Source organism: Pleurodeles waltl, chromosome 7 (assembly GCF_031143425.1).
Source record: "Pleurodeles waltl isolate 20211129_DDA chromosome 7, aPleWal1.hap1.20221129, whole genome shotgun sequence".
In the NCBI taxonomy this organism is placed as follows: domain Eukaryota; kingdom Metazoa; phylum Chordata; class Amphibia; order Caudata; family Salamandridae; genus Pleurodeles; species Pleurodeles waltl.
Genome location: NC_090446.1, coordinates 1463271402 through 1463343490, shown reverse-complemented (window position 1 = coordinate 1463343490; position 72089 = coordinate 1463271402). Strand labels below are relative to the sequence as shown.

At 45.3% G+C, this 72089-nt stretch overlaps 1 long non-coding RNA gene across 1 annotated transcript; it reads right to left on the bottom strand.

Annotated features, from left to right (window-relative positions):
- Nucleotides 1-31226: 31226 nt before the first annotated feature.
- On the bottom strand, nucleotides 31227-69333 carry LOC138246499 (uncharacterized). Its single transcript, XR_011194301.1, has 4 exons — nucleotides 69226-69333; nucleotides 61734-61818; nucleotides 50088-50114; nucleotides 31227-32556 (listed from the first exon to the last, which is right to left on the bottom strand). It is a non-coding gene; the product is annotated as an uncharacterized lncRNA (long non-coding RNA).
- Between the last annotated feature and the right edge of the window lie 2756 nt (nucleotides 69334-72089).

The following is a 72089-nucleotide window of genomic DNA, read 5'->3' as shown; positions in this document are numbered from 1 at the left end:
TTGAGTCAAGGGGTGGGGAGTACGTATATTGTACTTTTAAAGAATTCTAATGTACCTGTATTTGTACCTGCAGTGAGACTTACCCCACGGTCGTAAATGATGACATCTGCATCGATGACGTGGTTCCTGTTTGCGGTCATGATTATAACCGGGGAAAGTGTATGGGTCCGACCGAATATAGCAGAGAATGTCATTACGGTCCTTCATGTCCTTGTGCACCTCAAGCCGCTAATGTAACTGATGACCAGGGAAATGTTTCACTTTGCAACGTGAAGGTACCTGGAGGCAAGTGGATGGCTGCCAAAACTGTAACCTGGAAGGTAACTGGACAGCAAATCTGACATGCCAACGGACTGAACGAGATGCAGGGGATGCCAGCAACAGTACAGGCTTTGAATTATATGCTAAACATGATATGTAAATATTGTGATACCATTGTACCTTTAACACCAGTACAGACATATCCGTGTAGACCTTATGATTGTTCTAACCAATGAGATATTTTACCTTGACATATGGTGGTTGTTACAATGACCAATGGAACCAAAGGAGTTTGATACTCCAAATCGCCCGCCTTTATGTTTTATGTAGCCGAAAGACGCATGGTTAGCAATCTAGGCAACGTTTCCATAGTTCGATATAGAATAGGATGTAAGCAAGCTTTGCATGCAAGCATAATTAACCATATTGTGTTACAGATAACTATTGCCAAGGGGAATGTTTCTAAGTATGATCCATTATGCACACCATGGACACTACAGATATGGCCCTTGCCGAAGTTACGCATCAGAAGAGATCTAAGATCCTTGATAGCCGGGGCCACCGGAATTGGGGTAGGGGCCCTGAACGCTTTTGATATTGAAGCCATTAGGAATAAGCTATCTTTTACAGGATATAGTACAGGGGAGGCCATACAAGTAATTTCACAATGGGGGCCCACACACTCACAAGAAGTATGGAAGGTTCTACGTGGGTTATATCGTGATTGGCAATGGCATAATTTCACTTATGAACAATTTGGAAAAAGCTTTCAAAGCACACACACAGTGTCCAAAGGCATTCAGTGCATACTATGGCAAAGCATTGTTAACCAACAGTATTTAGACTTCAAAGCGCAATGGGGACAGCTTCATGGTGAATATTGGAGACAACAATTGCATTTGCCTGAGGAAATATGTGTAAAGCCCATACAATTTCATTGTGAGGGAGAGATGTGTTATGCTCATTTTGGTATAGCTAGAAGTGATCTTCCTCCTGAAATATTGTGCCCCTTTATATTGCTCCCTGTAGTAATAGGTGAAGAATGGTGGATACCTCACACTGACAAAAAGTGGATTGATCAAACAAATCACACCGTAGATCCCATTAGATGTGCAGATTGGTCTAAGGGGTGGGTATGTACCCACACTAGACGGGTGCTAGATCCATGTCTTCACCCAATACCAGGAGAATGTGAATGGTTACCTTATCCTATTAATGGCACAGACTTATATCAGATAGGAACAGAGAGTATATGTTACGTTACTAATCATCCCTTACTTATTAACGGATTTGTACAGACCACCGGAGAGCAGGTAATGTGTATGTGCAATATTACCAGCATTATTGACATAAGTACTCACATCCTATACCGACCAACTAAGTTCACCACAACCACATTACAGACGCAAATGCAAGCACAGTTAGAATGGAACATCCCGCTTGTTGTGAAGCTACCTAGACTAGAGGCAATCAGGCGCTACGCACAAATCACATTTGCTAAATTCGACATGGAGGCTAAATATACCACGGATACCGCCATACAGATGACCATAGACGCCAAACAGCTTATGCACACTGTTTCACGCATCCAGCAAGTAACTGAGCACCATTGGTATGACATCTTCTTAGGTTGGGCACCAGGAGCTAGAAAGACGCTACATATAGTGTTACATCCGCTAATTTGGTTATTGATTGTCTATGTCACGCTAATGATTATACTATGTAGACTATATGTACGCACAAACCAGCTTTATACTAAGATGCAGGCGCTTAGAATAATGCTAACAAGTATTCATAGCAATCTAGCTAGTGAATTGTCAAAATAAATAATTCTTGTTTCGCATGCATCGCGCTCATCTAAGGGGTGGAGTGATCAGTATAGGGAAAGGTCCGGAAGACATTGTGACGCGAAGGGTTAATTAGCTTGAACAGTGTAGATGAGCGTGATGCCTGCTGAAGCCAGAGCAACGTGGAAAAAATTCACGATGTTCGCTTTCAAGCTTGTTTTTTTCTTTTGACATTCCGTAGATAAACTTATTCGCAGCTGCATGTGTGAGAAACAGGTTGTGAAGGAGATTCAGTCTCAACCTTGAGAACGAGACCACAGTAAAAGATGGAATGAAAACAATGGCCAGGGAATGGCAAGGCAGCCAAGAGACATGTGCTGATAACATAGCTAGAAAATACTGGAAGGGGGTAGAATCCAAGCTTCAGGTTACTTAAACACTGAAAGGCGGGTGAGGGAATTGAAGCTCGCAGATGGAGTTGTGAAAACTGTCATCTTCAGACCCAGAGCTGCCTCCCTGTTGTGCTGTTCAGAGACCGTGACGCTCGAGGGGGAGAGAGGTCCAACCTGGCGGTAGAGGGCTTCCCAGCATTTCGTGGACTATGTTAAATTCCACCCAGGGATGAAAGGCCTTTGTTTCTCTGCGCTATTATTATGGTAGATTATTATGCTTGCACTGTGTTTATAATCTGAAGTATTCAGCTTGTTTATATTTTGCTTTCTAAACATCGTAGTGTGAGCCTGCTACAGTAATTGAAACATACATTTTGGTATACAGTTAAGCAAAGCTAATCTGAAGAATTCAGCTCGTTTATATTTTGCTTACTGAACATCATAGTGTGAGCCTGCTGCAGTAATTGAAACATGCATTTTGGTGTGCAGTAAATCAAAGCTTATCTGAAGTATTCAACTTGTTTCTATTTTACTTCCTGAACATCATAGTGTAACACATTTTGGTATACAGTTATTCTAAGCTTATATCTGTCAATGAACTCTTTGATCATATGTATACATAGATGCTTTTTGTAGTGTACTTATATGTAAATAGATGCTTTTCATTGCTATTCTTATTCTGTCAATGAACTCTTTGCTCATACGTATACATAGATGCTCTTTGTAGTGTACTTATATATAAATAGATGCTTTTCATTGCTATTCTTATTCCACTATTGTTAATGTGCTAAATGCCTACATTTCCCTGAAATTCTAGTAAAGCTATATTGTATTCATAATTGGCGTGTGGTCCTTCATTGAGTGTCCTTATTGACTTATACCGAACAGGTGTCAACCTGTCACCTGGATAAGACACTTGTTAATTCACTGCCCTATGGCGGGATAGGAGGTCCAGGGGCCACATGTATTAAGAAATGAACCAACCCAGGGCAGCAATCAAATCTGCTTAGATGTGTGGCCTGAAAGTGATAGATCAGAAGAGTGCCATAGTGAGACTCATAAGCCAATATTCTGCTCCATGACAATGGTGGCCTGCTTGTGACTGGGTAGGCACTACACAGGAACCTTAGCGCCATGTTGCAAGTGTGCATGTCTTATGAGCAGTATTGATTGAGAGCAGTAAGGGATAACTTCATGTTCAGAAATAGATTACAAAATTAACTTCCTCTTTTTGAGAGGCTGAATGTATCAAACATATAAAGAGAAAGTGTAATATAACTGAATTAATAATCTCATTTAGCACTGTCTGTGTTAGGCATACAAATGTCAAACAAATGCAGCATGACTATAGTTTGTCAATAGAAGACACACCACCAGTACATTTTCTAATATGTCACACATGACCATGCAATTCATGCCTTTCGTGCCTTTATTTTGAATAAATGAAACATTGTATTGGCCCGTGTTGCTTTACACATAGAAATTACAGCACAAATGTTTTGAAAAGCCTTTTTCAAAAAAGAATGTTGTTACATTTTGAGCCATGAATAGTATGTGTGGAAATATCTGTTATTCCTTTCTTAAATTCCTTGAGCAAGTGGCAGTTCCGACAGACTAGAACTTGACAGTGAGTGGTAGTGCAACTGCTCAAGACCCTTTCTTCCCTAGCTCAAGTACCTCGTGGGTCCCACCTTTCTTCTCTCTCTCACACATTGAGTGTCTGTGTCTCCACTCCCTCCTGTGTCCTTCAATGCTTATGCATTTTTTATTGTGATATGTCACCTTTGCTTAATGTAGTTCAATGCTCCCCGTTGTCAAACATCATGATTTGATGTTGTTTTTTATTTGTGACAATAATGCCTAACTATTATTTGGTGACATTATTATCATTCTATTTTTCTGCCATTTATCTTTACATTTATCACCCTCTTTAGAGATATTGCTTCTATACTTCCACCATTCACAAACCATTCTTTCTTAACCAGTACACCCTTATATGCTCCTTGGACCTTCTTCAATCTCTCTCATGCTTTGGTGTCCACCATATATAACAGCCACACACACCACTGCATGTGGTCAACTACCCTCCCATGACATTCCTATTTGCAACCACAGCACAGGCACACAGCAGCTTTGTCCAGTGGGGCATTACTGGCTAAGTCTGCCTGCACATATCTGTACCCGGACCAAACAAAGCACATCTAATCCTGCTCATCAACAATTACAAAAATATCACTCTGTGCACCTACAATCCATCAAAACCTGATTATCCTCGCCATGCTACAGCAGCACCACAACACATAACAATGAAGCAACCTTCACCTACACCTCCAAGCACTTCCCATGCGTCTGCAGCACCACACACCCTCACCCGACACTTACCTCAACCAATAGTTCTCAGTCCCACCCACAACACCAGACACATCCTCAAACCTATATGTACATCATTATACAACATAATACTATAGACAATCACCTTTATCACCCGGGCCAATCACAACATTGACAGTTTATCGTGCAACATTCAACACCACAGAAGATCCACCATACGTAAGCACTGTCAAGTTAATAAGGATCAACATATCACAGGTGGAATTTACATTAATTTTGCAGGAAATAGTACCTTTGCTCAGAGCCCTCTTACCCAGCTACACCAAAACATTTAACAACTGGGACTGTAGCTGCTACTATCTCCTGGTCCCACAGACAAAAAGGCAAATATCAATAATGCTAACACATACCACCCAGTATACAGAGGAACTCTAAATGAGCAAACACCATTACAAACAACTTGAGCAGAGATGTAGGGCAAGCCAGGATGAACCAAAAAAGGACATGACTCTCAGTCACATATCATCCACGTGTGCAACACCATAATGAACAACAAACACTATATGAAAATACTGTTGTCCCAATCAAACAAATCACACAGCATTAGCATACAAATCTACATGTGCATGACTGAAGTGGTCACCTAGATGAAGTACAACTGCCTCAAGAATAAAGCACATAGTACCAAAATGGTGGTGTATTACTAAAATACCTTGCAATAGCACTGGACTTGGTGGCCTACAGTGGTGGGAAACAACACCCCTAGCAAACTAAGACGTAATGTTGGATTCTTTATCAGCAAACAATAGAACATATTGCCACAAGTAAACTCAGTCACCACTTATGGCCTCTACACATTGAAGTAAAAAAATATATTCAAGCAGATTGTAGTACAGGAACACCATCTACTAAGGACTAACAAATAAAGGGCCAGATATACAAAGGATTTTTCTGGTCGCAAACAGCCCATTGGGCCGTTTGCATCTGGAAAAATGCCTTTTGCCATGTCCCAAAGGCAAAAAGCGACTCAGTAACGTGTTACCGCATAGCATCTTACTTTAGCAATTCGGTATTAGGAAGGGGCGTATTTAGGGCGTCCCTTCCTAATACCGAATAGCACAGGTATGTAAGAATGTTTTGCAACTAGAATGCGGTTTCAAAACAATCATGTTTTACCAACTCCATAGAGGAGGGGGTAACCCATTCACAAACGGGAAGGGGTCCCTAAGAGACCCCTTCCCCTTTGTGAATGCATGTGAAAACATTTTTTAGGGGTAGGTAGTGGTCCTATGGACCACTACCTACTATTAAAAAATGAAACTGAAGTAATTTCTTTTTCTTTTTGAAATGCATCCTGTTTTCCTTTAAGAAAAACGGGCTGCATTTAAAAAAAAGTTGTATTATTTAAAAGCAAACACAGACATGGTTGTCTGCTGTCATCAGCAGGCCACCATCCCTGAGTCTTTAGCAGTTCCCAATGGGTTGCAAATCGTGAACTACCGCATGAATATTAATGAGGTAGGCCAATTACGACCCCATCGGGAATTATTAATGTGTCAAGGACACATTAGTGCATAGATGTTTGCAATTTCCTAATAGCGAATCGCAAAGATTTGTTATGAGGAACTTGCAAAATGAAACCTACGTACATGTGGCCCAAAATCATTAAATAAATTCAGAACATTCAGAATGCAGCAGGAAAACAGGTCCTCTACCTCCTATTACAAAATAATGTCACACACACACTTGAGGAAGTTCCAGTGGCTCAAAATAAATAAGGGCACGCAATTTAAGGTACTCAGCCACAAATACAAAGCATAAAACAACACAGCCCAAACCTACTTGGATTGGCACATGCATAAAAAGAAAAATAGACTACTCCACTCAGCCTGATTCAGAGTAGCACACATAGCACACTAAAGCAGAGCAGGAGTTTATTTATGAGGAATGTATTATTATGCTATTACATTTAATAAATACATAATCAATTATGAACATTTGTCAACACAAATATTATGAATAAGGCTATAATAAGACAAAGCAGATATTGATAACATTCAATTGTTTTGAGTTAGTAAAACTCAATGGTTATAAATAAATTCAGCATTTTTGCAATGCAAAAAATATTAATATTTGGAGAAATCCATTCCACTGTGAACATTTTTTTTACCAGGTGATTTAACCTCTGACAGCCTTCACTAGAATCATTTACTGGTCAGCCTGAACTTGTGACTTTCCGCCACCTAGCACAACCAGATGATGACGAGAAGTGCTTTGTGCTTTTAAGCACTATTTTCAGCTACTTCTTTAAAAATGCCTACCTTTCGTTCTACTGATCACATTTTTGTTGTTCTGCTCTCTTTTTATTTATTAAATTGGACTCACAATTGGTGTGGGATTTTTATAATGTTGTGTTTTCACTACATTACTGGTTGAATGCTACATAAGTACCTAACACAGTGCTTCTAATTTAAGTCTGACTGCTTTGTGCCAAGCTATTGGAGGGTTAAACACAGGTTAATTTAGTGACTTTTGTGGTTCATGCTGACAAGGATTATGTTTTTTCCTTGACAAGGATTTACACACCCTCAGTCACTAATCGAATTTCTTACAATTATGCTATGAGCCTAACCCACCCATGGATCAACTCGGTTAACGAGATACTATTCTCTTGTTATGCTCCTTGATGTCTCCTATAGTTCACAGAACTATTTTCTCTAAATACCACTGCTTTTGCTATGAGCAGCGGAAGCCAAAACTTGATGTGAAAACTACTACTAATTTAGCTGATCAGAAAGGCCTTGATCTCTATGACATGACACAGGGCAAAAATTGACTTCTTACAGGTAAAGTAAAAAACCACATTGACCTGTCTTGGTCCCAACCAATGATTTAGTGGCGTAACAAAAGTCCCTGGAGCCCCTGTGGAGGGCAACCTCCGAGGGGCCCCGTCAGCACAGTACCATGGCCTGAGAGCTCCTGAGTGAGTTTGAAGGCAGTCCTTCCATGCACTTTGCACGGGGCCCCCTCAAGTCTCGTTAGGCCATTGCAATTACTTCCATCCCAGGAAATCACATTACGTAGTCAACTTGCTATATCTGGGGTGCAGTTAAGGGACGGGTTCTCAGACATAAACACACAGAAGATTCTGAATTTTGACTACAAATTTTGTCTACAATTGGTGTGAGGGATTTATTAGTAGCTGACATCAAGCTGGGTCACAGGCGTCATACAATTTATTTATTTGGGAACTGCATCTCAAATGAAGTAAGGGAATGGGGACAGAAGAGTGTTAGAGGTGCTTTTGCCCTCGTTATTATGAAGAGGTCAGTGAAAGTGTTGGGGACTTTTCTTCAAGGTGTCGGGGTAGGTGGGGGTACGGTACCTCAGAAGAAGCACAAGAGGTTTGTAGCTCAGCTGAAGCAGAGGAGTGGAGGAGTGGGATAGGATCTTCTTTACCAGATTTGGAAAATTGTAGCTCAGATTGTATACTTCGGCAGACCTATTTTGGGAAGAGTTTCTTATCGAGGTTTAGTAAACTTGCTCAAATGTAGCACAGGGAAACAATCACTTTGGGCTGCAGCTTTATTTTAGTTTAAAACTACTGAAAACTGACCAGTACACTAGTTCGCACTCTGGCCCTTTGAAGACCAGTTTGGCAGCCCTCCCCCTTCCAGCTTCCCCATCTGCTGAGGGGAGATCTCCTCCCCCAAGCACATCTCTGTGTGTGGCGCCAGTCCACTTCACACCTCATCAAGGCAGCCTGGCCAGGCTGCCAGAGGCTGGCCAATCAGAGCAAAGCAGCAAAAACACTGCAGGGCTGAAGTTGGCAACTTTTCAGGTAAAGTTTTAAACTCTTTACCTGAACAAGTTATATTAAATCCCACAACTGGAAGTTGTGGGATTTATTATAACAATTAATTGATACCAAACTTCTGGTATCTGTTACTTAAGGGGATTTTTAAAATTAAAATAAAGTCTCCCCAATCTAACATATGGAGGCCATTCACTACAATGAGGGGAAAACAAATTTGGCTGTTTTACCTCACCAGGGCTTATAAAAATATTTTTATAAGGTCCCTGCTTATAGTTACATGGTACCCAGCCCTAGGGGCGCATAGGGCACACCTTAGGGATGACTTATATGTAACAATAAGGTAGTTTAAGACTTTGGAACTACTTTTAATACCAGGCCTACCTTTAAAATGACACTGGCCTATGGGGGCACTACATGTGCTGAGGTCCCTAAACCTCCATGCCCTACCACATACTAGGGACTTATAGGTAGGTTAATTTTGCCAATTATAATTAGCCTAATTTGCATATCCACTTTACACAGAGCACTGGCCCTGGGACTGGTAAGCAGTACCCAAGGCACAGCCAAGAGTCAGTAACCACCAGTACCTGTCCAAAAAGTTTGGGGGTGACCAGGGCAAAAGGGAAGACTTTCCTACACACGCCAGCCTGGGCCTGACTTGACCAAATAATTTACTAGTTCTAACTCCAGTCTTCAAGTATTAAAGAGGCGTTCATTGTGAAGTATTACTGGGACAAACAAGTATTTCCATAAACTCGTGCCTCATCAATACAGCACAATACCCCTGGACAATGGGAAGAGGTGACAGGACTCTGAAAGACTGCCTTTCAGTGAGGCTTCCTTGTTCAGCTTTCTTTCATATCCACATAATAGAAAGGTCGCTTGGATTAGTCTGGAGAAAAAAATATGAGAAAACCTGTCTCTGGGAGTGGACACATTTTCTGCTATACAGATAGGTCTTTATGATTCTTGGGTGAATTGGCCGAGTTTCAGTTAAAGAGATCATTCACTTCCTTAAAGAACAAGAGCCTTGCCTTTATCTAGTATCTTAGATGAAAGGGAATTGGATTTTTTTCAACAACGAAGCGTTTTTCAAATTCATGGAAACTCGGACTCCTGAGAAGACCCGTGGACCCCTCCCAGATCGGAAGGAAGTCCAGAACCCATCATTGTTAAAGATGGGACTAGGTGAGTGCGCGCGCTCTGGGACATATTTACAAGCGGCCTCCGCCGCCGGTGCTTCACTGTTTGTGATGCATCCGGCGGCACAGGCTGCAGACCAATATCTACAAAGCCATGCAAAGCCACTTTGTATGGCTTTTCATGACCTTGTATATATGAGTACGGCAATGTAGCGCAAGTAGCTGCTTTGCCTTACTCTGCGTCAAAGAGGTGTTTTGACGCATTCCCAGAATTGCAAGGATTTGTAAACCTTGGAATGCATAAAAAGCCTACACCTGCCAAAGGGAGGTGTAACAAGGAGAAATAACTTTATTTCTCCTTGTTTCTTCCTCTTTCTATGAGGAAGGAAGACACCTCCATTGATTGTTTTTGTGCAGGAAGGTGCCCCATCCTTCACACACACAATCATTCCTCCAAAGCAGACACCCTTGCACCATGGTGCAAGGGTGTCTGCGTTGGCACAAGGCAGCCATTTGTGTGCCAGTGCAGTAGTAGAGGACAGGAATTAACTGTATCTCATAGATATGGCACATTCCTGCCCTTTTCTTTTGATGGAGGGCAGCACAGCAAAATGTCTTGCTGTGCTGCCCTGTGTCAAAAAGTAGTAAATAAGCCCCACAGTGGGTAGCGTGACAAATAATCAAAAAACAGGATCACAGGTATATCCAGTTTTGGCATGCAGAGCAGGGGTCACAACTGTACTTCATGAAGGGGTCACTTCTGTCTCATTATTGACTTATTTTGCTTTCAATCAATCAATCAGTCTTTTTTTAAAGCACAGCACTATCACCCCTCGGGGTATCTGGGTGCTGAGGTTGCTGCATCTGCGTCCAAAAGCCAGGTCTTGAGTTGCTTTCTGAAGTCTGCCAGGGAGGGTGGCATTCAAAGGTAGAGGAGGAGGTCATTCCAGGCTTTGGTGGCGATGTGGAAGAAAGCGCTGCCCACCATGTGGTTGCAATGAATGTAGGGGACATATGCAGAGGTGAGTGGGTTGGAGCACAGGTGCCTCGAGGGAAGCCGGTGGCTGATGTAGGAAGGTCCTTGTTTGTGGAGGGCTTTGTAGGCATGTGTGAGCATCTTGAACAGGCATCTTTTCTGGACTGGGAGCCCCTGATGACGAAGGCTTGTGTGATGATCTTTCTGGTTTATCCATCTGAAGATCTTCCGGAGCATGCGAAGGGTGTGGAAACAGGAGAATGTGCCTGCATTTACCTGTGGTTTCATGGTCAGTTGGATGTCCATGATTATGCAGAGGTTGTGAGCATGGTTTGCTGGTGTGGGAGTGGGTCCGAGTTCTTCCGGCCACCATCAATGGTCCCAGGTGGAGGTGTTCTTTCCGAAGATCAGTATCTTGGTATTGTCGGACTTCAATTTGAGGCAGTTGATTCTCATCCAGTCAGCTGCATTGGTCGTGGCATTGCAGAAGTTGGTTTTAGTGTTCGAGGGGTCTTTGGTGAGTGAGAGGACGAGTGAAGTGTCATTGGCATAGGAGATGATGTTCATTCCATGGGATCTGACGTCTGCAAAGGGGTCATGTAGATGTTGAACAGTGTGGGGCTGAAGGATGATCCTTGGGGTAAGCTGAAAATTATATTCTTGGGAGCAGAGGAGAAAGGAGGTAGACGGGTGCTCTAGTTGCGTCCTGAGAGGAATGAGAGTATCTACTTGAGGGCGTGCTGCTGGATGTGATGTTGTGGAGTCTGTCAATGAGGATGTGGTGGGCGATGGTGTTGAATGCTACAAACAGGTCGAGGGGAATCAAAGCCACTGTTTCTCCTTAGTCGAGGTGGGTTCTGATGTTGTCTGTTGCAGTGATGAGCTAGATCTCAGTGCTATGGTGGGTCTAGAAACCTGATTGTGATGCTTTTTTGTGATTTTTTTTTTTTTAGGTAATCAGTGAGCTCCCGGTTGATGGCTTTCTCTAGTACTTTGGCTGGGTATGAGACCAGGGATATGGTTCGGTAATTCTTGAGGTCGCTGGAGTCGGATGAGGTCTTCTTTTTGAGGTGTATGATGTCTGCTTGCTTCCATCCATCTGGGAAGGATGCTGTGGACATGAAGGTGTTGAGGAGGTTGGTGAGTTCAGTGTTGATTATTTTGGATCCGAGGTCGAAGAGATGGTGAATGCAGATGTCAGCGGGTGCTCCTGAGTGGATGGAGGCAATGATGGTCCGGGTGGTCTGGGCGTCGAGTGGGGACCTTAGTGGTTATGGTTGGTCTGGGGTTTGCTGGTTGGAAGAGGTTGTCGAGGCTGAGTGAGGAGGGTTGAGGGTCATAGTTGTTGTAGATGTTGGCAATCTTGCTGTAGAAGTAGTCGGATAGTGAGTTGCAGAGATATTGGAAGGGGTGTACTGTGTTTTCTGTGGCAGTCAGGTTGGAGAATTCCTTGATGTTTTTGATAGTTTACTTTGTGTGGTTGGCTGCGGCATCGATGCGGATTGTGATGGCTGCTGTTTTCGCCTTCTTGATGTACCGGTGGTAGTAGTTAAATGGTGTTTTGTGTGAAACTCTGTTGGACAGGTCCTGGGAGATGCACCATTGCTTCTTGAGTAGAAGACAGTTGCGTTTAGTGGTTCTGAGTTCTGGGGTGTACCAGCTGGCTTGCCTTGATGGTCTGTTGGCTTTTGTCGGTTTCAGAGTGGCGACTTTGTCAGTGCATTGGCTGATCCAGGCGGAGAAGTTGTGGACAGCCTGGTCAAGGCCGGCTGACGTGTCAGGTGGTGTGGTGCTGAGACCCTGCGTCCATTGGCTCTCAGTTACTTTTCCCCAGCTTCGGTGGGTGGCCCTTTGGTGATTGATGATGGTGTGCTGGTTCTTGGAGATGGTAAAATGGATGATTATGTGGTTGGTCCAGAAGAGTTACGTGGTGTGGGTGGAGTCTTGATGTCCGGAGTTGAGGACCATGACCTCGTTCACAGAGTAGCATCGGATGGTAGGAAGACAAGAGGTCTTGGCCCCGGGCTGAGTCCAAGCGCGGATGGGTACAGACGGGCTTTGGCACGCCTCGTTTTTGGGATTGATGTGGACATGCAGATATGTAACTGGTGAATGGGAGAGACTGGTGAATTTCTTTTGAAAAAACTGTGAACAAGGTCTTAAGAAACGGGAAAATGTTGGTGATCTTGAAGAGATGCATAATTGCTATAGTACCTTATGCATAATATTGCAGTGGTTATTTAGACTACCTGAAGTGTATCTCTCCTTGGAGGATCTCACACTAAGTATTCTAGGTCTGAAAAATTAGTAGTTTTATGTGACTTGATCACTTGAAATGCAATCAGTAGCTGACGACGGTTGAATATCGTAACCACGCAGGCATTTACCATGGATGTCCTAACAACGCGGTCTGAACTATGAATGCATCTTTACAACACATTGCTTTACCACGCAAATCGTTACACCAACTTGCCTTAGGGAAAGCGCTGAACTTTGGAGTAGTATAATTTACTATTCCAACTCCAGTCCGGCAACAGTAAAACAGCAGAGAAAGTGTTGGACTTAAAGTCCAACATCAGTCCAACAACACTTTCCTTAAGGCGAGTCATTGTAATGACATGCGTGGTAAAGGAATGATTTATAAAGATGCATTTGTGGTTCTGGCTGCGCTGTTCAATCACAGCATGGTTCGAACCACATTGTAAAGGCTGTTTCCCGTTGGCAACTATTATGTTCATGATTCTAATGTTTGAATTAAAAATACAATGTTAAAAAGTATTAAAAAAATATATTTTTAAATATTTCTCTTAGTATAAGCAAATCCTAATGCATACCATTTATAGTTTAAGACAGTCTAATGAGAAGAGAGATAATGCCTGATACATGGCCAAAGTAGGGCGGTGTTTTCACTGTCTCACTGGGATCCTGCTAGCCAGGGCCCAGTGCTCATAGTGAAAACCCTATGTTGTCAGTGTGTTTGTTATGTGTCACTGGGATCCTGCTAGCCAGGACCCCAGTGCTCATAAGTTTGTGGCCTATATGTGTGTTACCTGTGTGATGCCTAACTGTCTCACTGAGGCTCTGCTAACCAGAACCTCAGTGGTTATGCTCTCTCTGCTTTACAAATTTGTCACTAACAGGCTAGTGACTAAATTTACCAATTCACATTGGCATACTGGTACACCCATATAATTCCCTAGTATATGGTACTGAGGTACCCAGGGTATTGGGGTTCCAGGAGATCCCTATGGGCTGCAGCATTTCTTTTGCCACCCATAGAGAGCTCTGACAATTCTTACACAGGCCTGCCACTGCAGCCTGCGTGAAATAACGTCCACGTTATTTCACAGCCATTTACCACTGCACATAAGTAACTTATAAGTCACCCATATGTCTAACCTTCACCTGGTGAAGGTTGGGTGCAAAGTTACTTAGTGTGTGGGCACCCTGGCACTAGCCAAGGTGCCCCCACATCGTTCAGGGCAAATTCCCCGGACTTTGTGAGTGCGGGGACACCATTACACGCGTGCACTATACATAGGTCACTACCTATGTATAGCGTCACAATGGTAACTCCGACCATGGCCATGTAACATGTCTATGATCATGGAATTGTCACCCCAATGCCATTTTGGCATTGGGGGGACAATTCCAGGACCCCCCAGGTCTCTAGCACAGAACCTGGGTACTGCCAAACTGCCTTTCCGGGGTCTCCACTGCAGCTGCTGCCGCTGCCAACCCCTCCGACTGGTTTCTGCCCTCCTGGGGTCCAGGCAGCCCTGGCCCAGGAAGGCAGAACAAAGGACTTCCTCTGAGAAAGGGTGTAATACCCTCTCTCTTTGGAAATAGGTGTGAGGGCTGGGGAGGAGTAGCCTCCCCCAGCCTCTGGAAATGCTTTGATGGGCACAGATGGTGCCCATCGCTGCATAAGCCAGTCTACACCGGTTCAGGGACCCCCCCCAGCCCTGCTCTGGCGCGTAACTGGACAAAGGAAAGGGGAGTGACCACTCCCCTGACCTGCACCTCCCAGGGGAGGTGCCTAGAGCTCCTCCAGTGTGTCCTGGACCTCTGCCATCTTGGAAACAGAGGTGTTTGTGGCACACTGGACTGCTCTGAGTGGCCAGTTCCAGCAGGTGATGTCAGAGGCTCCTTCTGATAGGCTCTTCTGCAGTGCACCTAGGAAGCTAGGTAGCCAAACCTCCTTTTCTGGCTATTTAGGGTCTCTGCTTTGGGGATCTCACCAGATAATGAATGCAAGATCTCACTAGACTTCCTCTGCATCTCCCTCTTCACCTTCTGCCAAAGGATTGACCGCTGACTGCTCAGGACGCCTGCAAAACCGCAACAAAGTAGCAAGACGATTACTAGCAACCTTGTATCGCCTCATCCTGCCGGCTTTCTTGACTGTTTCCAGGTGGTGCATGCTCTGGGGGGTAGCCTGCCTCCTCCCTGCACCAGGAGCTCTGAAGAAATCTCCCGTGCGTCGATGGAATCTTCCCCCTGCTAACGCAGGCACAAAAAGACTGCATCACTGGTCCTCTGGGTCCCTGGAACTCAGCAACTCTGTCCAAGTGACTCCCACAGTCCAGTGACTCTTCAGTCCAAGTTTGGTGGAGGTAAGTCCTTGCCTCCCCACGCTAGACTGCATTGCTGGGTACCGCGTGATTTGCAGCTGCTCCGGCTCCTGTGCACTCTTCCAGGATTTCCTTCATGCACAGCCAAGCCTGGGTCCCCGACACTCCTTCCTGCAGTGCACAACCTTCTTAGTTGTCCTCCGGCGTTGTGGGACTCCCTTTTGTGACTTCGCGTGGACTCTGGCTCACTCTTCTTCCAAGTGCCTGTTCGGGTACTTCTGCGGGTGCAACCTGCTTCTTTGAGAGCTCCCTGAGTTGCTGGGCACCCCCTCTGTCTCCTCCTCCAAGGGGCAACATCCTGGTCCCTCCTGGGCTACAGCAGCACACACAAACCTCTACTGCAACCCTTGCAGCAAGCAAGGCTTATTTGAGGTCTTTCTGCATGGGAACACCTCTGCAAGCTTCATTGCGATGTGGGACATCCGTCTTCCAAAGGAGAAGTCCCTAACTCTCTTCTTTCTTGCAGAACTCCAAACTTCTTCCATCCGGTGGCAGCTTCCTTGCACCCTCAGCTGACATTTCCTGGGCTCCTGCCCACTCTCGACACTGTCGCGACTATTGGACTTGGTCCCCTTGTCTTACAGGTACTCAGGTCCGGAAATCCACTGTTGTTGCATTGCTGGTGTTTGTTCTTCCTGCAGAATCCCCCTATCACGACTTCTGTGCTCTCTGGGGGTAGTAGGTGCACTTTACACCTACCTTTCAGGGTCTTGGGGTGGGCTATTTTTCTAACCCTCACTGTTTTCTTACAGTCCCAGCGACCCTCTACAAGCTCACAGAGGTTTGGGGTCCATTCGTGGTTCTCATTCCACTTTTGGAGTATATGGTTTGTGTTGCCCCTATACCTATGTGCTCCTATTGCAATCTACTGTAATTCTACACTGCTTGCATTACTTTTTTTGCTATTACCTGCATAATTTTGGTGTGTGTACATATATCTTGTGTATATAACTTATCCTCATACTGAGGGTACTCACTGAGATACTTTTGGTATATTGTCATAAAAATCAAGTACCTTTATTTTTAGTACTTCTGTGTTTGGAGTTTTCTTATGATACTGTGCATATGACACCAGTGATATAGTAGGAGCTTTACATGTATCCTATTTCAGCCGAAGCTACTTTGCCATAGCTACCTTCTAGCAGCCTATGCTGCTAGAAACACCTCTTCTACACTAACAAGGGATAAGTGGACCTGGCACAAGGTGTAAGTACCTCTGGTACCCACTACAAGCCAGGCCAGCCTCCTACACCCACTCATCCCAAATCACCCAACTCCCATCCAATTTACCCCACTCCCATCCAATCCAACCACCAGCCGAACCCACCTCACCCCTATACAATCCACCCCACTCCAATCCACCCTAATACACTCCAATACATAACAATCTGTCCAACTCCAATCGGCTCCACTCCAATCTGACCCAATCTAAAACAATCTGCCCCACTACAATCTGCCCCATTCAAATCCAAATCAGTCTGCCCCAATACAATCCAAATTAATCTGCCCCATTCCAATCCAAAACAATCTGCACCACCCCAATCTACCCCACTTCAATCTAAAACAACCCGCCCAACTCCACTTCAAAACAACATGTCCCACTCCAATCCATTCCAATCTGCTCCACTCTAATCTGCCCCAATCTACCCCACCTTAATCCACAACAACCTGCCCCAGTGCAACCTGCCCCACTCCAACCTGCCTCACTCCAATCCAAACCAGCTCACTTTACCCCATTACAATCCAGTCCACCCCACACCAATCCAACCCAGTCCAATCTACTGCAATCCAATACAGTACACCTCACCCCAATCCAATCCACTCCAGTCCAATCCACCCACACCACCACAGTCCAGTCCACCTCACCCCACCTACCCCACTCCAATCCCATCCACCACACTCCAATCCGACCCACCCCAATCCAACCCACCCTACTCCAATCAAACCCACCCCACTCCAATCAAGTCCAGCACTAACCAATCCATCTCACTCCAATCCAACCCACCCACACCACCCCTGTCCATCCCACTCGAATCCAATCTACTTTAATCCACCTCGCTCCAGTCCAGTCCGGTCCACATTAATCCACTTTAATCCAGTCCAATCCACTCCACTCCAAACCACCTTAATCCAGTCCGCCCCACTTCAATCCAGTCTGCCCCCATCAATCCAGTCTACCCACAACCATCCATTCTACCCCACCAATCCAATCCAACTCACCCCACCCCAAATCACCTTAATCTCCCCCAATGCAATCCAGCTCACCCCCTCCAGTCAATCCACTCCACACCAATCCAATCCACCCCACACCAAACAATCCAACCCACTCCAATTCAACCCTCTCCACTCCAATTGAACCCACTCCAGCCCAGTCCACTCCACTCAAATCCATTCCAACCCAATTAAATCCACCCCAGTCAATCCAATCTATTCCACCCCATCCCAATCTGATACACCCCAATCTGATCACCCCATTCCAGTACACCCCATTTCAGTCCACCCCACTCCAATCCAATCCACCGTCACCTAGTCCAATCAACCTTACCTCAAGGCATATCACTAAAGTCCAATCCATCCCCCCCAATCCGACCCTCCCCAATCCATATGAACCCAACCCCAATCCAATCCATCCCACTCCAGTCTGACCTATTCCAACCCAAAACAATCTGCCCCACTCCATTCTCACCCACTCCAACCCAAATCAATTTGCTCCACTCTAATCTGCCCCACTCCAATGCAAAACAACCAGCCCCACTCCAATCCATTCTAGTCTGCCTTACTTTAATCCAATACAACCTGGCCCACTCCACTGTGACCCACTCCAATCCCAAACAGCCGACTTCAATCCAATTCACTTCACCTCACCCCAATCCAATCCAGCACAACACCGTACAATCCAGTCCACCCACACTAATCCAATCCACTCTGCACCAATCCAGCCCAGTCAAATCTACCCCACTCCAATCCAATACACCTCACCCCAATCTAATCCACCGAACCCACCCCAATCTACTCCAGTCCACTTCAGTCCAGTCCACCCGACTCCAGTCTGATTCACCCGACTCCAGTCCGATCTACCCCACTCCAGTTCAACTCACTCCACACCCCACTCCAATCCATCCAACCCCAATCCAACCCACCCTACTCCAATCTAACTCACCCCACTTCAATCCAATCCACCCCACTCCTATCAAGTCCTCTACTACCTAATCCACCTCACTCCAATCCAATCCACCAACCCCAATACAATCCACTTTAATCCACCCCACTCAGTCCAATCAGGTTCACATTAATCCACCCACACCAATCCAATCCACTCCACACCAATCTAATCCACCTCACACCAATCCAATCAACTCCATACCAAACCAATCCAATCCACCCCTCTCCAATTCAGTCCAGTCCAACCTATTCCAATCCAGTCTAACCCACTCCAGTGTAATCCACCCCACTCCGGTCTAATTCACCACAATCCACACCATTCTAGTCCACACCATCCAACCCCACTTCAATCCACCCCAACCCAATCCACCCCACCCGAATCCAGTCCACCCCACTCAATCCCTACCACCCCACTCAATCCAATCCATCTCACTGCAATCCACTCCACTCCAATCTGATAAATCCCAATCCAATCTCCCCATGCCAGTCCACCCCACTCCAGTCCAATACACCCCATTCCAATCCACTCCCCACCAATCCAATCCCCCCACCTCTCCAATCCCCTCCACACCAATCCAATCCACTCCAAGCCAATCCAAACCAGCCCACTCCAATACAATCCAACCTTCTCCAATTCACCCCACTCCAGTCAAATCACCACAATCCACTCCAATCTAATCCAACCCACTCCAATCCATCCCAATTAATCCAATCCACTGCGATCCAATCCACCACACTTTATCCAATCCACCCACGCTACTCCACTCAAACCAATCCACCTCACTCAATCCAATCCACCTCACTCCAATCCACTCCACTCCACCCCAATCTGATACACCACAATCCGATCACCCCACTCCACTCCAGCCATTCCAATCCACCCCACTCCAATCCGCATGACCCTAATCCAACCCACCTCAATCCAAATCATCCCCAATCGAATCCACCCCACTCTACCCCATTCCACCCCACCCCTGTCTGGTGCCTAACTGTATCACTGAGGCTCTGCTAACCAGAACCTCAGTGTTTATGCTCTCTCTGCTTTTCAAATTGTCACTGCAGGCTAGTGACCAATTTTACCAATTCTAATTGGCACACTGGGACACCCTTATAATTCCCTAGTATAAGGTATTGGGGTTCCAGGAGATCCCTATGGGCTGCAGCATTTCTTTTGCCACCCATAGGGAGCTCAGACAATTCTTACACAGGACTGCCACTGCAGCCTGAGTGAAATAACGTCCAAATTATTTCACAGCCATTTTACACTGCACTTAAGTAACTTAATACATTCTGGTATTGGGGGGACAATTCCTTGTATCCCCGGGGCTCCAGCATAGAGCCCGGATACTGCCAAACTAACTCTCTGGGTTTTCTCTGCAGCTACCGCTGCGGCCAACCCTCAGACAGGTTTCTGCCCCACTGGGGCCTGGGCAGCCCAGTCCCAGGAAGGCAGAACAAAGGATTTACTCTGAGAGAGGGTGTTACACCCTCTCCCTTTGGAAATAGGTGTTAAGGGCCTGAGAGGAGTAGCCTCTCCTGGCCTCTGGAAATGCTTTGAAGGGCACAGATGGTGCCCTCCTTGCATAAGCCAGTCTACAACGTTCAGGGATCCCCCCAGCCCTGCTTTGGCGCGAAACTAGACAAGCTCCTCCAGTGTGTCCCAGACCTCTGCCATCTTGGATGCAGAGGTTCGAAGGCACAATGGACATCTCTGAGTGGCCAGTGCCAGCAGGTGACGTCAGAGACCCCTCCTGATAGGTGCTTACCTTTCTCTGTAGCCAATCCTCCTCTGAGGGCTATTTAGGGTCTCTCCTGTGGGCTTCTCTTCAGATAACGAATACAAGAGCTCACCAGAGTTCCTCTGCACTTCCCTCTTCGACTTCTGCCAAGGATCGACCGCTGACTTCTCCAGGATGCCTGCAAAACCGCAACAAAGTAGCAAGAAGTCTACCAGCAACATTGTAGTGCCTCATCCTGCTGGCTTTCTCAACTGTTTCCTGGTAGTGCATGCTCTGAGGGCTGTCTGCCTTCACCCTGCACTGGAAGCCAAGAAGTAATCTCCCGTGGGTTGACGGAATCTTCCCCCTGCCAATGCAGGTACCAAACTTCTGCATCACCGGTCCTCTGGGTCCCCTCTCATCTTGACGAGCATGGTCCCTGGAACACAGGAGCTGGATCCAAGTATCCCCGACAGTCCAGTGGCCCTTCTGTCCAAATTTGGTGGAGGTAAGTCCTTGCCTCCCCACGCCAGACAGTAATCCTGTGTACTGCATGAACTGCAGCTGCTAGGGCTTCTGTGCACTTTTGCAAGACTTCCTTTCTGCAAAGCCTAGCCCAGGTCACCAGCACTCTGTCCTGCATTACCCAGCTCGCTGAGTTGGACTCCAACTTTGTGGGACCCTCTTTTGTTGTGCAGAGACGACCGCCATGCTAAGATCTTCTGAACACCTGTTCAGGTACTTCTGCGGATGCAGCCTGCTTCTGCAGGGGCTCTTTGTATTGCTGAGCATCCCCTCTGTATCCCCCTCCAAAGGGCAACCTTCTGGTCTTTCCTGGGCCCTAACAGCACCCAAAACCTTCAACCCCAACTCTTGCAGCTAGCAAGGCTTGTTTGCGGTCTTTCTGCATGGAAACAACTCTGCATCCTCCAGCACGCCGTGAGACATCTTCTGACCAAAGGAGAAGTTCCTGACACCTTCCGTTGTTGCAGAATCTTTGGCTTCTTCCACCCAGAGGCAGCCCTTTGGCACCTTCATCCGGGGTTCAGTGGGCTTCTGCCCCCCTCCCCCCAGACACTTGCATGACTCTTGGACTTGGTCCCCTTTCTTTGCAGGTCCTCAGGTCCAGGAATCCGTCTTCAGTGCTTTGCAGTCAGTTGTTGCCTTTGCAGAATCCCCTATCTCGACTTTACTGTCTTTCTGGGGTAGTAGGGTAACTTTACTCCTACTTTTCAGGGTCTTTGGGTGGGGTATCTTGGACAGCCTTAGTGTTTTCTTACACTCCCAGTGACCCTCTACACACTACACTAGGCTTGGGGTCCATTCGTGGTTTGCATTCCACTTTTGGAGTATATGGTTTGTGTTGCCCCTAGGCCTATTGTCTCCTATTGCATTCTATTGTGTTCTACAGTGTTTGCACTACTTTTCTAACTGTTTACTTACCTGATTTTGGTTTGTGTGTATATTTTGTGTATTTTACTTACCTCCTAAGGGAGTATATCCTCTGATATCCTTTTGGCATATTGTCACTAAAATAAAGTACCTTTATTTTTAGTAACTCTGAGTATTGTGTTTTCTTATGATATAGTGCTACGTGATATAAGTGGTATATTAGGTGCTTTTCATGTCTCCTAGTTCAGCCTAAGCTGCTCTGCTATAGCTACCTCTATCAGCCTAAGCTGCTAGAACACCTCTAATCTACTACTAAGGGATAACTGGACCTGGCACAAAGTGTAAGTACCACAAGGTACCCACTATAAGTCAGGCCAACCTCCCATAACCCCACTCCAATCCAATCCACCCCACTCCAATCAATCCCACTGCAGCCCACTACTCCTCAATCCAATCCACCCCAACCCATTTCAATCTACTCCACTCTACTCCAATCCATTTCACCCCACTCCAATCCAATCCACCACTCTCCAATCCACCCAGTCTGTTCCAATCTAATCCACCCCACATCATCCCAGTTCAGTCAACTCCACTCCATCCAGCCTGCCCCACACCAATCCATCCAGCCCACCTCAACCCAATACACCCCACCCCAGTCCAATCCAATCCACCCCACTCTTTTCCAACCCACTCAAATCATATCCACCTCACTCCAGTCCAATCCACCACACTGCAGTTCAGTGAATCCAATACACCCCACTCCAGTCCGGGCCAATCCACCCCACTTCAGTCCTGTCCAATCCACACCATCCCAGTCCAACCCAATCCACTCCACTCCCATCCAAACTACCCCACCCCGGCCCTATCACTCCAATCCAAACCACCCACCCAAATCCATTTGAATCCACCCCATCCCATCTACCTCACCCCATTTCAATCCACCCCACTCAAGTTCAATCCACTCTACACCAATCCACCCCACTCAGTCCAATCCACCCCACTCTACCCCAATCCAATCCACCATGCTCTACTCCAATCCATTCTACCCCACTACCTCAGTTCATTCCAACCCACTCTACTTCAATCCAATCCAATCCACCCTACACCAATCCACCCCACTCAGTCCATCCCAGTCAATCCACTTCCCTCTACCCCAATCCAATCCAATCCACCCCACTCTATACAAATCCAGTTCACCCCACTACCTCAATCCACTCCAACCCACTCCACCCTATTCCACCCCACCCACTCCATGACACTCTCTGCCACTAAACTCTACTCCCCTGTGTTCAACACTGCGACAATCTACTCCTCCTACTCCACAGTACGACATTTCAATAAATCCACTCTATAACACTTCACACTACTAAGTTTTAGCCATGCTGAACAGCAGCCACACTGGTGTAAGACATGACTCTTGTATGGGTAAGACCTTTTGGCTTTGCCAATGCTTATTTTGTTGTTGTTGCAGTTTTATAGTGCAAGCGTGACCGGAAGGCATTGCAGTGTTTTACATGCGCACCAGTTACATTACACAAAGACATATTCATTTTTGGTAGGCACCAGGATATTAAGCAGATGCCGAGTCTCGAATATGGTTTCTCAGCTCCAAAGTCGGCAGCTCTAGTCTATGCCACATCCTCTCCCCAGTAGATAGCTAATAGATAAGGTAGGTCACCTTACAACTTCCATGACTTTCTTACCTCCAGTGACATGACAGATGACCTCATCAATGACATGCCTAGTGACATCACATTTCACATCTATGATGACATAATTGATGTTGCTCACTACCGCTGCCCACAACGCCAACTGGTTTGACCGCCGTTTTCCCCAACAGGCTACAGGCTCAACGCCCCTTTCCCCTGAGCCTCACTGTGCTAAGTAGCTTTAGGATACAGGATGCAGGGCTCAGATCTAACACCCAGTGCCCTAAATTTTAGGACCCTCAGAGCATGGGAAATGGCCATGCCCAGTGTGCTATTGATGCAATGCAGGGCCTTTCGTCGCACAATGTGCCCAATTCTCCAGCCCTCAGAGACCTCAGAGAATGCCCTTCAGCACTACCCAGTGTGCTTTGGGGGTATGGAGTGTCCTGCACCCCTGCTGCCAGGGGCTGTACCTGTTTTTTAATGGAAGAATTGGCAGCACCAATACTCGTCATGCTGCACTTCTTTTGTATGTGTGAACATGGGAGTGAACCTTACAATGTTGCTGTCAGTGCTGTGACTGTTTTTTAAGTGCGCTCTCCAGCACTGGTTTAAGGTTCGATGATGGGGCCCCCTTACAGATAGTATTGAAGGGCCCTTCGGATTCCTGTAGTGCACAGATATTCATAAGCTTTAGGTTTAATGAGGGCACCTGGAAGTGTAGAGACCCAACTGAGCACAAGACCTGCAGGGATCTTTATTATGTCCCTGGAAAACTGATGTACTGCTGGAGATCCGTGGGTTGTAATTTTAGGCCCCTCCTATCTACCAGAATGCTATGCCTTAGAATCTGATCCACATAAACTTTGAAGTCAGAATGGACCCAAGGTGCCATCAGACATGCATTTATGATTTTTTCTCTTTTTTGTGCTGAGGGTCTGAATGAGCGCTGTCAGCACTAGAACTACAGACCCTGGGAGTACAAGGGTGAAAAGAGAAGGGATGTATTAAGTGTTAACCTACCTCTACTCCTGACCTCTCATACTTTTGACGTTCTTGCTTTCCCTATATTTCCCTCTCATCTCCTGTGTCTGGTGTAGCTAGTCTTTCATGGGCCCTAGGGCAAGAAAGCAAATGCCCATTAGCTACTGTTTGAACTGTGGAATACGGCAGTAATTGGGGTTCAATGGACCCTCTGGACTCAGGGCCCCATTACCAGGGGCCCTTTTTTTTTCTTGCACTATGACCTATAACACACTGGCTACACCACAGGCTCCCTCAACAAAAAAGAAACATTGTTGCAACGCTGTGCCTTTCTGCATGCTCACCCCCAGCACACCCCACAGAGGAGGATGGAGCCAGGCAGGAGCAGTAATTGTTCTCTTGTTTTTGCAGATCACACTGACACAATGTGGGAGAGCTCTGTGTTACACCCCTGGCCCTGTTACAGTCACAGAAAAGGTGATGGGAGGAATGCTTGCGCTTTGTCTAACCACTGGCAATCACTTGGGGTAACATTCCAACTCATCATTCTTTTGCCCGCCATGCCACCTCAGTTTGGACCCTGCCATATGAAATTCAGCTTTGACACTGGTCCAATGGGAGCAGCCCAGGCCGAAATGCTAGGCCAGGTTCTCTCTGAACCAACCCAGGACCAGGTTCGCCCTGACTGGGCCTCATCAGTCCGGTGCAGCTTGATTCCAGCGGCATGTTAGATTACTATTCCAGGACACTTTCATAATCCCAAATCATGGTGTGCGTCTTGATTATTATAGCTTAATGGCTCGCTAATGATGGATAGACCAGTTGTTGAAAGCCTTCTGCCCCAGTTATTCACTTCCACTGCCAGCTTTTAGAATATTCCAACTACTGAGGGATGCACGTGTTAAATAAAACAAGGAGAAACTGAAAGACAAAGGGCATCTTGGAGCAGATAGCCACACCTTTCCAAGTTTCCTGCCTGCAGCTTTGAAAGCCTCATTGATGACAACAAAGTTCCATGACCCTAATAAAGCCTTCAGAAACCAGAAGAAATAGGTTTCAAAGTATTCTGTTTCATGAATGTGAGTGGCAGTGAACACATGACCCTCCCTGGTTAGAGAGAAGCAAAGACAGGCAGCAAATGTGCCACATCCCTTGATAAACACATGACTAATATTGGCAATTCACTCAGTGGTGGCAATGCCAACGAATATACGCACATCCGAAAGTAGCTTAAGTTGCAGTGATCCATATAACATTTCACTAGACATTGCACGTACAAGTGCTAATCTTTTGAGATCACCCTGCCACAAGGTGAAAGTACCTGGCCTGGAGAATCAGAGCGGGGAATAGTGTATCAGAACACCAGAGCACACTCCTGGAGTAACATATAAGATCACAGATTTCATCAGGAACATCCTAGTAAAACCTATCAGGAGGAAATAACTAGAAACATGTCATAATGTGCATTAATCATTCACAGTGGGTTGACATTTGCGTACTTGGATTGTCTCAACAGGTTTGATTAATATTGGGTTTTAGATGAGACGGTTTTGAGCACAATGGGTTTAAAGTGTGTCCTTTGTTGAATTACATGAGTTATGTTGGTACCAACTATTTTTAAATAGGTGTTGTTTGCAGCCTTATTAAAACCAGAGGACAAAACATGTGTCAGCTGCTATATTGCTGTTTACTTCATTGTTTCGACTCTTTGTGGAATAAATCAGGACTTCTACTTACCTTGGGTTAAATGTGTAAGTGGACTTTATATGTTACTCCAGCATTATCCTCTGGTGTTCTGATTTGACTAAAATTGACCTTGGTGGTGTCTGTGTGTCGGACACAGCTTACTGCAAAGGATCTGAACACTAAATGACTACATAAAGTTTTCCAGGCCATTCTGTGTACGAACTCATGACATATTCCAATATAGGAAAATCCTTCATTGTCTGTGTGTCTTTGTGTTTGTGTGTGTGTTACTGTTAGGAATGTGCAACATATTTATGTGTATGCCTGTGACCATATTATGAACGTGTGTGTATAAAAGTGTGCACGTAAGAGGTGCCCACAGTATGAAGATGCGAGTGAGGGCAGAGTGTCGAAAGTTCAAATGAATCTACACCCAAACTGGTGATATGGCTAGATCTATAAAAGTGAGACAGAAATCAGCGAACAGAGGTGGGGATAAGATTACTGTAACCGGGGATGTAAACAGATGAAAGGTTAAATACACTCAGGTGAAGGAACTAGGTGCAAATAGGCTGGAGAGAGACTGCTGTAAAAAAAGTTAGATAAGCTATGTGCACACTGGTAATAATGGCTGAAAGCCCACATAAGATAGGTTAGATTTCCAAAGGTGAAACAAAACTACATGCACACAAATGAGAGTGTAGTTGTATCGGATGACCATTGAAAGCTCAGTTCAATCACTTTAGGTCTGAGTAGCTGAGGTGGTTTGGTGTGAGGAGCTGGGATTACACAGACGAGATGTCGCTTAGTGCACACAGATGATAGTGTTTCCTAAGGGCACATGCACAAAATGGATGCAGAACCTACACATGGTTAGATGTGACATAAAGAAGAAATGTGCAATAGGACTAGGTGTACATTCGGAGAGGTCTCTACATGCACACATGGCGGTGCACACAAGAAAGAAGTGGCTAGGAGGCACACATCTGGACATTCTTTATGTGCGTATTTGTGCTTGGGACTCAGTAGGGACTCAAGGTGGTTTAGATAGGCAAAGCTTACACATCTTGCTCACCCAAGGCCAGGCTTTGTTTAACAAGTATGTTTTATGTATATTGGATTATGTCTGGACACCCACAGGTTTTGGGCATGGGGAAAGTCTGACTCAACTTTGACTATATTTTGGTCTTTGAGGCTATGCTTATGTCTTTAGTAAGGTATGATGTCTGATACGAGATGTTTGAGTGTGCACCTGAACATTTTAAACAAGTTTCAAGAGAATGAGGGTTGTAGCTGACCTATGATTTCTGGTCCCCTGGTTTGTACCAATGGCTTTTTGTTGTTGTGCCCCTGGTACACACACAAGATGGAGGCAGAACCTACACACTGGTGGAATGAGATATAAACAAAAACATGCAATAGGATTAGGTGTACATTTGTGAGAGGTGTCTACATGTGCACATAGTGGTGCACAAAAGCTGGCCTATGATTGCTGGTCCGCTGGGCAGTGCTAATGACTTTTTATAGTTGTGCTCCTACTACATAACCACAGCTGCTTAGTCAATAGTGCACTTTTATTTACACTAGTAAACTATTTCATTTTTACTGTCACTGTTGGAAATGGCCCTTTCTGCAGGGTCAGCACCAAAGTTTTGGTCTTGTACCTTCCACTTGTTTCTGTATCATTCTGTTGGCTTTAGGTCTCTGAGCATGTAACCATTGCTAACCAGTGCTAAAGTGCATGCACTTCTCCCCTGAACATGGTAACATTGGTGTATACACAGTTGACATGTTTAATTTACTTATAAGTTCTTTGTAAAGCGGTATACCATATACCCAGGGCCTGTAAATTGTATGCTAGTAGTAGGCCTGCAGCACTGATTGTGCCATCAACTTCAGTAGCCCTTAAACATGTCTCAGGCCTGCCATTACAGAGCCTGTTTTTGTAGTTTCACTGCCACTTCGATTAGGCATTTACAACTCTTTGCCAAGCCTTAAACTCCACTTTTATTACATATAAGTCACCCATAATGTAAGCCCTAGGTAGCTGGCAGGGCAGATTGTGAAGTAAGTAAAAGGTAGGGCATGTACTTTTAAGTTTTATATATCCTGGTAGTGAAAAACTCCCAAAGTCGTTTTTCACTATCGTAAGACCTTCTCCTCTCTTAGGCTAGCATTGGGAATTCCTTAATATACTTTTAAGTTGTAATGCCCGATTGCAAAGGAGTACTTACATCATGTTTTATATCTTTGGAATGGTAATGATACATCTTCTTTAAATCCTCTTTACTGTTAAAGTTGGATTTAACATTACTATTTTAGAAATGCCACTTTTAGAAAGTGGGCATTTCTCTGCTCTTATTGCTCTTTGTGCCTTGCAGCCTGAATCCAATACATGTCTGTAGATGATAGCTACACTTTGTGCATTCCCTCTAGACAGCCACAAACACAGGAAGAATTGGTGTGACAAACCACACATCTGAATTCTGATAGCTCTTCCTGGACGGGGCACACTTCAATAGGCATCCACTGTCCCACACAAAGGGCTGAGTATGCCCTACCGATAGTCTTGAGCCAGGGCTGGGATGAAAGATTTACCTGTACACTTCATGGAGCTGTTTTGAAGTCACCCTTACTTTGGAGGCACATTTGGGCATAAGCGGCTCTGAGCCTACCATGAAAATACACTACTGGACCTGTGAAGAACTCTGCTGGAGTAAAGCCTGCTGTGCTGTAAGGATTGCCACTTTGCCTCGACTGACTGTTCTCAGGAACTTCTCTCTGCTTGGCTGAGCCCCCCTGCTGCTTGCTGATCTCTGCCCTGCTGAGGACAAGGACAGGACCCATCTCACTTGAACCCAGAGTGACTCCAAGGGCTTGCTGGCTTGCCTCCTGTTTTCTGGTGTCTCAGGGACACAAAAGACAACTTCCAACTCACCTGCTACAGCTCCTGGGTCCGTCTTCAAGCAGCTCCTGGCCCCCAGGAGGTGCCATTCCATTCGTGGGCCCTTGGAAGTGATCTTTCAACTCTTAACATCAAACTTTTGGACTGTTCACAAAAAGGCTGTTCACAACGGAACCGGTCCCTCACACAAATGATCAGCACGTGTGGGCACAATTTTGTTTCATCGCTGCTCACAACTGTGAGGCTCCAGCCCATCCATCCATGATGCCCGGTGGCTCTTCATGCCTGCGAACTGACTTTTGCCACCAAACTGAGAAGGTAAAACTTTAGCAAGACTTACCTGGAACTGTATCTGACCCATGCTTGATCGCGGATTCAGATGTGCACGGTCCCTTGCAACCTCAAGTAACCTTTTGACCGCTAGTGACTTGCAAGCACTATTTTTAGTTTATTCTTTTAAAATTCATATCTCAGCTTCTACTGATTGGCTTTTTGTCATTTTGGTTGTGTCTAAACCTGTGTGGAGTCTTCTAGTGGTGTTTTCATTGCGTTACTGTATGAGCATGTTGCACTAATACTTTGCACATTGCCTCTTTAGATAAGCCTGACTGCTCTGTGCCAAGCTACATGGGGTGAGCACAGGTTATCTTTTAGTGTATATCTGACTTACCCTGACTAGGAGTGTGGTTCCTACTTCTACAGGGTGCATACTCTGACAACCAGAAACCCAATTTCTAACAGTCACCTGGTGAGTGTTTTTCCTTTTGTTTCAGACCTGTCAATTTTGTTAATGTCAGTAAGGTCAACGATGTGTGACATCCCTTCCTGGGATGCTACCAGGGTCAACGATCATATAACAGCACTTCTTGCAATGGAATGGGTCAATGGGCATGCAATGTCACTTTTGTTGCCTCTGGTATTTTGCGGAATCAACTTCCACGGTCTCTATCAAAACAAATGTTCGTTTTCTTTCCACCGCAGCTACAGATGTCTGAAGTGTAGCCTCCTCCTCATTGTGGTCCCAGTGAATGACTAGGCCACACACGGAGATGTAAATCACACATCTTTATTCCCCTGTGTGTAACTGTGAACTCCAACATCCTAAACCAAGCTTTCATTACATTCTGTTCTAGTGATTGCATCACACTGATACGAAGTCCTTAGGGAGCCAGAAAGGTTCTATTCTAAATAATTAAGCAAGACACTACATGAAGCAGTGTTTATGAGGCAATAGTGGCACACGGCCATGGGTGTTATGGTTTTCCAATCTCAGGACAAGATTACCTCACACCTCAATAAAAAAGACTACTAAGGTATGTGCGAAATTGAATTAACACACACAAATGTATTCTCCTAGTGAGTAGTGAAACAGACTGAATTTCATAAACACACTTTTCCAAACAACAGCAATAGTTAATCATGAGTACCAAGTAGGAGAGCTGAAGCGTATGGCATCTGTGCAGTCAGAGCCTCTTTTCACTGAGTTCGCCATCTTGCTGAGCTGGTCTAGCAGGCCACGCCCCCTGCGTTCAAGTTCAACTAATATAAACATTTGCACACATCAAGGAATGCCACATACAGCGAACAACGACATTGTACTTATTCTGGTTAGGGTCGAGCCTGCGTTGCATGCGATTGTGCATGCATTTCGCTTGCGAGATGCTTTAGTAGATAGAAAAGGGCTCAGAGCCCCGTCCATGCTACGTCAGTGTCTTTCATTGGTTCGTGTGCTTGTCTTTCAAAATCTGCTTGCTTTCATTAGTGGAAGGCATGCATACGTCATGCCTTTTCTGGTGGGTAGCCCTCTTTGAGCGCAGCGACCAAGTACTTAAAACATGCGAGGCTCACTGTTTCCTGTCAGGTTTGTGGAGTACTTTTTATCTTTTTTTCGCAGCGCGAGCACGCTTGGCAGAAGTCCAGGGCTTTGCATGACATCGACCCTGTTACATAGTTAATTGCAGTTTTGCCAGTTATGTACATAATTGCAGTTTTGCCGAGAGGTTTCACTACGAGTGAACTGTAGCAGCGCAATCACGCTCTTTTTTCGCATTTTTTTTTTCTACCTGCATGCCATCTTCAACTGTTACTACGAGTGAACTGTAGCAGCGCGATCGTGCTGTTTTTTTCCCTTTAATGTGGCAAGAAAAGTCAGGTTGGGAGTTTACAACTGCTAATAGCTGTAACTCGGAGAAATGCGAGACCCTATTGCATTGCAAATGCTTTTTTTTCTGATGTAGTGACATCCCTTGCAATTCTCAACCCCTTTCTCTGCTGTTTCTGGATAAGATTTCAGCTTTTATGCACAGACAATAGCATTATTTTATTGATGACCGTAAGAAGCTCATTTAAATCTGGAGAACATTTCATCAAAAACATTTCAGACATCTTGATTAATATTGCATGCAAACTTTATTTTTGTCAGTTCTCTGAAGCAGACTAGATGTTTACAATTTCTGGTGATAGTTTATGGGTGCATACTACTAGCAGGGAACGACCTACAATAGATCTGAATTGCTAGCCACAGTCTTGGGTGCCTGGAGATCGTAGAGGAAGCAATCTCTATTCTTCAAGAATGTTTACACATTGCACATTCCCACCTATCCAAAGAGGAGCAGATGGTGCATAATAAAATAGTGTAACACACAGATAGTGTTGGATCTTTGTAGTGGTAGGCACATGGGGCCAGATTTACAAGAAAGTGGTGCAACAGCTGTGATGCACCACTTCTCTCATGCTCACGTGTGCCCTCCCAACGACACCGTGTGTGCGCCATATTTACAATATGGCGTACCATGGTGCGTGTTAGGACAATAGCGTAAAAATGTATGACATTATTGTGGTACTTTGCAGGATTAATACCATAAATTCGATCATTCTATGCAGCAACCGTTAACCAGAAGGAGTCTACCACAATGTGAAATTACCCCACACTAGATAATTATAGATACCATGTGCATACATACCACCCTCTGTTTTGTTCTATTCGTAATCAAGGTTTGGACCTTTGCCTTAGTGTTTGGAAAAAGGTGTAGAGAAATGTGCTTGTCCGAGGTGTGTCCTGGTGCCCAATCCAAAATCCACACACCCTGCAGCATGTACTGCTGTCCTCAAGCTCTCTAGAGATGGAGCTCAGGAACTGAGATTACCACAGCGCACCCCGTTCAAAAGACTGTCGATCAAAATGTGGGCAAAGCTCGGGCCATTCCCAATGTGGCAGCAGCGGTCGGAGCAGCTCTCGGGAGATATATGCTGGAGAGGCTAAATGAGCGTGAAGGGTAGCGCGCTAGCTGCGCAGCTTGGCTTTTGCTCTCAGAAACATAAACAAGCAGGGGTGATGCGCTCCCTTCTTTCAGCATCCTGGCGCTCAGTGCTTGACACACTCACTTGTGTGAATGCACTTGCCATTGTGCAAGGCATATCCTTTGTCACAGACACACCCGGGCGCACACATCATGGGGCAGGGAATGTTTTCTTGTTTGTAGTTCTCGCAGGTTCGCTGGCATTTTGCACCACACTCACTGAAATGGGTGTTTTTTGGGCAGGTTTTGCAGTGCCCTTTCGGGATACAGGTGTGAGAACCCGCGCGCTCCAGGATCCATCCCTTGTCACAGACGCAGCCAGCGACGCACATCTTGTTACAAGGCTTCGGCTCATTTCGTTCTTCGCAGTTTATTTGACAACCGGCCCCGCATTCGGAATGATGTTGGTGCTCCGGGCAGTCTGTGGAGGAAGCAGTACAAGTTATAGCAACTGATTTGAAAACAGTACAGTCCATCAGACCAACAGCAATTGTAACAACAAAACCCTACTTGCGCTCTGCTGTAGATCCGAAGGTGTGGGGGGGGGGGGGGTTCAAATTATTATTCCTTGTTTTATGCTGGCTCATGACATGAACCGGGCATTCTGGTAAAGCAAGACATACCAACTACTGGGACCTGGTTTAAAAAATATTTCCTGTGTGCAGTTGTGGTTTTTTTTTCTGCCGTTGCAGTTGTGTTTTTTTTCTTCCGTTGGTGTAACTGACTCCTGAATTCCCAAGAATGTTGCGCACATATGGAAAAAAATATTTCTGAATGAATTCGACTCATCGACACGTTTACCGGCCAAATATCTTCCAAATTCAGGATTAATGGAATCCTAGATGTGCTCTTTATGGTTATGAATCTATGACATAATTAATAACAATATATGTAACATATTATGATACATTGATATAGAATCACTTTGATCTAGGGTCCTAGATGCAATGTAAAAGGGAAATGCATCTTTCCCACAAGCAGTTCACAGTTATTCTTTGCAAATGGACATCTGCATCAAACTTGACAATACGTATGTCCTAATTTCAAACCCTACAGCAGGCCAGATGTAAAGGATTTTACAATGGTAAACCCTCTTACTTCCAAACTCACTTGGTTTGCAAAAATCATTTTTGTGATCTACCAAACCTACTATACAAGTTGGAAAAGTCAGCAAATGGGTTTTTATGACCCTTGGGAAATTTGGAAGGGGTTCAGATGTATCATTCCTTACCAGTTGCAAATCGGAATGCAATACATCAGTTGTTTGCAGCTGCAGTTCCACTCACAAACCATTGTAGAGTTACCAACACATGGACCGAGGCAGTAGTGAACTTGGGAATCGTGGTGGCAGCCCCAAGGGGCCAAGAGACCCCTCCTGCTTCCACTCATGTTGTACCAAACGGAATTTGTTTATACTTTTTGTTTTAAAATAGCTCAGGTTCCTAAGTGACATGGGCTGCTTTAAAAAAAAAAAAATCCCATTGGGAAATCCAAACACTTCGATGGTGGTTGTAAGAAATTTGGTCATTCATTGATTTCATCACATGCAATACAATGATTCAGTTATGAAAAGACTGAAAGATCAGCAAAAATGCGCACACTATCCTAATGAAGACAAAGCACCCAGACACAAAAATCAAACCAAGGGTACAAACATACAGAGACTGATGGAGACAACAAACGATAACAAAACCTATCATCCCACTGGGCCATACTCAGTTGGGCTAACCCAAATTCAGACTCTCAAACAATAGACAGTGCGAAGGCACGACATGACGTAACATAGATTATATACCATGACTGTAGGAAATCTACCTTTCTGCATTGTCATCCCATATTTTTCCTTTTTCTGGATCCTATATTTTTGCTGGTGTTAGGACTCTGTGTACTTTACCCCTGCTGACCACAAGTAAAGTTCCTGTGCATCCCCCCTTAAACAAGGGTGAATTGGTATACCTTTAATTGGTATATTTAATATACCTACAAGTCTCTAGTATAAGAAGAACAGATGGCCTGGAAGTTAAATGTCACCAGTGGACTGATTGTGCCACTCACTACAGTGGCAATGCAAACATGGCTTCAGGCCCACCATTCGATCCTGTATGTGGTGATCTAAACACTGCAATTTGGCCTGCAAGTCAAAACCTGACTTTTAATTATTAATAAGTCGCTGCTTTGTACGCCTTATTATCCAGAAGGAAGGGTGCATAGTATTTAGCTGTAAGACATTTAGGGGGTCATTCCGACCCTGGCGGTCCATGACCGCCAGGGCCGGGGACCACAGAAGCACCGCCAACAGGCTGGCGGTGCTTCCAGGGCCATTCTGCCGGTCACAAAAGGGGAACCAGCAGTTTCCCGCCGGTTTACCCCTGGCCCAGCGCCGCCATGGGGATTCCGCCCCCCTTCCCGCCATCCTGTTCCTGGCACAGGATGGCGGGAACGGATGTCGTGGGGCCCCCTAACAGGGCCCCATAAAGATTTTCAGTGTCTGTTTTGCAGACACTGAAAATCGCGATGGGTGCCACTGCACCCGTCGCACCCCTGCAACTCCGCCGGCTTCATTCGGAGCCGGCTTCCTCGTTGCAGGGTCTTTCCCGCTGGGCTGGCGGGCGGCCTTTTGGCAGTCGCCCGCCGGCCCAGCAGGAAAGCCAGAATGGCCGCTGCGGTCTTTTGACCGCGGTGCGGTCATTCGGCAGTGACCGCATGGCGGGTGGCGACCGCCGCCCGCCGCGGTCAGAATGACCGCCTTAATGTTGGCATATCCTTACAGTGACCAACACCTCTGTAAAAACCAGAGTACAGATTAAAATCCTAACATTGAAGGAATGAGACTTACTAGAAAGGTAATTAAACAACTATTTTTAATAGATATTAAACATCTATTTCAATGGATTCACATTTGTAATAGATATTAAAGAAAAGTAACTTTCAGAAGTTACCTTTTCCTGCCAGAAGTTTTTGGAGACTAAGGGCCAGATGTAGCAATGGTTTAGCGAGTCGCAAACGGCGAAAATCGGCGTCTGCGAGTCGCTAAAGCATCATTGCTATGTAGAAATGCATTTTGCGAGTGGAAACCGACTCGCAAAATGCATTTCCGACTCGCTAATAGGAAGGGGTGTTCCCTTCCTATTAGCGACTCGCAATGCTATGTATATTCATTTGCGACCGCGATTGCGGTCGCAAATGAAAGTGCAGTTACCATCCACTTGAAGTGGATGGTAACCCAGGCACAAACGGGAAGGGGTCCCCAGGGGACCCCTTCCCCTTTGTGTCTGGAACAAAAAATATTTTTTCAGAGCAGGCAGTGGTCCAATGGACCACTACCTGCCCTGAAAAATACCGAAACTAAAGGTTTCGGTTTTTTTTCAAAGTGCAGCTCGTTTTCCTTTAAGACTGCTTTATTGAAAAGCAGTCACGGACATGGTGGTCTGCTGTCTCCAGCAGGCCACCATCCCCGTGAGTGCCCTGAATCGCTATGGGGTGGCAAATTGCGACCCACCTCATTAATATTAATGATGTGGGTCTTTGCGACCCCATAGCGACTCGCAGAAGGTGTCTGAGACACCTTTCTGCATCCCAAATTGCGACTTGCAATTTGCGAGTCGCAGGGACTCGCAAATTGCAAGTCGCAATTTGGGAATTTGCTACATCTGGCCCTAAATTAGCATTTGCTGTCTCACTTCTGCTAGCCATGGATTAGTATTTGAATAGATGTGAAAAGGGTGTAAAATGCATCCCAAGAGCAAACAATAGGCTGACCTGAAAGGGCAGAGATGACACCGACGAACTTCAAAGAATATGCAGGGAGGGGTCTGTGAGCAATTGTTTTGACATTACTATGTCAAATCCTGCTTGAATGACAGGTCTGCAAGGTTTACATAATGCTTTAGGACACACTAATGGATGAGTAACAGGATGCCAAAACAACTGCTGTGTATCCACTGTCTACTTTTTTTCTACATGACTTCTGTCTCTGGGTTTATTGTAGGTACAGTGGCTGTCTCAAACTGCATTTCAGTGTTAGAGATTAGATGTAGGACAATAGTGTTTGAAATTGGGTTGTTGATTGACTGTGGTTGAGCCCTAGTAAGTAGCAACCACAATCCTAGTTAGGGTAAGAGGTAGGCAACCCCTAAATTAACTTGTGCTCACCCTCTGGTATCTTGGCACAGAGCAGTCAAGCTAAAATTAGAGGCTGTGTGTAAAGTATTTTTGTAACCCTTCAAGCAGTAAATCAATCAATCAATAAATCAATCATTGGATTTATAAAGCGCACTATGTACCCGTGAGGGTTTCAAGGCGCTGGGGGGGAGGGGGGAGCTGGTGTTACTGGTCGAAGAGCCAGGTCTTGAGGAGTCTTCTGAAGGTGAGTAGGTCTTGAGTCTGTCGCAGGTTGGTGGGGAGGGTGTTCCAGGTTTTGGCGGTGAGGTATGAGATGGATCTGCCGCCGGAGGTCTTTCTTCGGATGCGGGGGACGACGGCGAGGGCGAGGTTAGAGGAGCGGAGCTGACGGGTGGGGTTATAGAAGCTGAGTCTGTTGTTTAGGTAGGCTGGTCCGGTGTCGTGGAGCGCTTTGTGAGTGTGGGTAAGAAGCTTGAAAGTGATCCTTTTGTCCACGGGGAGCCAGTGAAGGTTTCTCAGGTGGTGGGAGATGTGGCTGTGGCGGGGTACGTTGAGGATCAGTCGGGCGGAGGCGTTTTGGATGCGTTGGAGGCATAGTAGGTCTTTCGCTGGGATTCCTGTGTAGAGTGCGTTGCCATAGTCCAGCCTGCTGCTGACGAGGGCCTGTGTCACTGTTCTTCTTGTTTCTGTCGGGATCCACTTGTAGATTCTGCGGAGCATGCAGAGTGTGTTGTAGCAGGAGGAGGAAACTGTGTTGACCTGTTTAGACAAGGTGAGGGAGGAGTCAAGGATGAAGCCCAGGTTGCGAGCGTGGTTGGTCGGTGTCGGTGGGGTTCCTAGTGCGGTGGGCCACCAGGAGTCATCCCAGGCGGAGGGGGTGGATCCGAGGATGAGGACCTCCGTCTTGTCCGAGTTCAGTTTCAGACGGCTGATTCTCATCCATTCGGCAATGGATTTCATCCCCTTGTGGAGGTTGGTTTTGGCGGTGCGCGGGTCTTTGGTGAGTGAGAGGATGAGCTGGGTGTCGTCAGCTTAGGTGAGAATGTTGAGGTTGTGTTGTCGGGCCACTTGTGCGAGGGGGGCCACTAAATCAGTGAGAACACCACACAAAAAGATTTTACACCAAGTTAGAAAAATAACTATGATTATAATAAATAAAACAAGACAAAACAATAAAAATCCAATTAGTAGAACTGGAGATATTGAATTTAAAAGTTTTTAAGTACAATAGCGCCAAGAAGCGAAAAGCGCGATTGGGGATTTCTGGTTGTGCTGGACAGGGACAAATTTACAAGTTCAGATCAACCGTGATGGAGCATGGGCCAGCTACAGGGACTCAGTTAGGCCTGCTGAACCAAGTACCTTAAATCCTGGTTGCGGAGCATTGTGTGGATCCGTGTTAAAGAAACATTGTGCAGCAAATGTGATGCGTCTGCTCTGAGATACGACGAGGCTGCGTTGTGAGGTCCTGATGCGCAGATGTAGAGGATTCTGTTGGTGGGGCTTGCAATGCGAAGTCTAGTTTTGGGGATGCAAGGCACAGCAGAGGCGATGCACCACTTTTGATGAGCGGTAAAGGTGTGATGCAGAGTTTTGCCATCATCATCCAGTTGTCAGGGTACAGTCTCAAATAGCAGAGCGCAGGTGCAAAGGTTGAAGGTCTTTTATGATCTTAAGACATCAGATCAGGAGGCTAGCCAACTAGCCCATGGAGCCACTCTGGATTCTGGGGTCAAGTGATGCAGGTCCAATCCTTCACACCCAGGCAGAAAGGCAGCAGGCCTGCATTTCAGCAAAACAGTAGTTCAGCAGAGTAGGAGTCCTTCAGCTGCACAGCAGTCCTTCTTGGCCGAGTATCCAATGGTCCAGAAGTGTACTAAAGTGGTGGTGTGTGAGGACTAGTACTTTTACTTAGGGGTACCTTTGAAGTGGGTGAGACTGCAAAGACAGGTCTTTGAAGTGCGCAGATGCCCTGCCCCTTCCGCCCTGGCTTCAGACTCACAACAGGGGGGTTGGTGCGGGGCAGGACACAGCCTATTCAGGAGTAAGTGAGGCTTGGTCCAGCTCCTCCCTCCCATCCTTCTAGAATGGCTCATCAAGTCACACCTAAGCTCCCATTGTGTGTGGCTGTCTAGAAGGAAGACATAAAGCCCAGCTCTCACCTTCTCCAGACATGTGATCAGAGACTGGCATCAGGTACCAAATGGATTAAGTAGGAAAATTACAACTTTCTAAAAGTGCCATTTTCAAAATTGCAATTTAAAATCCAACTTCCTCATAAGTTTGAATTTTAAATTGTGATTTCAGAGACACTAAACTTGATGAAGTTATGTCCTCCCGTTTGGAAGTTACGACTATAAAATGTACTAAGGTAATCACAATGTTACCCTATGGTAGATTTAGACCCTCCAGGAGTGAAAAATGAGTTAAGGTTTTCACTACCAGGACATGTAAAACTTAAAAGTACATGGCCATACCTTTTAGATACATTGCACCCTGCCCTCTGGGTTGTCCAGGGCCTACCTTAGGGGTCACCTATATGTATAAAAGGGGAGGTTTGGGCCTGGCAAAAGGTTTATTTTGCCAGGTCAAAATGGCAGAGTAAACTGCACACACAGGCTCTGCAATGGCCGGCCTGAGACATGGTTATGGGTCTACTTGAGCCGGTGGCATAATTAGTGCTACAGGTCCACTAGTAGAATTTTATTTACTGGCCCGATGTAGAGATAGCATCACTTTACTAGGGACTTATAAGTAACTTAAATGAGGCAATTGGGCATAAGCCAGTCAAACCATATTTATGGGAGTGAGCACAAGCACCCTAGCACTGGTTAGCAGTGGTAAAGTGCACATAGCCCTAAAACCAACAAAAGCAAATTCAGCAAAAGGTGGAGGAAGAAGGCAAAAGGTTTGCATGTGACCGTGTAAAAAGAGCCATTTCCAGCAAATAGGATTAACATAGTATACTCTCTCCCACACACACACACACACACATAAACACACACACACACATACCTGTCTGAGCCCAATTTTAGTGTGGCTGAAGGCTTTCACCATCTTGAAAATGCCCAAAGTAGGTTGTGTTTTCACTAGGAGTTTTTAACCCATTGATTAATGTGTGCTCAGGAGTCATTCCCACCAACTAGTTCATGCCAGGCAAACTGTGGCATCTCCTGTAATCCACTTGAGAACATTTGTGGATCAGAGGAAGGACAGAAAAAGACTAAACCTGCTGTCTGTACTACAAGATAAATCCCAAAGAACCTGTTGTGTTCCTTCCTATACTGAGGATAAAGATATGGACTCCAAGGTTATAGGAAACTGACTCGTTTTGTATCTTCCTCCCCATTTTTCTGGACGGATGTTGCTGTTTTTTGAACCTGTGAACTGGGACACTGCTAACCAGGCCCCAGTCCCTGTGCACAGACCCATAAAACATGTTGAAATTGGCTACACTCCTAATTGGCATATTTGACATACCTATAAGTCCCTAGTATATGGTACAAACATGTGGCCAGGGCCTGTATGTTAAATCTAACAAGTGGACTGCAGGACATATTGTGCCACCACTAAAGTTACAATGAAGTTCAACCTGGTAAAGTAAACCATCTTGCCAGGCATAAACCTTCCTTTTCAATGTTTATGTCATCCATAAGGTAGGTCTTACATGTCCATAGGACAGGGTGTATGGTATTTAAAAAAGGTAGGACATATGTACACATGCATTACATGCTCTGGCAATACAAAACACCCCAAACCATTTTTTACTGTGGCAAGGCTGTCTCTCCCATTGAAAATCATTGGGTTACATTATAACGCCTTATAATGCTTAACCTCAGTTTGGGAGTAGCCACAAAAAGGATCCATGAACTCATTTTAATAGTAATTTAAAATCCAACTTAATGGTCAACTCTGATTTTATTTTACTATATTAAAAATGACACTTTCAGAAAGTTTTTTTCCTGCCTGAGCCAAATGTGCCTTTCTTCCAATATTCAGTGTGAGTGTGATTCTCCTTTACCCTGACTAGAGTGAGGGTCCTTGCTTGAACAGGGGGTAACCTGACTGCCAACCAAAGACCCCATTTCTTACAGCTAGTATCTAACCAATGGGCACCTTGGGTGGCTAAAAAAGCCATTTGATACACTGTCCAGTTAGGGAAGTGACATCCTCCAATTTGCTCTAGAGGTCCTTAGTTTTTTCAGAATGATTTTATCTTCTCCCAATGAAAGGAAGAAACTATTTTGTCAATGTTACAAAAGAATTCTAGTGCTAGACGTGTTGGTATCATTGGCTAGAACATTTATTAGTGGTGAGATCATCATTTTGATGCCAGCGGCGGCCCATGCCAATCTCAAGTGGAGGGGCAGGGGGGGTGGGGACAGAGGTGATTATAAAAAAATAAAAAAAATAAAACTTACCTTGATTTCCTCTGTCCCTGCCGCCTCGCTCCTCTTCACTTGATGTGGTATCCCAGCATTCACTGCTGGGACACCAGCACAGACTCCCCAGCAATCTTGGTGCTGCTTTCATGCTAAATTTAGCATGAAAGCAGCGTCAGGATTGGTCTGAGTAACTTGGATACCTAAAACACAGCCCTGGGGTCTGTGCAGTTTCTCCAAACCGGCTGTTCAACACAGGTGTTTGGCCGGTCTGAGGCAGCTGGCCAAACACACATGCGTACTTAGTGCACTCTCTCTTCTTCCTCCTCCTCCTCCCACTCCAACCTCCTGCGGCCCAGCCCCGCCCCTCCCTGAACATGCTGCTGGCTGAGCCAGCAGCATAAAAATAAAACAAAACTGAACCATCATTTTACTTTTCTGCTGCTGGCTCAGCCAGAGGGGCGATGCTCCTTCATCATAGCGAAGGTGCCTCCCCTGGTCTCCAGTCTACCCCACCATGATATATGTTTCGGGGACCAAGCTCCTAGCAGGTCTTTTATTTTGTTCAGAGTTTTGTGTTCATTGGTGGTGATCAATTCAGCAAGATTTTTGGAAAACCACCAAATACCAAGGTATTTGATAGAGGGCTTCCATTGGAAGTTGGAGGAGCCAAGCATGGAGGGGTGGCAATGGACGTTAAGGGTAAGGATCTCCATTTAAACTTTGATCAGTGAATAGCCAGAGGACTGGGCAAAGGGGGTAATGTTGGCCAGAACTGCTGATATGGCAGGACCAGAGGATTCTGTGAATATCAAAATGTCATCAGCATAGGCAGCTCTTTTATACTGCAAATTGTTGAAGGAGATGCCAGGGATTTCAGCTGCTCCACTGAGCATTAGGAGGAGGGGATCAATTGCAAGGAAGAACAGGAGTGGGGGTAGGGGTCAGCCTTGGCGTGTGCCTTGTTGCATGGGGAACGGTTGGGATAGTGATCCGTTAATACTCATTCTGGATGTGGGACTCTGGTGTAGGACCGTAGCCCTTGTAATGAATTCTGGTCCTAAGTCGTGTTTAACAGGAACAGCTGCAAGGTAAGGTCAGGAGACCTTATCAAAGGCCTTCTCTGACCAGGGCAATAGCCGTAGGGCAAAACGGGTTAGAAGTTTTTTGGAGAATATGTGAAAAGAGACAAATGTTGTTGCTTGGAAAACAGCCTTTAATGAAACCGGTTTGTGTGGGGTGTACTATATAGGGAATCAGGGGAGCAGGGTGCATGGCAAGTATCTTTGCATATATCTTTGCCTCCATATTAATTAGTGATATAGGCCTGCAGTTTTTGGGATCCGAGTGGTCCTTTCCATCCTTGGGAACAACTACAATAATGGCTTCGGCAGCTGATCCTGTAACTAAGCCAGCATTGGCGAAATGGGATAAGGTCTGACTTAGGGTCTCAAGAAGGTTGTCTGTAAATCTTTTATAAAATTCAATAGGTAAGCTGTTTGGGCATGGGGTTTCCCCGAGGGAATACATTTAATTATGCGCAGAGTTTTGTCTCTTGAGATTGGTTTTGCTAGGTTTTGCCGTTCTGCTTTGGAAATTTGCTTAATTGGTAAGGAGTTCAAAAACTCTAAGCACTCAGGGAGGGGGGTGGTAACAGAGGGTGTATAAAGTTTGGTGTGAAATCATTGAAAAGCTTTGAGATTCTCGTCTGTAGAGGATTGTAGTTTGTTTTGCTCATCTTTGATCGAATGGATACGATTATTGTTGTGTTTGTATTTTAGCTAAACTGTCAGTGTTTTACCAGCTTTGTTACAATAGAACAATTTCTTACCTTTTTGAGCGTGGACCCGGAGGTGCGCCCATTTGCTTACCATAGTATTAAACTTGTACTTAAGATGCATTAAAAATGCCAAGGTGGTGGGACTGTTCTTTTGGCGGTAAAGGATTTCATTGGATTTTATTTCTGCTGATAGCTGAACAAGTTTGGGTTTGATGAGTTTGTTTTTCCGACCCAGAAGGATAATGGATTGACCTCTCATAAATAATTTCAGGGAGTCCCAAAGAGTTATAAGCAAGTGACTGAGTTTTTGTTTATTCTAGTAAAATGGGTGAGTCCTTCTTGAAGTTCTTTTGTTGTCTCTGGATCTTCCAGAACTTTGAAATACATACAGCAAGTCTTTTGGGGGCTTAGGGATGATTTGAAGACACAGTGTTACAGCTCCATGATCTGAAATGATGATTGGCTTCATTGATGCTGAGGCGTTGTATTGTTGAATTGCAAAGTCAATTCTGGAGAACGAGTTTTGTGGGGTATGGGGAGAAGAAAGTGTAATTGTGACCTTTAGGGTTGTGACTTCTCCAGACGTCAATTAGCTTATGTGCTGAACATAGATCATGCATTGCCTTACTTGACTTTGGTATTTTGCATTTAAAGGAAGTAGATTGTCTATCTAATAGCGGGTCCAATGGTAGCATGAAGTCGCCCCCAGACATGACCTGTTTTAAAGCATACAGCAGATAACTGCCTTTAGTGTAAGCACATGTGCCTCACTTTGCGATTGACTTGTATATTTGGATCAAGTTCGTAAGGGAACATGAACCCTACTCGTCTTTTGGATCTGTTTCACAGGGGAACAAATACAGCAGCTTTACTTCTAAAAGAGCCAGTGATCTGCAGCCGAGGCCTGGGGTGTCACGGTGACGGAGGTTAGCGTGACTGGGGGTTTCAGCTCAATATAAGTAACACAAGATTAGCATTATATCACTTACCATTACTGAGGACAAGGCACCAATCACACCTGCATGCATCCACTCTTACGTGTGATAAATGAAAAAGGGTGGAATCTATGCCTGTGAATGATGGATATCTGGGCTCATGCAGGGATGGAGACTCCAATGACCCAAACCATGACGCTAAAATCATCACTGGCTTACAGTGGATTCTGCCATAGGTCACAATGGAAATGAAGAGATTTAGAACAGTAAACCCTGTGTCGTGCATCACAGTTCATACAGTTGATTTACTGCCTGGCTTCCATCTCCTGATTCAGAACCAAGTGGGACAGGCAGCCTGGGACAGACAGCCCAGACTAAATTAAATACATCGATTTGTTTTGAGATAGAATCGTATCTCTAAACAAATCAACCTATTTAATATTTGTTATTGTAAATGTGTAGGAATTTCAGAGGGGTGCAGCCCCTAAGTCATTATGGAGAAACCACCTCTGCCTTAAATTAAGCCTGTCTGCTTTGTATCATTGCTACCAGAAGGATGAACTCAGTTTAATTTTGTGACTTTGAGGGTGAACTCTGACAAGGGTTATGATTATTCTTTGAGGTGGGTAGTCACCCACCCCAAATAATAATCATTTCTTACAATGACATATCATAGAAGAACATAAGAAAACATCTCAGTGAATAACAATTGTGGTTCAGTTTGGGTGACAGGTAGAACTGAAGATTAGATTCAAGAAAGATGAGTGTAATCAACTTGGTAAATAAACACGAGCTATTCACAGAGCAGGACAAATAGTTTTGGTGACTGTGAATTTTGAGTATAAATGTCTTTGCTATATAGTGGTGCAAATTTTCTGTACATGAAATGTACTGAAAAGCTACTGACAAATTGACTATTATATTTAAGATTAAAGCTGAACAATAACAGAAAACCCATATGTAACACTAATTTACAACTGCTGAAATGGTCGAAAAATCACTAATGCCTAACTGTGCGGTGCAGAGTGCAGACTTATATCTATGAGGTTGCGCAAAGACACTTTGCATGGCTTTTCATGGCCTCGTAGAAATTATGTAAAACACCGCAGCGCAAGTCTCTACGTTGCCTTTCACTGCATCAGGGGGAAGTTCCATGGGCATTGCAGTGGGTTTTCCTACGCAACACCCATTTGTTTTTACGCATTTCCAGATTTCCAAGGATCTGTAAACCTGGAATGTGTAAAAACTGTAGCCTCCCCCAGAGAGGACTAACTAGGAGAAACATCTTTATTTCTCCTTGTTTTTCCTCTTTCTATGTGTGCTGCATTCAACCGCTTAGGTTATCCATTCTTTTCAGTGTTAATCTGTAGCATTAGGAGACACTAGCTCAACTGTTATTTCCATCCCTTGTGAAACGCAGTTTGATCATTTCACGTGTGATATTGTTAAAGGATTAATCCAATCCATAAAACCAGGATTTCATTTTTAAATAAGTCGGGCATTGTTATTAAATCTGGGGGTAGACAGATTCGTCCTGGAATCACTGCCATTTATGATTACTCTTCGTTAGCCACTCAAGTGTTACTGTCCTGGAACACAGAGTGGTTTACATACTGTTTTCTTGAATAGAATCCCATGCTAGATTGAATGGAATTCCATACTAGATTCAGACCCATCTACATTTAGACCATTCCTCTGTATCAAATCAGCTTTGATATCAGTAGTGGTTGAACTACGGTAGGTGCTTGAGAAAGGCAGCAGAACCGCTTTGATTCTCCTTCATCTCACCACCTCATTCAACACTATCTCCTTTGAAATTGTAGCATCCCAGCTCTGTGGTATTGGGATTGAGTATCCTACCATTGACTGGATTACCTCTTACCATCAAGGTCATACCCAATTTATGAAGATACCTTTGTATTACTCCAGAACTAAATTAGTGTCTCACAGTGGTCCCTTGCTTGATGCAGAACTTGCTTAAAATCCATAGCACACCTCTGGCCCACCTCAAAAGGCTATGTGGCTTTACTTTTATGACCTACATACCTGACATTCAGTTAATCATCTGTTTAGTTGATCCAGTGGTTCAGAATTACGAGATATTCAAAAACTGCCTTTCACCATTGGCTCTCTAGATGTGAGGCAATGCCTCTAAATGTGATATGAGGAAGACTGATGTCCTCATTTTTGGTGGTTCTAGAGAGATTTGTTTGGGCAGGGTCACGCCAATCATTGTTGGTCTTCAGAGACACAGTAATCTCTTTTTGTTCTGAATTAAGCTTTACTGGCTAACTGTCAATTGAAGGGTTTTGTTCAAAGCACACATTATAGAGAAGAGCAAAAGGTAATTTCTGGTCACCAAAGCTCTTTACTAACTAGATTTAAGCTCTTTCGTATGAATGTCATAGATGTGTGCACATTATTACGTGGTTCCATGTTAAGTTTCTCAGGACTGCATATAGCTAATCCAAGTACGAATAGAAGATTTAACTGACAATGTAATAAAACAGTGGTTGAAACAGTCCAGAGGATGAATGGGGCTGACTCCAGGCCTGTTCTTTATGTATTATACAGAAGAGATCTCGTACACAGGTAAAGCTGTGAAGCCAGACATAAACAGTGGTGTCTGAAACAAGCCACTACTATCCACTGTAGGCCATATTGCATACCATTTTTGCTCACTCAGCCTTTACTAACCTGGGTCATACAAATACAAGTCAGCCTTGACCTTTCCTAAGAGGTAACTGGAAATACTGAAAAGCTGGGCATTACCATCTCTTATTACTGGAACACAAGCTACCACTGACATAATCTAATCTTGTCATGCACTACTTGAGACCACAGGGCACAGAAAAAGACAGGACTCGTATATGAGCATATGCTTTTAAATGCAGCTTGTCTTCAATAAAGGAAAATGGGATGTGTTTAAAATATGAAAAGTTTCACAAACTTTGTTTAGTAGTAAGCAGTGGTCCCATAGACTAGTACCTACTCCTAAAAATGTATTTAGTCAATATTCAGAAAGGTAATGGTCCCCCTGGGAAACCCTTCAAGTTTGTGAATGGAAACCACTACCTTTGTGTAGGACGCAAAATATAATTGTTTTGCAACTGTATTTTGGTTGCACAATATTAATACAGGCGATGAGGAATTAGTACTTGGAAGGATACCTTAATAACTCCCCTTCCAATGTTTTCTAAATTGTTGAATGGGCTTAGTACATTTGAAAAAGGGTTTTGCCATTCACAAACCCTCTGATTTTCTGAATAAGAGGATTTGGAAATGGTATAGCCTTTTGTTCATCTGGGTCATCATCTTTTAACTTCCCCCTCACTTCCTGTTTTGATATTGACGGCTTTGGGATTTTGTGCACTGTGTCTTTGTCTGAGTGTCTCCCTTTAACTGGTTTTACCCAAATGCTTTATTTATTTCTCCTTAAAGGTTAAGGTAAGGTGGAACATGAGTAGCAACAGGGACTTCAGATTGTGGTTACTCCACACAGAAATATGAGCAAAGTGCATAGCTTTAGAGAGCAGCTCTGCTAAAAGTGGACTGCAGTTTAAAAGCAGTGCATAGTAGCATGGGAATAAACCTGGAGCAAGAAGACAGTTAGGCAAGGAAAATTGTGGTGCACGGGGGCAGTTCTTTACCCTCTTATATAACTAGTTGATAGGAATGACCTGGATGGAGTAGATACAGGAACCTGGAAGTCAAATGGCACAGTTTTGAAGTGGTTTATTTCAAGCAAAGAGTAGACTTGAAAAAAGTACTAGGACTGAATTTCAACTAATGTAGACCCTGCTTGCAAAAGGGCCCTGCCCTGTCCCCATACAGGCAGCTGTCTAGATATACATGTAGCACTTTCAATAGGGAATATATTAGTAACATTAGGTTGGTTAAATCCACCTTACTACAGGTTCATTACTAGTAGTTAGCATATGTAACATCCTGATCTTCTATGTCAGTTGCTTCTTCTACTGTTTGTGTATGTGTGATCAGTGAAGGTGGATCAGTTTAGGGACATATGACATTTGTTAATAGTTACATTTTATAAGTAACACTCATATATAATTTTTGTATTTATAATATTAAATTGCATTCTAATTTCAATACTACATTTAAAAAGATAATAATAAATGTCCCATGAGTGTTTCTTTAATTGATCTGCAAATTAGTTATAACCTTAAATTTGAGTAAAAGCTGACATAGATTATTGTTTGGATTTTGGATACCAAATGGTTTGTCAATAGGTACGCAGTTTCTATATCAAATGTCAAACATTAAACAGTATTTAAAATGTAAATATCTGTAGTTTTCTTCCTTGATGCACTAAAGTCAATATTAGTAACTCTTTGTACAGCCCACAGCTGGAGAGTAGCCTCATTAATTTTCTCTAAAGGTGACACTGCTTCATGAGAGTTGGCACTTCCACTTGTTGTATCTACCTCCTGCTTCCTGGTGGCTTCTGCTTTGACCTAAGGTTGTGCCACCTTTATCCTATCTCTTCAATACTTTGATTGATGACCCAACAGCATTATTTTGGCTTGTATTCTTTTACAGATTTGTTTTTTGTATGACCCCCAATTTGTAAGGGACAGCTTCCTTTCTTTCTCTGCATCACACTCCTCCACAAGGATTTCCAACTCCTTATCAATACATTTTCTTTTTCTTTTTCTGCAGACGACCTCCTGTGCTTCATATGTGGACATTTCAATGTTTTTGTTGAGTCCTAAAGATCTGTTTTTTTTCTAGACTCGGATTAAATGATCCATATTCCCTATGCACCTTGAGGGTGTAGGAGTGCAAAAACATATTGGAATTAAGGGGCTCATTATGTGTTTGGCAGTTTTCCGATACTCACAGATGGCGGTGATTCTGCTGCACTCCTGGCGGACCTCCAGGGAACTGCCACCACAGACAAGATCACAGATCCTGATTTGGTGGCAACTATCAGAGTTGTAGTCCCTGCTGCGGTGCTGTGCTGATCACGAGTCCACTTTCCGCCAGCCTTTTCAATGGGTGTTTTACCTCCATGGAAAGGCTGGCAGAAAGCCAGTGCTGGGGGCGAGAGGGAGGCCTAGGGCATGGGAGGTACAGGAGCCTCTCTGCCAGCACCCTCGGAATGCGCACTGTCTGCTCTTCTGTTGTGCTTCGTCATTGCTAAGGGAGCTGAGGCCAATGCTGTTGCACTGTTTCCACTGGCTGACCGGCAGAAACTGCCCAATAACTATCCTAACCCCCCACCTACCCCTATAAACTAAAGTACCCTGACATTCCACCTGCCTTGAACCATAAAAAAACCTACCTCTGCCCCATAAAACTGAACTACCCCTGCACCCACCACCTGCCATGAGCCCTAAAAAACAAACTACTCTACTCCCAGCCCTATAAACTAAACTACCCGGCACCCTCACCCCACCCACCCTAAACCCTAAAAAAAAGAAAAAAAAAAAAAAAAACACCTCATCCCCCACCCTGGCCCTAAAAATTAAACTACCACGACAATCCCACCCACCCCGGCTCCTAAAACCTTCCCTCCAATAAGTAAACTACCTGACACCCCCACCCGCCCGAGCCCTAAAACCTTCCCCAATTAGTAAATACCCCGACACACCACCTGTCCTACAAAACATAAAACTACCCCAAACCCCACCCCTAATAACTAAACTACCCCAACACCCTCACCTACACGAGCCCTAAAGTCTTCCCCCGATAAGTAAAATACCCTGACCCCGCCACCCACCCTAAGCCCTAAAAATAACTATCCTGACCTCCCTACTCCCGCTCCACAAAACGAAATTACCCTGAGCCCTAAAAAAAACCTTTGACCCCAACACATGCCCCTAAAAACGAAAGTACCCCGACACCCCCACCCACCCTAAGCCCTAAATCCACCCCCACTGCTAAAAACTACCTGCCAATCATGCACCAACCTCACTTACTTCACTGCGTTCTCTCACAATCCTTCCTCCTCTTCTCTCCTCTCTCCTCCCGCCCTTCCTTAAACCTTCCCCATCCCTTTAAAAATAAACTACTCCACCCTCACCCTAAGCCATAAATTAAAAAATTACCCAAACCTCCACCCCACCCCTGGAAAGAAAATCCCCCACCCTAATCCCTTCAAAAAAATACTCAAACCCCCAAGCCCCGCCCCTTGAAAAAAAATATCCCACCCACCCCAATCCCTTACTCTAGCCCCCACACCCACCCCTGCCCCTCTTACCTCACCACATCCCCAGCATCCTCTCCTGAACACCACCTGGCTTTTTTTGTGCCTTAACCACGCATATGCATAGTTTAGCACATGTGTGGTTAAGGCAAAATAAAAGCCATTCGTTGTTCAGGCAAGCGTGGTTACGCTTGCGTGGGAAACGTCTGCGTCCTAAGGACAAGTTGTTAACATTTCCCTCTTTGGATCTACATGATGATGCCCATTTATTCCATTTAAAAAAATAAACACACAAACACAGCTGACCTTACCATGAACCAATTCTAAACACTGATCTGTAATTTCCTCCAGGTGGGCCCAACAAGGGGAAATTATTAAAATCAACAAAAAACACGTCTACCTTCAATTTTCAATTTTTAGAGATGCTAAATTACCAGTCTGCATAAAAATATGTGCCTCTTTTTAATTTTGTTTTCATATGATGCTTATTGTTAGCATCTATGTATTCACAGTTTTGAACAGCTTCCTTACGATAAAAGTAAAGGGTTTTTTATGAATTCTTACCTTTATGCGCCCACACCAAGGAACAACCTGTGAACACAAGCAATCATTTCAGTTCACCTATTTCCAGTTAGGTTGTACAGGGGGTGCCTTAGCATAATCTTGAGATACATCATAGGGGAATTTGATCAGAGCAATACAGGATGACATTATACAAATTAATAGTTTGCTTTTATTAAAACATAAATAGCAATGTGGGACTTTCCAGGCTTTTCAGGCATGCACTTAAGGTGTATTTAGAAGGGTTCTGTTGTGAAATGTATTTGAAGCGCATGCAGAGCTCTAAGAGGGGCCATAACATTATGGGCTTCACTGGCTCAGCACAGAGCGACCAGCTGTTTTGATGAACCTGCAGCGGGTAAAATGAACTCACACAACACATTACTTCTTCAAATTGTTGCTTGGTATTCAGACAGTACAGCTCAGAAGCAGTGAGCTGGGTGCTTCTGGGCTATGCTGTCCAAAATAATGCACTAACGCAGAGTAATGTAAGCTAAATGAATTCACTATGCACTATTCACTATTGACTAGATGGTGGCAGCAGCCATGGGCAACTGGAAAGCCAAGCCCCCCTGGCTTTTGGTGGTACTAGGACTGCCAAACTTCCAGAGGAGACTGGACCACTGCAACTTTGGTGGTCCGGCCTCCAAATTTGGAACCTGGCAGTCTGACCACCAGGAGACCACTGCCAGGATCATTGATCCAGATGGTGTGGCGACGGTGTAACTCATGCTCAGCCACAACGGTGCTGAGCTCAGCACTTCTGTGCTGATCATGAGTTACCTTTCTGCCACCTTTCCATGACTGGTTTCCTTCAGTGAAAAGGCTGGCAGAAAGGCAAAAAGGGGGCCAAAGGAGGGCCACTGCACTGCTCACAACCATGCTGTGTTCAGTGCAATCTACATCTGTAAAATAGCTGTCATCTTGTACCAGCACTAGAACAGCCAATGAGGAAGCTTGGACCTCTGGAGTCAACACAGGAGGGGGCTATTTTTTGACATTTTGGTGAGAATATTTCCTGCAGTGATGTCAGTGAGGGATGGAGTTAAGGCACCCAGGGAAGATGTGACCAGTGATTTTTAAACAGAGACATAATGGATTGTCTGAGCATGCTGTTGAGGAGGGTTGGGACAGGAGGTGATGGGTGATGTGGGACCCTATGATTGGCCAGCAGTGCCTGGATTCTGGAACTTTCCGCCCCCATTTAAAACATCTTGTACAAAGGAGAGTAGTTGTGGTTGGATTTGGACACTTTGACTAGATGGTGGCAGCAGTCATGGGCAACTGGAAAGCCAAGCCCCCCTGGCCCCCTAATAGAACAAGCATTTGCAATGCAATGGTTCTCGTGTTTGCTCGAGTTAGAGCTATCAGCGTTGTAAATTCTTAACTGGACTTTTCTTGTCACATACATTGAAAATTAAAAGTAAAACAGCTGACATAAGCGAGCCGATTCAAAGCGCCACGGCCTCCATGAGCATGAGCGTGAAGGAGACACACAAAAGAAACAAGCATTTGCAATGCAATAGGTATTGCCTTTACTTGAGTTATGGGTATTGGCATTGTAAATTCAGAATTGGACTCTTCTTGCCACATAAATTAGTCAAACCTGTCTCAGAATTTCATCTTTTCCTGTCATGTTTTGGTGGTCACTGGTGGCTACTGACATCAGAAATCACAAGCCCTTGAGGAGAGATAAAAAATTACTGCACTACCTCCAGTTTCACTACCTCCAGCTGTGTAAACGTCTGAACAGAAATTGGAAAAGAAGCCTGGAAAAGTATTTACTTTTTATTTTAACAGAATGAAAAGTCTTGCAAGCATTCCTGCCTTCCGTTTCAAGGAGCAGAGCAGCCTGAGAAGATTTATGGCCCCAATAAAGGAGATAAGCAATGCCCTGTGTGCAGTGTCATGAGTGCTGGCAGAGAGGGGCCCTGGAGAGAGAGACTCCAGATGCAATGCGAGGCTAAGCAAGTTTTACATCAGTGCTTCTAGGTTTAGCTACATTCTACCAGAAAGGGCATATTGTGGCTTTTATTAGAGACCGATTGTTTCTTTTGTAAAATAAGCTTATTTTAGGAGCCTGAGGTAAACGAGGAAAGCACTGGAATAAAGCCAAAACATATGTCAGCGATATGGGAGGAGATGAGAGGAACGGAATGCTGCAATAAAAGTCTGGCAGCTATCAGCCTAAAACTCCCATAGTGAAAGGGCAGCACCAAAAAAATTACAAAAATAGTATGTCACAGCAACAGATAAAGAAACCAAAGTGGAATAGTACAGTAGTCACCGCTCTACCACAGAAAAAGGAGGGAAAGAATTGAGAACTGACCACTAGCGAGCAAGAATTTTAAAGATTCTGCAACCAACAAATGAAACTGCTTTAAGCCATAGGAAGTATACTAAAAATATACACAAAGTCGAACACTTCGTTCAACCTAAAAATGAAAAGTAAAACAGTTTACATAAGCAGGCCGATTCAAAGCACCACGGCTGCTGTGAGCGAGAACGGGAGACACAAAAGGAAAAACAAGTTCACTTTCAGTCAAACATATCGAGAAACGTGCAATTATCCATGTAACAGGGTCGGTGTCCAAAGCGGTAACAAAACCACCCCACGGAGGGACACACGTAAAGCATTTACAAACAAAGGATTTTGAAAGGCAAGCCCAAGAATAATTAAAGAGATGGGCCTAAGGAGGTCGTAGTTAAAAGCCCACAGATACCAACACATCAGAAAAGCAGCACTTGCACGCTGCTATGCTCAACCTAAAAAGGACTCTGCCTAGGACGAGTGGGTCTCTCAAGGACCACGGAAGCTGGATTCCTTATACCCCTATGTGGACCAATTGGGGGAAGATCTGGACTTCTGTGTTTCAACAGGAGGAGAGGAGCACCAGAGACAAAGAAAAAGAGGAAAGCTGGAACAGGGAGCCAGTAAAGCTAGTTTGCGGCAGAATGCACCACCTCAGAAGTGAGGAGGTCTTCTCACTACCAAGAGAAATTAGCGCAAACTTATCAAAATCAGACCAATAGGGCTTGAGTTAAGACCTTTTAAAGGTTGTCAGCCTTTGACCTTTTCAGGACACTAATAAGGCCCTCATTCTGACCGCCGCCCGCCAAAGTCCCGCCGTCAGGTTACCGTTCCGCGGTCGAAAGACCGCGGCGGTAATTCTGACTTTCCCGCTGGGCTGGCGGGCGGTCGCCTTCAGACCGCCAGCCAGCCCAGCGGGAAAGAGGCTTCCACGATGAAGCCGGCTCGGAATCGAGCCGGCGGAGTGGAAGCTGTGCGACGGGTGCAGTTGCACCCGTCGCGTATTTCACTGTCTGCGCAGCAGACAGTGAAATACATGTAGGGGCCCTCTTACGGGGGCCCCTGCAATGCCCATGCCAGTGGCATGGCCACTGCAGGGGCCCCCAGGGGCCCCGCGACCCCCCCTACCGCCATCCGGATCTCGGCGGTCCGACCGCCGGGATCTGGATGGCGGTAGGGGGGGTCGGAATCCCCGCGGCGGTGCAGCAAGCTGCGCCGCCGCGGAGGATTCAATGGGGCCGCGGTACACTGGCGGGACCCCGCCAGTGGTGCCGGTCCGACCGCGGCTTTACCGCCGCGGTCGGAATCCCCATTGGAGCACCGCCGGCCTGTCGGCGGTGCTCCCGCGGTCCTCCGCCCTGGCGGTCAAAGACCGCCAGGGTCAGAATGACCACCTAAGTGTATTGGTCTCCGCTGCATGTTTAGACATTATACCTGGAGTGAGCCTGTGACCAGGTGTCAACACAAGATTTATCCCATCTTTGGGCCCCTGTCAAGAAAACAAGAAGGGGGAACACTATTTTAGCCCCCAGAAAAGTAGAAGAAAGGAGCCCAGGGCCCCAAATTTGGAACACCAAAACTGGTGGTCTCCTGCTCTCCGTGCCCATATTGAGGGGTGAGTTGGGGTGGCCACTGCACCAGAATCACCTGCCCACATGGAGCAGGCAAGGGAGAAGTCAGTTGTCGGCTCACAAGGTGGCAACATTTTATGCCAGCCAGGGCAGTAGCTGATTGGGGCAGCCGAGGGTAGAAAATGGAAAAGTTTTTAAAAAACGAAGCAGCCAGCTGCTAAAATATTCACTGCTTAACAGAAGAAGCACCCCCTTATGACTCAGTAGAGGCTTATTTGCAAATTGTTCTTGTCTTGTGGGTGCCCAAGATTTTCAAACTTATTTTATCAGTACAGTGAGGCCAAATGTTAAAAAAAAAAATAGTTAGAATGATTTAAATGGTAAACACCGAGGTTATACTAAATCCGCTATGCAAAGAACATTTTAACACTTGCCTTTAAAACATAACCAGTATTCGAGTGTAGTCCATAGAACCAACCATGTTTGGGAGATGATGCATGTAAAAATAGTACCTCACTTGTGTGGGTAGGCCTAGTGCCCGCAACAGGAAATGCCCCAAAACACTATCTGGACACATCAAAATTATCAAATACCTGTTTTTGCAGGGGGGGACCTGCGTTTTTGGTCCTGGGCTCACCAGCCATCTAGGGAAACCTACCAAACCCAAACATTTCTGAAAACTAGACACGCAAGGGAGTCCAGGGAGGTGTGACTTGCGTAGATCTCCTGTGTTTCCTTACCCAGAAACCTCAAATTTAGCTAACCAAAATCACAGTTTTCCAACATCTCTGTGTGGGATCACCACACCAGCACATATTTTCTACCACCCAGCGTTCCCATCAGTCTCCCGATAAAAATGATACCTCACTTGTGTAGGTGGCCAAGTTCCTATGACAGGGAAGAGCCAAAAACATGTCAAAATTGAGGGGGAAACCAAAGTGGGTCTAAAAGGGCAGTTTAAAAAAAACACTTTTTTAGGTTGACAAGTGGGGCAGAATTTTTATCGGTATAGATGCGACAATGCTCGGTGGCAGGAATTTTGTGGATTCCTGCAGATTCCAGAGGTTCCATCATAAAAATGTGGGGAAAATGTGTGATTTCAAACAAAGTTGGAGGTTTGCAGAGCATTGTGGGTAAGAAAATGTTGTGGGGTGCATGTCAAGCACACCACCCTGGACTCACCCAGATGTTAAGTTTTTAGATGTGTCTTGTTCTCATAGATTTTTCTATATGGCAGCGTCCCAAAGTCCAAAAAGTGCACCCCTCATCATTCCAAGTGGGACGATTTTGAGAGTTAGACAAGCTCTCATGGCCGAAATGTAAAATCAAAACCCAAAATAATCAAATGTCCTCTTGCTTGCCGCTGGGATGAAATCTTTTAGTGTGCGGGGGCAGAGCTGAAAGACTGTTACCCCCTTCAGTTAGGGTGGGGGCATAACCATGCCAAGACTGGTTGTAGCCACACCCCACTATTTTTTTTGTTTTTAATTCCCTGGCATCTAGTAGGCTTTCTGCCCCCTCCGTGGAGTGGATTGGGGGTATTTGCCCCATCTGCCTACCAGTAGGCAGAACAACTTTGTCCCCATTTATTTGGGGTGGGGGTATTGCCATATCACACCCTCTTTTTTTGAGAAAAATTCTTCCCTAGTGTCTGGTGGGCTTTCTGCCCTCCTTGGCGGCAGATAGGCCTTACATAAATAGGCCCATCTGCCCCCAAGGGGGGCAGAAATGGCTAACAGTAAGGTGCCCCTATGGGGAGTGACCCTTGCCCAAGGGGCTGCACCACAAATAAAAGACACACACACACCAATCCCTGGGGCCTAAGTGGTTTCTGCCCCCCCGGGGAAAGATCAGCCTAATTCAAATAGGCTGACCTGCCCCGAAGGGGGGCAGAAGTGGCCTAAAATAAATTTGCTCCTCAGAGGAGCAACCCTTGCCTAAGGGTTCACTCCCCTTGCATGAAACTGACGTAAAATAAAATCCCTGGTGTCTAGTGGTTTCTGCCTCCCATAGGGGCAGATTGGCCTAGTAAAAATAGGGGGGGGGGGGGGGGTCAGAAAAGGCCTCATAAATAATTGCCCCCCAGGGGAGCGACCCTTGCTCAGGGGGTCACTCCCTTTTATTGTTTTTGAAAAAAAACAAAAAAACTCCCTGGTGTCTAGTGGCTTCTGCCCCCCCCCGGGTGTGGATCGGCCTAATTAAAATAGGCCGATTTGCCCCCAAGGGGGTGGTGGGCCGACAAGGCCTAATTAAAGATTGCCCCCCGTGGGGGCTCCCCTTTATTGTAAACATCGACAAAACAAACATCCCTGGTGTCTTGTGGGCATTTCTGAAGCCCGACTGCCTTTCCTTTCCTTTCATACCTCTGCCTGCCCCCAACCCCAATCGGAAGAGAAATGCTTTGTATTTCTCTTCCAATCCGCGCTGGAAGCTCAGCTTCCAGTGTGATGGGGGCAGCCTCTGATGAGGTCAGCACGTGATCATGTGCTGACGTCATCAGACGTCACTGGGGGGTACGAGGGGGTCTTGGGTGGAAGGTGAAGTGATTCCCCTTCCATCCCTGCCCATAGTTACTTCCTTGGTGCCTCAGCGCCGCAGCCAAGGACGTAACCGTCACGTCCATGGCAGGGAAGGGGTTAATCTTCGTTGCTGTGTATTGTGGTGTGCCTACGTTGACTGCCTTTAGACGGTCCCGCAAGTATTGCATATGAAACCAGTGGATAGTGGACACCAGTGGAGTTTTCTCAGGTTTTGGTATAGTGTTATTGCAACTTAAAAGACCTTTATCTAGGAAACGTCACTACAGGAAAGAAACATTTCACTGGAATCGGATGAGGATTTGCACCAATACCATCACCATGGTAAAAAACTAATTTGACCACTGAAACTGAAGCTTGTGTCATCTTGAAGATCCATTTCCGTACCTATTGCAGATTTCAGTCACTGGTAATGATCATAGATTTTACCTTGATGTAGTTCAATTTGAAACAAACTTTGGACATCTCACACTTGATTATAGTGAAATAATCCTAAAGGTGATGAATATCATAGTCAGAGATTGTGATTTCAATATATAATGATATATTCTAATTCCTTTCTCAACAAGCTGCAGTCTCAGGCTCTATTGGATCTGGCCCTTTATGCAGGGTCATCCTTAAAGTTTTTGTCTTCACCCGCCCATTTTGTGAATTCATTTTTGATTGCATTAGGACTGTGGACACTTTAGCACAGCTTGTGCTCTCTCCTTAAATCGTGGTAAAATTGTCCTTCACCTGATTGGCACATTTAATTTACTTTTGAGTCCCTAGTAAAGTGGTACTGCATGCACCCACTGTCTATAAATTAAATAGTACTAGTGGGTATGCACTGTCCACTAAAGTAGCACGTAACAACATGTCTGAAGCCTGGTATTGCAGCCTGATGTTTTTACTGCATATAAATTACCCCTACAATAGACCCTAAAGGCCCATTGGGCAGGGTACATTGTTTTTAAAAGTAGGGGACATGAGGGTTTACATTTTACATGTCCTGGTAATCTAAATCCCCTAAATTAAGTTTTCACTACTGTAAGGCCCACCACTCCCTTAGACTTAGATTGGGTTGCCGTATCATGATTTAATAAGTGCTAACGTTTTGATTGGTAGCAGGTAGAAATCTCATGTTTAGATTCAAATGAGGTGTAATATAAAATCCTCTTTAATGGTAAAGTGAGATTTTAAGTCACAGTTCTGAAAATGCCACCTTTAGAAAGCTGGCATTTTCCTGCCCAAAGGGTTCTAAGGACTTCCGGGACTTTCCAGCTGCCTGGGCTGGTTAATGGCTCCCGCATTAAGAATGCGTTTTAGGCCCAGACAGTGACCTGCCCCACTTACATTTCAAATGGTTTGCCTCCACCACATACAAAGGAACCTGAGACTAGATTCTTATCACCTGGGAAATTTTGGAGAATTGACAGGGGAAGAGGAGAACTTTAAAGAGCCAGGTGTTGGGGTGGCAAAGGGAATCAACCCCACCTCAGAGGCTGGCACAAGGTATAAATAGTGGACCTCCTGGTCTAGTTGACATTACAGAGGAAGAACCGCCTTGCTCCCCAGATGACTGCCCTGAGCTTGAGGCCTGCTTGCTTCTCAGAGAACTACCTTACTGCTACCAGAGCACTGCCCTGCTGCTTGATGACTGCCTTGTCCTCCAGAAGGCTGCCCTGCTGTTTGAAACAGAAGACTGGACCTGCTCCCTTCTTCTCAGGCTATCTCAGTGCAAGCTCCACAGGCCTCCAGTGGCCTCCCTGCAACTGCTGCACTGGACCAGCCTGGACTTGCAACTGAACCTACTTGCAAATGTGACTAGGCCCCTTTGCTCTTAGACTCTGCTGCCCGTGACGACTGTTAATGCAAAGTTCCTGTGAACCCAACGCTGCATTATAGCTACAACCAGTGAGGTTAATCAAGTCCAAAGTGTCACTGCAGATCCACTGGACTTATATCACAAACAGGGTACACGGACCTGGTCTGCACCACAGTCTGGGTCTATGCACCCAGTCGCAATGAATGAGCTGTTACCGGCACAGCTGTAAGCTCAATCTTGGGGACAGTGGATTAGTTAGAGGCGGATGTCTTCTTGAAGCCGCCACCCTTCTCTCACTGTGCAGGTGGCAACCCAACCTGCATTTGAAAGAGGGCACAGATCTCCCTGCCCAAGTGACTATAGTCACCTACAGGCAGATGTCCACAGCACTTTCTTTTCAACCTTCCAAGGTGCACCTACTGGAGGTGCACTGAGCATGTGTCACCTGGTTAGCGCTCCTTTGATTTTGTGCCCATGTCTGTAATAGAGCACAGGTACTGTGACAAAGCGTTTCATCATTTGAATGGGACTAAGCTCCATGTGAATGAGGGAATATGCTCTGAAATCACACCAGCGCACATTTGGAGCCAGCACAGTATGAATTGCAGAAGGGGCTGCTCAAGCGTCTCTGGCCTGTTCTGTAATACCAAAGGGCATTGCAACAAAAAAAACAGGTATACACATCTGCTGCACCTAGGGAGCACTTGGTGTAATATAGCCCTTTGATCTGTTTACATTCCCTCCTTCACATTCCTGCCAATCATTGCTATGAAACGTTTTGTTGGACCTGGCCCTTTTTTCTGGGTTATCCCCAAACTTTTTTGCCTCCTTTCTTCTATTTTATCTGACCTATTTCTGTTGGCTTTAGGACCCTGGGCCCGTTACCACTGCTAATCAATGTTAAAGTGCAAGTGTTCTTTGTCTAAATGGCATTGGTGATTGGTTTATCCATGATTGGCATAATTGATTTACTAGTAAATCCCAAGTACAGTGCACAGGATATGCCCAGGGCTTGTAAATCAAATGCTACTAGTGGGCCTGCAGCACTGATTGTGATGCCCACATGAGTAGCCCTGTAAACATGTTTCAGACCTTCCACTGTAGTGTCGTGTGGGCAGTTTGGAACTGCCAGTTCAACCTGGCAAGTGCACCCAGTTGCCAGGCCCAAACCTTACTGTTTACTACATATGTCACCCCAAAGGTAGACCCAAGGCAGCCCCATGGCAGGTTGCAATGTATTTCAAAAGTTAGGACATGTACTGGTCTGTTTTACATCCTGATAGTGAAATACTGCTGCATTAGTTTTTCACTATTGCAAGGCAAGGCAAGAAATGGGAATTGCCTCGAAATATCTTTTAAGTGTAATTTCTCATTGGGAACAGATAGAGATTTGGAGTTCGGGGTCTCTGAACTCACAATTTAAAAATACATCTTTTGGTGAAGTTGTTTTTTAAATTGTACGTTTGGAAATGCCAATTTTAGAAAGTAGGCATTTTCTTGCTTATCCATTCTGTGCCTCTGCCTGGCTGTGAAATACACGTCTGGGTCAGGATTCCACAGTTGGGCTGTTTGTGGATTTACTCTACACAGTCGCACAAAGGGGGCTGAGTTGTGCCCTGCATATCCTGGTGAGTGTTCCTGGGCTAGAGTGGTGGAAGGAGCTGACACTTGCACCTGAATTGGACTGTGCCTCTCCTTACACAAAGCAATCTCCGACCCCCTGGAGTGTATCTGGGGCCAGGGCAGGAAAGGCAGGGTTGTGTGCACCACAAAGACTTTCCTTTGAAGTTTGCCTATTTCAAATTCAGAAATTAGTATAAGTATTGGGCCCCTGAGACCACAACTTCAGAACTCTTCTGGACTGAGGAAATTCTGTCATGAAGAAGAGCTAGATGCTGAAGGAGGGACTGACACTCTGCCTGTTGCTTTGCTGCGCTGGCCTGCTGCTTGCTGCTTCTGTCCTGGAAGTGAAAGGAATGGACTTTGCTTTCTACACCCTGCTTTCCAAGTTTCCCCAAGGACTTAAACTGAGCTTGCCTCCTGTTAGAAGTATCAGGGACATCAAAAACTTCATCTGCCAGCACCTGGGCTCTCTCCCTGAGAGTCCTGACTCACCAAGTGGTGGCACATTCAGTTTCTGGGCATTTAAGAGTGAGTTCTGTTGTAACCAAGAAGAAACCAAGTGCATCGACTTCAGAGCAACTGTGGAGCTGGCGTCTCATTCTGACTCCAGGCTGCTGCCTGCACCAGGAGCCGTGGTCCCCGCAGAGTGCAACGCCCGCAACTGATGCCGCTGGCCAGAACTAACTGCAATGACCTGTGAAGCCCTGCTACACAGTGAGTCCTGAGTGCCGTGTCCCCAATGTCCCAGGATACCCGGCACTGCTGCAGCACCTGTGTCCCCGTGGTATGATTGTGTCATGACCTTCTGGATTCATTGACCCCGCCAGATCATAAGTAACGATGCGGCCTCACCTCCCCTGCAACCATAAGGAACCAACACCTCAGCTCCCCTGCCTGGCAGTAAGGAACTGACGCCTCACCTCCCCGGTAGCAGTAAGGAACCAAAGTTGCACCGGCTACAGGATGGCTCACCTCCCCGACTCCGCACAATGTCTTTGTTTCATTGTTTTCTAAAGGTACTATGTCTGAAGTTCGTGCGACTCTGTGACCGACCTGCACTCCCTTGTGAGTGGCGACACACTGACAACTGACTCTGTCAACGATGCTGTGATAGCCCCAGTTGGAGCTATTGTGTTTCTAAGCGCTTTATTGACATGTAACTTTTAAAGATTTGTATCTTTGCTTGTGTGTGTTGGATTTTTGTCGTTTTGGTCTTGTTTTACTCAGATAAATATTGGCTATTTTTCTAAACTGGTGTGGAGTACTTGTTTGTGTTTTCACTGTATTACTGTGTGTGTGTGTGTACAAATACTTTGCACATTGCCTCTGGGATACGCTCGTGTCAAACTACCAAGGGGGTGATCAGGGGTTATCCTAGCTGTGTGACTTCCTTACCCTGACTGGAGTGAGGGTCCCTACTTAGACAGGGTGCAGACCACTGCCAACTGGAGACCCCATTTCTAACACATTTGTACAAAAGATAGTGTAAATAAAAGCAGTGCTAGTTTTCTGCCTCTATCATACCCACTTGAAACCCTCTTATCACAAAAGGTATGCTGCATGCTTCAACAACTCATTATGGGGGTTATTACAACTTTGGAGGAGGTGTTAATCCGTCCCAAAAGTGACGGTAAAGTGACGGATATACCACCAGCCGTATTACGAGTCCATTATATCCTATGGAACTCGTAATCCGGCTGGTGGTATATCCGTCACTTTACCGTCACTTTTGGGACGGATTAACACCTCCTCCAAAGTTGTAATAACCCCCTATAAGTCTTAGAGTTCATGTGCACTCACCGAGGACGAGGAGGAGAGAGAAGAGTTGAGTCTTCATCATAATGAAATTCTGCTGCTTTGGTAGAACACAGGGAGAACTCTGAATCTGAAACAAATAGAGAAAGTTCCATTGTTCAATTGATCACTAAAATGATGTAGGGAGGCGATCAGAGATCAAATCAAATAAGATTTATTTATGATGAAGTCAAAACACCTCAGCCATCATGCCTGCTTCTCATTCCCAATGCACTGCTCTCTCCAACTGCGCTTGAGCTCCACGGAAACCAAGGGCACGTTTCATATGCATTATGATATTACTGCATTCCCTTGCCAGGAAAGCTAGTGTGCTCAATGTGAGGAAACTACAATCACCTGTTTCAGTATTGAATGACATTGCTTTGAAAGTTCATAGACGACCTTTTATATTAACTTATTTGACTAATGACAGACAGAACAGATGGATGGTAATTAACTAAAATTTCTCCTCGAAAATAATGGTCTAGGGCCCTAGGCTAGACAAGTGTATCTACAATGAGGATGTAATATGTGTGTTTAAGAAATGATACTTGCTAGACTGATATGGGGAAGTAATCAAAGGTTCCCTACTTTCAATTGTGGGTATCTGTCTAGTTTACCTTTGCATGTGAGCAACGGAAGGAGAACAGGAAGAGTATGCCTATTGGCAACTTTAGCATATATATTAAACTTACAGTAAATTCAAAGATGAAGAAGGAAGGTCATGCTGTCTCTCAAAGCGAAAGCATTATACACGATAACAAACTCAGCCCTTTTCTTAAATTGTAGGTCTTCAAAACACTATTAGTAATGTAAAAATTGACAGCAAGACTGCATGATGAAGTCCAGCATCGGTAAGGTAAAAGTTCTGTTTAGGGCCTGACTTAGATTTTGGCAGAACAATACTCCATCGAAACCTGATGCATACCCTGTCTGCCTTATTATAAGTGCCATAGTCAATAATGCACTTATAATATGGGAGACAAAACAGATGCCAAATTCCACCTCTTAAGCTCCAAATCAGGCTTGTAATGTCTTGTTTTCTTCCTAAAGAACATCATTATACAAGATCTAGCATAGACTATTAACATTTTACCAAAATATCAATCTTTGTTAATGAAACCTCATGTTTTTTCCTTTGAAAATTTAATGTTCAGGAATGACAGTAGAGGAGATCTGTATGCCTACTTCTGCATTCCTACACGTTGTTGAACACCCTTAGGAAATTTGCCCTTTAAACAATGCTCAATTCCTATACCCAAATGGAACCACTTGTGTACATTGACAACTTTAGGTTTCCGGATATCCTTACCATCTGTACTCCCTCAAAGTTCAACATTGTACCCTGCACTCTTAACCACTTACATGGAGCTCTTTGAGAAACTACTTTTATATTATTACTGCTGGCTGCTCTCTTCCACTATTTGGCAGGGAAGCCGCCAGCAGCCATACTAGTCGGTCGGTGGTCTAGTGGAGCTTGCTGCGCCACCACATCACCACAAAACAGCCCGTCGTATTACAACATTGTCTTCTCCCTCCTCGTATCCAGTCCGCCCTACTCCAATCCAATCCACCTCACTCAATTCCAGTCTAATCCACCCCACTCCAATCCAATCCAACCCACTGCAATCCAATCCACCCCACCCCAGCCCTATCACTCCAATCCAAACCACCCACCCCAATCCAATCTAATCCACCCCACTCAAATCCACCCCAATCCGATCCACTTTACCCCATTTCAATCCACCTCATTCCAATCCAATCCACTTCACACCAATCCACCCCACTCCACTCAATCCACCCCACTCTACCCTAATCCGCTCCACCCCAATCCAGCCCAGTCCAGTCTATCCCACTCCAATCCACTCTATCCAGCGTTCCTCACTCCAATCCAATCAGCACCAATCCAATCCACTCCACTCCACTCCAATCCACCCCACCCCTATCTAATCCACCCCACTTCATTCCAGTTCAGTCCATACCACTCCAATCCACCCCACCACATTGCAATCCACCCCACTCCAATCCACCTTAATCCAGTCTAACAACTCCCTTACCCAAATCCAATCTACCCCACACATGCCAATCCAATCTATCACACTGCAGAAGGCTGTCCTGGTGTGTGGTGGGTACATATGGTACTTACACCAAGCGCAGGTATCCCTTATTAGTGTACTGTAGTCAGTGTCTAGAAGCCAGGCGTCCTAGAGGTAGTTGTGGTTGAGAAGCCTAGCTTATCTAGGAGACATGCAAAGTGTATGCAGTACCACTATAGTTCCACTTAGTTCTTACACACATGAAGGAAAACACTGTGTTACAAAAATAAAGGTACTTTATTTTGGTGACACAAATACCAAAAATACCATAGAGACTATACTCACTTAGGAGGTATGTAATACACAAATTATATGTAGGAAAGTATCATCTTTCTTGGCATGTTACTCCCAATTTCTGACTGTTTGTCAGTGTGTTTTGCCTGTCTCACTGGGATCCTGCTAGCCAGGACCCCAGTGCTCATAGTTTGCGGCCTAATGTGTGTGTTGTCAGTATGCTTAACTGTGTCACTGAAGTTCTGCTAACCAGAACTCCAGTGCTTATGCTCTCTCTACTTACCAAATTAGTCACTATAGATTAGTGACTCGATATTCCAATTCTAATTGGCACACTGGACCCCCCCCTTATAAGTCCCTAGTATATGGTACCCAGGTACCCAGGGCATTGGGGTACCAGGAGATCCTTATGGGCTGCAGCATTTCTTTTGCCACCCATAAGGAGCCCAGACAAACCTTTCTCCAGGACTGCCACTGCAGCCTGTGTGAAATAGTGCACACGCTATTTCACAGCCATTTTCACTGCACTTAAGTAACTTATGAGTCACCTAAATGTCTAACCTTCATTTACTGAAGGCTAGGTGCAAAGTTACTAAGTGTGAGGGCACTCTTGCACTAGCAAAGGTGCCCCCACGTTGTCCAGGGCCAATTCCCCGGACTTTGTGAATGCAGGGATACCATTACATGCGTGCACTACATATATGTCAATACATATATGTAGCTCCACAATGGTAACTCCAAATATGGCCATGTGAGATGTCTAAGATCATGGAATTGTCCCCCCATTCCAAATCTGGTATCGGGGAGCCAATCCCATGCATCCTGGGGGCTCCACCATGGACTCCCAGTACTGCCAAACCAGCTCTCTGAGGTTTCCACTGCAGCCCCAGCTGCTGCCACCTCACAGATGGGGTTCTGCCCTCCTGGGGTCTGAGCAGCTCAGTCCCAGGAAGGCAGAAAAATGCATTTCCTTTGGGAGGCGGGTATTACACCCTCTCCCTTTGGAAATAGGTGTTACAAGCTTGGGAGGGGTAGCCTCCCAGAGCCTCTGGAAATGCTTTGAAGGGCACAGATGGTGCCCTCCTTGCATAAGCCAGTCTACACAAGTTCCGGGACCCCCAGTCCCTGCTCTGGCGTGAAACTGGACAAAGGAAAGGGGAGTGACCACTACAGTGTCCATCACCACCCCAGAGGTGGTACTCAGAGCTACTCCAGAGGGTCCCTGGGTTTTGCCATCTTGAATTCTAGGTTGGCAGGGAACTCTGGGACCATCTGAGTGGCCAGTGCCAGCAGGTGACATCAGAGCCCCCTCCTGATAGGTTCAGGGCTATTTAGGGTCTCTCTCTTGGGTGGTCATCAGTTTCAGAGTGCAAGACTCCAGCAGGAATCCTCTGCAACCTCCACTTCGACTTCTGACTGAGAAAGTGCATCTGGACTTCAAGACCCTACAAGTTGCAACAAAAAAGCAAGACGCCTCCTGCAACATTGTATCTCTGCCTCCTTCCAGCAACTGCAACATTTCCCCGGCATCCTCTGAAGATAGCCTGTCTTCAGCCTGCATCAGAAGGAAGAAGGAATCTTCCTTGGGGTGAAGGAGTCACTCCCCTGCTTTTGCAGGCACAACTGCAACGACAACTGGATCTGTGGATCGCCTCTCCTGCTGAGCTGCGTGGATCTTGCATCACGGGTGGTAGACTGACTGTATTCACCATTCTATGACACTCTAACAAATCTACTCTATGATACTCTGCTCCCCTAATCCACTCTGACACTACATGCCACCCTGACAAGCAGCCACACTGGTGTACAACATGGCAAAACACATTGCCAAAGCCAATGGCTCTTGTATAGGCAAGACCTATTGGCTTTGCCAATGCTTGTTTAGTAATTTACTTTCCAGTGCAAAACATGTTTTGTGATGTAAAGTAGTTTGAAAGCACTGTAAACCAGCGTGGAGCACTGCTTTGCATTTCTTAGCGTCGAGGGGCTGTCCCATGGGAGGTAGAGGGGCTTTCCCATGCAACCATCCATAGTTTTTAATGCAAAGCCCTATTTACCGACAATAGCAGATAGGGTTTTGACAGAGTTTTGAGCTACTTGAAAGCAGGACTTAAAAGGAGAAATTATTTGAAAGTTAGTCTAAGCATAGTATTTTGTACTGGAAGGGAGCCCTTCTTGTACAAAATGTTTACTAGACTTAACCTCACACCATTGCACTATGGCTCAAAAGTGTGTTTGTGGCGCTCAGCAACAGAATTTTGTAGAAGCAGTGCTAAGGAGAGGGGAGGAGAGTGCCATATCTCTGTAGATATGGCACTCACTTGCTCCCTCCCTGTCATGCAACCCAGTACAGGATTTTTGGCTGCTGTACTGCGTTGGGTGACACTTTCATAAATCTGGCCGAAATGTGTAGTTTCAGGCACACTTGGGCAAATTTCTAAGTCAAGTGGTAATTACAATAAACTGACTTGAGAACTCACTCATTTACTTACTCACTCATTCTCTCGCTCACTCAATGTATTCTTCACTTTCTTTCCACTTGTTAACCCTTAAGCAGGTTTTGTCTATTCCCTGGAGTATTAGAATGGGTTCAATGCCATTTTCAAGCTAGTGATGAGCAAAATTAAAGTAATGTTTGTGTGATGGTATGAAATTCATCCGTTTGCAATTTAACGAGTTGAATTTTTTTGCTGTTTTACCTCTGTCAGCATTCTCTGGTTTTTGCAGGAAAACCTTCCCGAAAATTCAATCTTTTAGCTAGCTATTTTTAGAAAAATATTCTCCTAAAAATCAGCACAACGTCAAATGCTGCTTTTTCCACTAGCATTTTCTGCTGTCTTTTAAACTATTTGATAATTTCATGAAATTTGCAAACGTTTTCATAGAATTTCACAATCTATGTAGAAGCTAAATTTTACAGTTTTACACAAGCCCCATAAAATCAACATAGTAGCCTGTGTTTCCGTTATATCAATTCGTAAGTAGCATCAGTCAGTGAATGAGGATTTTAAACATGAGGAGCAGTGGAAACTGCCATGTAGAAGCTCAGTAGCATTGAGGGCCTCATTTGTAAGCCCTTGGCACACTGTTGCATCATTTTGTTTTAAGCAACGGTGGCACAAGCAATGCTCTATACCAGTGGTTCCCAACCTTTTGATTTCTGTGGACCCCCACTTTAACATTAATGGAACCCAGGGACCCCCACTGAATCATATTTAGAATCTGGGGACCGCCGCCTGAGTCATTACTGGAAGCTGGGGACCTAATTTGTCAATATTTGTTAATATGTTTTAATTTTCTAGGCTCTTGCGGACCCCCTGAGAAGGCTTCGCGGACCCCCAGGGGTCCCCGGACCACAGGTTGGGAACCACTGCTCTATACTGCTCCACATTTACAAACTGTCACACTGGGCCCAGTGCACCAGTTTGTAAAGCCTTGTGTCACATTTTACCTGTGCCAGGTATGATGTATGCAAGGTAGGCGTTCCCACGGGAAAAACCACGCACAACTGATTAAATGAAATTTACATTTCACTGCTTTATTCTGCTACTTCACTGTGTCAGAATTTTACCGTCTGCCCAGAGCAGGCTTTTCTCTATGGGAGCCTCCTCGCATTGCTTGAGTAGCAGCATTTTTTTTACACTATTCCAGCAATGCATGAGTTTAGCGTCACAGATGCATCAGAATTTCTAATGCATCTTTGAAAACGTGCTCCATGGAGCTCTGTTTTGTAAATACAGCGCGTCCATGGCATCGTTAGGGGGTCATAAAGCAGCGCATGAAATCTGAGGAATCAGAGATGATGCATCTGATTCTTCTAAATGAGGCCCTGAATGTGTAAAAATGCTACTGATAGTATATTTAGTCAGTCCGCTACCAACTGTTTGGCGAAGGATCCTTTATAGGCGAGCCTGGTTACATCAATACCTGGGGCTGTAGTATGAACAGTTGCACTTTGTCAGAACAGAGATGACCAGTGCTTGCTAAAATGCCTACGTATAACTTTCAATTTTCAGTTAGTGCATGAACTGCAGACAGCAAGCTCAGAAACAGATAAAGTGCAGTCACTACTCATTGGTTCCAACTTGCGCTCATATAATGGATGTCTATAAATGTATTTTGGCTCCTTTCGTGAATGAAGGGATCCATACTTAGTGAATCATGAGCATTGCATTCACTAATCTACTGTAGGTTGATGCATAGCTATCAACCGTGCAGCACGTACGGTGGCCCTGGGGTACAGGTGTATGAGAGGCCATCTGCATCCTGATTATGGTTCTACTTTTGTACCAAATTGGTATCGGGGTGCATTATCTGTGCTTGGATTAGGGCCCATTACATTATTGATACAATCCCAGTAACAGGCTGGATACAAACACCCTTTGCACTTTGCATTTCCTTGGGCTTTGCACATTGGGTGAACACTGCTGGCTTTAATCCTTGCACTGAAGTTGTCTTGGGGGTGACAACTACTGTTGTCCTATTGATGGACGTGGCAGGTGTCTGGTTCTGAGTTTGTGAAGGGTTGTTATGGTTTATTGCGTTCTAGAAATGTGGGGATATTTGACCAGTTCCATGGTTTATTGATGAATGCCCAATGCAATGTGCATAGATGACTTTATCAAGGACCTGCTATCCTCATCCTTCCCACCCTCCCATCGCCCCAGTTGTTAAATGCCACATGGCATTGTTTTCATGACCCGAGTCCTGTGATATGGCACATATTGATCGTTGTAATGTAGAATAAATGAGAGACCTCTTAAGAAGATTTAAAAAAATACAAGAACACATGCAGCTGCTTTGTTTCCAGCAACAGAAAAATACTGGGTCAAAATGGATGCTAGTTCTTAATGATAAGAGAATCCTACGTGTTCCTCTGAATGCACAAGATACGAACTACCACTTGTGAGACTTTTACACACTCACACAGGGGGTGCAGCATCACAGTTGACAGTAAGTGCAGAGTGTAATGAAGCAAGTACTGCTTATATGTTATCCTTTTAAACATATACTATTATTTAGTTTGTTGTCCTGTCCGGCATTAGTATAAAGTTAAGAAACAGTTGTTGAAAACTGAATTCAAATAAACCATTGGATTGAAGACAGTGAAGCTATTCTGCTGAGCAGGTAAACACATGAAAAATAATGAATTGGCGGATAAAACTCACCTCAGCTGTTTTGTTGCTTTCTGAAGTACCACTGCCTGAAAGCCGTTGCTGCTAGGAGATGTGTCAAGTTTATATAGCCAATGATGAATTTTTTTAAAGGGATTGTCATAGTAAATATAATGTGATGAGCTTATGACAAGAGCAGCATTGCCAAAAATTATGTAAGCGACAACATCCTACTGGGGGATTTGTAAACGGATGCACAAAGACACGCACATATTATGTCTCATGACAAGCAGAACACATACAAGGATACATACAAGGATGCATGCAAATGTCTCATAATGAGTGTGAGAGAGTGCCTCTCTTCACTTGGCCGTTTCTGTTTTTTGTGAACTGATACAGCTGCTGTTTTATTGATTGTGCGCACTGGGACGTTGCTAACCAGGTCGCAATGCATGTGCTCTGCCCACTAAAACAGGTCAAAATTGTCTAAAACCCTCACTGGCATGTTTAACTTTCTTATAAGGCATAGTATATACTTCCTAAAGTACACCCATAACATGAAAATGTCACCTATGAACTGCAGCACTACGGTGCCACCCATCCACTGGTGTGCCAGGATACACACAAGTCAAGTCCTACCGTAGAAACCTGGCTGTAGCCGTTTCAAAACTCTGCCTGATGTCAATGTGTTTGACTGTGTCACTGGAGTCCTGCTAACCAGGACCCCAGTGCTTTTGCTCTCTCCCCCCTCAAATTTGTCACTACATACTGGTAACCCAGTATTTCATCCCAAATTGGCATACTGGTCACGCCTTATAAGTCCCTACTCTATGTACTTAGGTACCCAGGGCATTTGGGTTCCAGGGGACCCCTATGGGCTGCAGCATTACTTTACTCAAAGGCTTCTGCAGGACTGCCATTGCAGCCTGCGTGAAATTGTGCATGCACCCTTTCACAGCCATTACTAAAATCACTGCACCAGGTCACTTATAAGTCACCTATATGTCAGGCCTTCCAATCCTGAAGGCTGGGTGAAACGTTCCTGTGTGAGAGGGCACCCCTGCACTATCAGGGGTTCCCCACATCATCCAGGACCATTTTCCGAGACTTTGTGAGTGCGGGTGCTCCACTTTACCTGTGCACTGGACATAGGTCAATACCTTTGTCCAGCTTCTCAATGGTAACTCCGAATATGGCCATGTAAGGTGTCTAACACCTGGGAATTGTACCCCAATACTGATTCTAGTATTGGTTGTACAATCCCATGCTCTCTGGGGGATCCACAGTGGAACCCTAGTACTGCCATGCCAGCCTTCTGAGGTTTTCAAGGCAGCTGCTGCTACCTCACAGACAGTTTTCTGCCCTCCTGTTGTTTGAGCAGCTGAATCCCAGGAAGGCAGAACAAAGCATTTCCTTTAGGAGAGGGGTGTTACACCCTCTCCTTTTGGAAATAGCCATTACAGGCATGGGAGAGGTAGCCTCCCAGAGCCTCTGGAAATGCTTTGAAGGGAACAGATGGTGCCCTCCTTGCATAATCCAGTCTACACCAGTTCAGGGACCTCCAGTCCCTGCTCTGGCATGAAACTGGACAAAGGAAAGGGGAGCGCCCACTCCCCTGTATATCACTACCCCACGGGTGCTGCCCAGAGCTCCTCCAGAGTGTCCCTGGGTTTTCCTATCTTGGATTGCAAGGTGGTGGGGCACTCTGGGAGCATCTGAGTGGCCAGTTCCAGCAGGTGACGTCAGAGCCTTCTCCTGATAGATGCTTACCTTTGTAGGCAGCCAATCCCCCTTTCAGGGCTATTTAGGGTCTCTCCTTTGGGTGTTTCCTCAGATTCAGATTGCAAGACTCCATCAGGAATCATCTGCATACTTTACTTCATCTTCTACTGACAAAACTGCATTTGGACCCTCCAGGAACTCTACAAACTGCAACAAAGAAACAAAAATGCCTTCTGCAACATTGTATCTTCAGCTCCTGCCAGCAACTGCAACTGTTTTCAGGTCGTGCATCCTCCGAGGACTGCCTGTCTTCATCCTGCCTCAGAAGAACTGAAGGAGTCTCCCTTGAAGTGAAGGAGTCACTTCCCTGCTTCAGCAGGCACCTCTCTGCAGTGATGACTGGCGGCGTGGGTCCCCTCTCTTGATGAAGTGTGTGGATCCAGAAACACAGGTGGTGGACTGAAGTAGTCCTGATGGTCCTGAGAGTCCAGGTGTCCATATTTGGTGGAGATAAGAGCTTGCTTCCCCACGCAAGACAGTACCCCCGGACACTGTGTGTTTTGCAGTTGCCAAGGCTTGTTGGCATCCTTCCATGAAGTTCTTCATGCACCTTGCAGCTCTGGCCCCCAGCACTCCTTCCTGCAACGCACAGCTTCCTGCGTGGTTCTCCAGTGGCGTAGGAGTCCTTTGTGTAGCGCTGCGTGGGCCTCCTTTTGCACCTCCTTTGTCCCGGTGCTGTGGGACTCCTGAGGGTGCTGCCTGGTCTTCTGAGGGTTCTCTGAGTTGCTGAGAGCCCCCTCTGACTCCTCCTCCAGGATAGAGTCCACCAGGTCCCTCCTGGTCCTGGGCAGCGCTATTTTCTTCCAACCATGAGCTTTGCATGTGCCATGGCTTGTTGGCGGATTCCAGTGACACAAACCAGACTTCAATCATCCATCCGGCATGGGACATCATTTGCACCAACCAGGAACCCGCATCCGTATTCTTGGGTGCAGTACTGACTGATCTTCTTCACTGGTGGTTCTTCTTTTGCACCTTCATCCGGGTTAGCAGGGCTCCTGTTCTCCCTGGACTCTTCATTGCTTCTTGGATCCCCTTCTTCCACAGGTCTTCAGGTCCAGGAATCTTTCACTGGTGTCTTGCAGTCTCTTCTGGTTCTTGCATAATCTTCTATCATGATGTGTGTTCTTCAAAAC